The sequence below is a fragment of the Rutidosis leptorrhynchoides genome, chromosome 6 (genome assembly GCF_046630445.1).
Source record: "Rutidosis leptorrhynchoides isolate AG116_Rl617_1_P2 chromosome 6, CSIRO_AGI_Rlap_v1, whole genome shotgun sequence".
NCBI lineage: Eukaryota > Viridiplantae > Streptophyta > Magnoliopsida > Asterales > Asteraceae > Rutidosis > Rutidosis leptorrhynchoides.
The window spans coordinates 111830156-111902244 of record NC_092338.1 but is presented as its reverse complement, the minus strand read 5'-3'; the positions used below and the strand labels follow the sequence as shown (position 1 = coordinate 111902244).

Sequence of the window (72089 nt, the reverse complement as noted above, 5' to 3'; positions counted from 1 at the left end):
TGTGAGTAAAATTTTTGCAAACAAAATTTTCATATTTCGGAGGTTACAAGTTGGAAAAAGATTGATGAGGATTGAGTAAAAGATTTTGAAAATTTCGGGTGATATTTGAGGTAATAAAAACTATTGAATTTAAATATGGTTGATGACTATTTGTAGGGCATAAGTCCTTCGACCAAAAATGCTCTGTGAAGTTGTTGCTTGTAAGTAAGATACGAATGGGGGAGTATGAGGATGAGAATTAACCACCCATTGATTTTGGAAAATTTTGAACTGGTATGACTAATATTGAAGTAAGAAGGATGATGGTGTGATTATCACCAAATAAGAAATCTCTCGGAATAAGTTAGGATTTAGAGTCGCTTAAGAATGAGTATCAAATAAGATTCTTGGGTAGTCTTTAATATAGAATTTGAATCGCTGAAGTGACGGGATACAATTTCCTTCATGTATCGTTGTGCAAGTTTATCCATTGTATCGGTTTCCTTCATGGCTAGAAAGTGAGCAGATTTGGTAAGATTGTCAACAATAACCCAGATACTGTCCTAGCCGCCTACCGTTTTCGGTAGCTTCGTGATGAAATGTATTGTTATTCCTTCCCATTTCCATTGTGGGATTTCGGGTTGTTGAAGTAACCCAGATGGCTTTTGGCTCACCATTCTCGTGAGATATACGAATAATCTTTTCACTATAAATAGCTTTCGCTTTCATCCTTGAAAGCCAGTCCACTCCAACTATTACATCAAAGCTTCCTAACTTGATGAGTATTAGGTTATTCCTAAAGTCCATTCCGACCATTACATCAAGCTTCCTAACTTGATGAGTGTTAGGTTAATCTTAAAGTTCGTTCTAACCAAATCTTATTATACCACAGTGAAAAATTCTATCAATTTTCTCAAATATCATCTGTTTGTGTGTAGGTAACTAATCCTTTCCACTACTACTTTAAAACTTTCAAGTTTTGTTGACATGAGGTCATCTCCAAATGACCCACCTGTTAATTTTAAGGTACTACCTTATATCATTCCTCTATCTCTGTCATCTTATCATTAGCTTGTCCTATAGAATACTTAACTCTCATGGTTGTTAATGGCTTATTAGTCATAACACTAGGGTCCTTAGATATAAGGTTTCTATCACTCTAGTATTTAACAACTTTGAGACAATAAAACGTTGTGACGAAACGCACCCTAACTAAAATCAGGATCCATGCGAGTCACCATAGCTGAGATAACGATTGCTCTACCGCATGTAAGTCCAAAGTTTTTCTTATTTGAGAACTTTTTCCTTAAGTGCCCAGGGTGTCTATATTTATAACAAATTTTCGGGTTATCAATTCTACAATCAAGGCTCTTCTTGTACAGTATCTGAACTACATGGTTATTCTTTCCCTACCTCTAACAGACCATAATGTGTATACTCAAGTAGTTCCTACCAAAATTTTCTTTGAGTCACTTCATATTCCTTACGTAGTAACATTGGGACTTCTGCATGATTTACTTCAATATAATTACGCTGGTCTGGCGTCATTATATTGTACTAAATCGTACGTTCGTTCCAATATCACTCCATATAGTTAATGTAACGTGATCACTTCAAGTTCTACTCGATTTCATCTAACGGTACTTTATCTATGCAATCTCAAAACAAAATCTACATAATTAATCTCACGGTTTCTCGGTGCGGGTGCGTAGGTTCTGTAGGTCATGCATGAATGCCTAAATGTCCCAAAATTTCTTCAAAATGTTCGGGTTCAGGTAATGTCGTTAGGTTCCTTTCTAGAAATTCAATCTGGGTCTCGTGTCGAGTTGTACGTGTAGCAAGTAGTAATACGATATGTCTTGAGGCGACTCCCAAGTCTTTGGGTATGGCTGAGCATCAGTGAAAGACACTATGACTTTGTGAAAGGAGATGCCTTCCCTACTTCTCCAATGCCTAAGAGTGTTAGGGACCTAAATCCAGAAGTGTCGTTAGATCGTCGAGTAATAGTAAAGAATGAAAGATATAAGTGACTGATAATGCTAAAAACGAACATATATTTCATAGCATTATTCCTCAAGAAAGACAAGCTTTTAGTTGCAATTGTTCTATTTACAAGTGATATTCGTTTAAATAATAAAAGGTGAAGACAAAAGACAGATTCGACGAATTGAAGACGCAAATGACCAAAAAGCTCAAAAGTACAAAAGACAATCAAAGAGGTTCCAATTATTGATAAGAAACGTCTCGAAATTACAAGAGTACAAGATTCAAAACGCAAAGTACAAGATATTAAATTGTACGCAAGGACATTCGAAAATCCGGAACCGGGACCAGAGTCAACTCTCAACGCTCGACGCAACGGACTAAAAATTACAAGTCAACTATGCACATAAATATAATATAATATTTAAATAATTCTTATAATTATTTAATATATTATATTTATTTAAAATCGTCGGTAAACAAAGAGCCAAATTCCTCTGAGCTGTAAAAGCAAACTCCGCGACTCGCGGAGTTTGAAGGCCAAAAAGGCCGCGAGTCGCGGAGCCCCAATTTCAGAAACTCCCTATAAAGCTCGCGCATTCTGATCGTAATCATCAATCTTTTTTTTCTCCTCATTCATACGTAAAATATATATATATATATATATTTATAATTTATATTTTAATTTTAATTATAATTCTAATAATAAGGGTATGTTAGCGAATGTTGTAAGGGTGTAAGTCGAAATTCTGTCCGTGTAACGCTACGCTATTTTTAATCATTGTAAGTTATGTTAAACCTTTTTAATTTAATGTCTCGTAGCTAAGTTATTATTATGCATATTTAATCCGAAGTAATCATGATGTTGGGCTAATTACTAAAATTGGGTAATTGGGCTTTGTACCATTATTGGGGTTTGGACAAAAGAACGACACTTGTGGAAATTAGACTATGAGCTATTAATGGGCTTTATATTTGTTTAACTAAATGATAGTTTGTTAATGTTAATATAAAGATTTACAATTGGGCGTCCCTATAAATTACCATATACACTCGATCGGACACGATGGGCGGGGTATTTATATGTACGAATAATCGTTTATTTAACCGGACACGGGAATGGATTAATAGCCACTAGAATAATTAAAACAGGAGTGAAATTATGTACAAGGACACTTGGTATAATTGATAACAAAATATTAAAACCTTGGGTTACACTCAGTCGACATCCTGGTGTAATTATTAAACAAAGTATTAAAATCTTGTTACAGTTTAAGTCCCCAATTAGTTGGAATATTTAACTTCGGGTATAAGGATAATTTGACGAGGACACTCGCACTTTATATTTATGACTGATGGACTGTTATGGACAAAAACCAGACGGACATATTAAATAATCCAGGACAAAGGACAATTAACCCATGGGCATAAAACTAAAATCAACACGTCAAACATCATGATTACGGAAGTTTAAATAAGCATAATTCTTTTATTTCATATTTAATTTCCTTTATTTTATATTTAATTGCACTTCTAATTATCGCATTTTTATTGTTATTTTATTTAATTACACTTTTAATTATCGTATTTTTTAATTATCGCAGGTTTATTTTATCGCACTTTTATTATTCGCAATTTCATTATCGTTGTTTACTTTATGCTTTAATTTAAGTCTTGTATTTATTTTTAATATTTTACATTTGGTTTTAACTGCGACTAAAATTTTAAAATCGACAAACCGGTCATTTAACGGTAAAAACCCCCCTTTATAATAATAATATTACTTATATATATATATTTGTATTTTTATAAAAGTAAACTAATATAGCGTTAAGCTTTGTTTAAAAAGATTCCCTGTGGAACGAACCGGACTTACTAAAAACTACACTACTGTACGATTAGGTACACTGCCTATAAGTGTTGTAGCAAAGTTTAAGTATATCCATTCTATAAATAAATAAATATCTTGTGTAAAATTGTATCGTATTTAATAGTATTTTCTGCAAAAATATAAGGTATTTTATATACTACTCTGCTAAAACATCAAGTATTTTTGGCGCCGCTGCCGGGGAGTCTCTTAAAAGCCGGAAGCGCAACGCTAATATAAAAAAAAAAAATTTATGTATTTTTAAGATTTTGTTAAATATTTAAGTTTTATAAAGTTTTTTTATTTTTATATAAGTTTTATTTAAGTATTTTGTTTTTATTTAAAAACATATAAAAAATATATATAAATCTAGTTTTAAGATTTTTATTTATAAAATTATAAAGTAATTCTATTTTTATTTAAGTTTTAAATATAAGTTTTTATTATACACATAATTTTTTTTATATAAACAGAAAAAATTAAAAACAGAAAATAAATAAAAAAATAAATAAATAAAACGCGTTGAATTTAAATAACCTGTCAGTTGAAAACTGGAACCCCGCGACTCGCGGGGTTTGATGCTTTGAATACCGCGACTCGCGGAGTAATCCTGACACGCTGACAGAAACCCTAAACTAAATTAATTACGGGGTAATTAATTATTATTATTATTATTTAACCCTAATTATTATTATTATTATTATTATTAGTTTTATTTTAACTTTTACTTTTTATTTAATTTATGTATTTAGTATTAATTAGTTTTATTAAATTGTAAAATTAATAGTTTTAATAAATAAATAATATAAAAATAATATTTTTATAAAAATTGTAATTTTTACAACTTTTTGTATATTTTTATATTTTGTCCCTTTTTAATCGTTTTAGCGTAATATTTGTATTTTTAGCTCATATTTAGTTTTAAACTTAGATTTTGCCATAGTTATTTTTATTTCTAGATTTTTAGGCTTTGCCGTAAAATCCCTTAAGTGCTTTTTCTTAAACTAAAATTTAGGTACTTTAGAATTTTGCGACGCCTTTTTAAGTTTTAGTTTCTTTTTAAGTTATTTCTATTTGGGATATAGTTTTTCTTGTAAGCTTTAATATTTTTAGACACCTTTTACCTATGTATCAATTATCATTCCAATTAGTAATTTCAATTTGCGATTATAATTTTAAGTTAGTTGTAGTAATAAGGTTAGGTTAGTCAAGTATTTTTAAGTTTTTATAAGTTTCTTTTATTTTTCCGTCACCTTTTATTTTTCAACCATTTTTCTTTTTCAACCTTTTTCCGACGAACTCTTTTTCTTTCTTATTTCTCGCTATTCTAGTTTTTAGGACATAGATTTTTATTCTACTTCTTATCTAATTTTTTTAAAATTACGAAAATTTATTTTAAGTGGTTAAATTGATAGACATCAAAATTTTCTGGTTCGTAGTAATAGTTGGATTTGTACGTGGACCGGGTTATTGGAGCCAAACAGTCCTCAATTATATTGAGACCAAACGAATCCTGCCCCTCTGCTGCATCTTTTGGCTATTCAAAACGTGGGCAAAATCAGAAAAGTCTATTAATTGGATAACTTATTATAATTTTTCTTTCCTTTTAAAAACTAATAGGATATTCAGTGAATGCACCGAGCAAGACGATCACCACCTTTTGTACGTTCACCACCTGTAACTAGATCAAGACATTTAGCAAATATAACCGCCGTTGATTTTTCTTTAGAATCGTCATCCAGTCGACCAAGTACTTCAGTTCAAATTTCCGATAATCCATTTTTTGAACCCGACCTCACAATTGAGAATCCGGAGAATATTCAGGAATGGTTCGTAGATCCTGAACCATTAAACTTTCCTCCGGAACCACCAATCATTCAAACAGAGATTGTTGAGGAACGAACCATTAAATCAGAATCCTCTAGTGATTCCGATTCAACAAATTCAATTATAGAGAATCTGGAACCTTTAAGTATGGAAGACCGAATGAGAGCTAAACGCACTGGCCAAGGTCACGCAATTACTCATCCAGACATTAATGCGCCAGATTATGAAATCAAAGGACAAATTCTACACATGGTGACTAATCAATGCCAATTTAGTGGTGCGGCGAAGGAAGATCCAAATGAACATCTACGTACCTTTAATAGGATCTGCACACTATTTAAAATCCGAGAAGTGGAGGATGAACAGATATATCTCATGTTATTTCCCTGGACTTTAAAGGGAGAAGCCAAAGATTGGTTGGAATCGTTACCTGAAGGGGCGATCGATACATGGGATGTTTTAGTTGACAAATTTCTTAAATAATTCTTTCCTGCATCTAAAGCCGTAAGACTTCAAGCAGAAATTGTTACGTTTACACAGAAACCGAATGAAACTCTATATGAGGCATGGACTAGATATGGAAAGTTGTTAAGAGGATGTCCGCAACATGGTTTAGACACCTGTCAAATAGTACAAATATTCTACCAAGGATGCGACATCACTACAAGGAAAGACATAGATATAGCAGCTGGTGGTTCTATTATGAAGAAAACCGAAACTGATGCTTACAAAATTATTGATAACACTGCTTCCCACTCACATGAGTGGCACCAAGAAAAAGACATCGTTAGATCATCTAAAGCAGCTAGAGCCGATTCTAGCCATGACTTAGATTCCATTTCCGCAAAGATAGATGCTGTGGAGAGACGAATGGAAAAGATGACTAAAGATATTCACTCAATACGAATTAGTTGTGAGCAGTGTGGAGGACCACATTTGACAAAAGATTGTCTCAGTATTGAATTAACAATGGAACAAAGAGAGAATATTTCATACATAAACCAAAGGCCTGGAAATAATTATCAGAATAATTATCAACCGCCAAGACCGATTTACAATCAAAACCAGAGTTATAACCGAAATATTCCATACAACAACCAACAAGGTCCTAGCAATCAACAAGTATCCAATAATACTTACAATCAGCAAAGACCTAATTTTCAAAACAAACCACCACAACAAACCGATGATAAAAAGCCGAATTTAGAAGATATGATGACGAAGCTAGTTGAAACTCAAACGCAGTTTTTCACATCTCAAAAACAAACCAATGAACAAAATGCTCAAGCATTTAGAAATCAACAAGCTTCTATTCAAAATCTGGAACAAGAAGTAAGTAACCTAGCAAGGTTAATAGGTGAAAGAAAACCGGGAAGTCTACCTAGTGATACAAATGCTAACCCCCGGAATGAAACAGCTAAAGCCATTACCACAAGAAGTGGTACAACACTTAAACCACCGGAAATACCTGTAACTTCTGATGAAACTATTCCTGCTCCACAAGAACCACAACCTGATCAAGATAAGGAAAAAGAACCGGTAGTTGAAAAGGTTAATGAAGATAACACAGCTAAGGATAAACCTTATGTTAAACCATACCAACCACCACTTCCTTACTCGAGTAAAATGAAGAAAGAGAAACTTGAAGCCGAGCAATCTAAATTCTTGGATATGTTTAAACAGATAAATGTAAATCTTCCTTTCATTGATGTGATTTCAGGAATGCCTAGATATGCTAAATTCTTGAAAGATCTAATCTCAAATAGAAAGAAAATGGAAGAACTCTCGGCTGTTACCATGAATGCTAATTGTTCAGCAGTGCTGTTGAATAAGATACCAGAAAAACTATCTGATCCAGGAAGTTTCACAATTCCATGTTTTCTGGGTAGTCTTAGTTCAATAGAAGCATTGGCAGACTTAGGTGCTAGTATAAATCTAATGCCGTATTCACTATACGCTAAACTAGACCTTGGAGAATTGAAACCAACCAGAATAAGCATACAACTAGCCGATAGATCAATAAAATATCCTAGAGGGATAATGGAGAACATGCTAGTTAAAGTTGGTACCTTAGTATTTCCAGTAGATTTTGTTGTTCTGGACATGGAAGAAGATTCTCAAGTTCCTCTCATATTAGGAAGACCATTCTTAAACACGGCTAAAGCAATGATAGACGTGTTCGGTAAGAAATTGACCCTAAGTATAGAGGATGAGAGTGTTACCTTTTCAGTTGATAGAGCAATGCAACAACCGCAATCTGCAGATGATACATGTTATTATATTCAAACTATAGATGCACATGCAGAATTATTAGAAGAATTTCCAGAATTACAAGGAACAGGAGAATGTTCTTTAGGAGAAGGTAATGAACCAATTGATGAAGCTGAAATATTAGCTACACTAATAGCTAATGGATATGAACCAATAACAGAAGAAATTCAAATGCTAAAAGAAGAAGACAGATATCGATATAAATCATCGATAGAAGAACCTTCGAAATTAGAATTAAAGCCACTTCCAAAACATTTGGAATACGCTTATTTACATGGTGAATCTGAATTACCTGTAATAATATCGTCTTCTCTTACTGAAAATGAGAAATCACAACTCATTTCTGTGTTGAAAGCTTATAAACCAGCCATTGCATGGAAGATTCATGATATTAAAGGAATAAGTCCTTCGTATTGCACACATAAAATCCTTATGGAAGAAGGTCATAAAACGTATGTGCAACGCCAACGAAGACTAAATCCTAATATGCAAGATGTAGTTAAGAAAGAGATTATTAAACTGCTAGATGCAGGTTTAATTTATCCAATTTCTGATAGTCCATGGGTAAGCCCAGTTCAATGCGTGCCTAAGAAGGGTGGCATGACTGTCATTACAAATGAGAAAAATGAGATTATTCCTACTAGGACTGTAACAGGATGGCGTGTATGTATTGATTATAGAAAATTAAATGACGCCACCAGAAAAGATCACTTTCCCTTACCTTTCATAGATCAAATGTTGGAAAGATTAGCCGGAAATAGTTACTATTGTTTTCTAGATGGATTTTCCGGATATTTTCAAATTCCAATAGCACCCGAAGATCAAGAGAAAACCACATTCACGTGCCCTTATGGTACTTTTGCTTACAAACGCATGCCATTTGGACTTTGCAACGCCCCTGCAACCTTTCAAAGGTGTATGATGGCGATTTTTCACGACATGATAGAAGAATGCATGGAAGTTTTCATGGATGACTTTTCAGTCTTCGGTGATACATTTGAATCATGTCTAGTTAATCTGGAATGAATGCTTCTTAGATGCGAACAATCAAATCTAGTACTTAATTGGGAGAAATGCCATTTCATGGTTAAAGAAGGCATCGTTCTTGGACATAAAATTTCAAAAGAAGGAATTGAAGTGGATAGAGCTAAAGTAGATGTAATTGCTAAACTTCCACATCCCACCAATGTTAGAGGAGTTAGGAGTTTTCTAGGGCATGCCGGTTTTTACCGACGTTTCATAAAAGATTTTTCAAAAATTGCCACTCCTATGAATAAACTCCTAGAAAAGGATGCTCCATTCATCTTTTCAGATGAGTGTATCAAATCTTTTAATATTCTTAAAGAAAAACTCACTAATGCACCGATCATGATAACACCAAATTGGAATCTACCATTTGAACTAATGTGCGATGCAAGTGATTTTGCAATGGGAGCCGTTTTAGGACAAAGGATTGAAAAACGATTTCAACCTATATATTATGCTAGTAAGACGTTACAAGGAGCACAAACAAACTATACAACTACTGAAAAAGAACTCCTTGCTATTGTCTTTGCTTTTGACAAATTTCGATCATATCTCGTTCTAGCAAAAACGGTGGTCTATACCGACCATTCTGCTCTTAGATACCTATTTTCAAAACAAGATGCTAAACCAAGATTAATTCGTTGGATCTTACTCTTACAAGAGTTTGATATTGAAATCCGAGATAAAAGAGGAGCAGAAAATCTCGCCGCTGATCATCTTTCTCGTCTTGAAAATCCCGAATTAGAAGTTCTAAATGAATCGGCCATACAAGACAACTTTCCTGATGAATATCTATTGAAGATAGATTATAAAGAAATACCATGGTTTGCAGACTATGCAAACTATTTAGTATGTGGATTCCTTGAAAAAGGATTATCGTACCAAAGACGAAAGAAATTCTTCAGTGATATAAAACACTATTTTTGGGAAGATCCACATCTGTTTAAAAGTTGTCCCGATGGAATAATACGCCGATGTGTATTTGGAGATGAAGCTAGTAAAATTTTAAACCATTGTCACACAGGACCAACAGGAGGGCATTATGGGCCTCAACTAACAGCAAGAAAAGTTTATGATGCTGGATTCTATTGGCCTACAATTTACAAAGACGCACACCTTCTTTGCAAATCCTGTGATGCTTGTCAAAGGGCCGGAAAAATAAGTCAACGTGATGAAATACCACAAAATGTCATCCAAGTATGTGAAGTATTTGACATTTGGGGTATTGACTTTATGGGTCCATTTCCAAAATCTCATAATAATCTATATATACTCGTAGCCATTGATTATGTATCTAAATGAGCGGAAGCACAAGCTCTCCCAACTAACGATGCACGAGTTGTAGTCAACTTTTTAAAATGTCTTTTTGCAAGGTTTGGAACACCGAAAACTTTGATAAGTGATCGGGGTACTCATTTCTGTAATAATCAACTTGAGAAAGTTCTTAAAAGATATGGAGTAACTCATAAAATCTCCACCGCATATCATCCACAAACAAGTGGACATGTTGAAAATACCAACCGAGCCTTAAAACGTATTCTAGAGAAAACCGTAGGATCAAATCCGAAGGAATGGTCCATTAAATTGGAGGATGCACTCTGGGCTTTTAGAACAGCCTACAAAACTCCAATTGGAACCACACCTTTTAGACTTGTTTATGGAAAAGCATGTCATCTTCCAGTAGAAATTGAACACAAAGCATTTTGGGCTTTGAAGACATGTAATCTTGATTTACATGAAGCCGGACGTCTACGATTAAGTCAACTAAACGAATTAGAAGAATTAAGACATGAAGCATACGAAAATTTGTTAATCTATAAAGAAAGAACGAAGAAATGGCATGATAAAAGAATCAGAAGTTCAAAAGAATTTAAAGAAGGAGACAGAGTTCTTCTTTTCAATTCACGATTCAAGCTATTTCCTGGAAAATTGAAATCAAGATGTCTGGACCATTCATAGTCAAAAGAGTTTTCCCATACGGAACGATAGAATTAATAAATTCAAATGGGATTGAATTTAAAGTTAATGGTCACAGAGTTAAACATTACATACATGGTCCGATGGAAGTCGACAACGAAGTTAATCACAATTTCGACACCACAGCTAACTAAGTGTGGGGAGAATCAAGTCTTTAAAGGATAATATGTATTTCTGTTAGAGTTAGATTGTCTGTTTTCGTGTAGTTCTCGAAAATGAAACCCGAATGGTCTTTCCCTAGCAGACCCTAAAGAACTAGTCTTCTCCCCCCATTCTGAATTTTTATTTTTTTTAGGAAATGAAGACTGCCTGTGAACTAAACCATGGTCTAATGCTACACGCTTTGATCACTAAACGTAATAATGACATACTACCGAGTGAAATAGTATCAGTAATCAGAGAAAGAATGGACGGAGTTAGAAAAGAATCCAGATGCGAAGATAATAAGTTACAATTTGGTAAAGGAAAATCAAAATCCGCAGCAAAAAGAAGAGCACGACACCTAGAAAGATGTCACAAATGCGGAAAATGGTCACATGGAGGTAAATGTTCAAATAATCAAACCTATTCAAATACCGAATTTGTTACTTTATGCAGAGACGGACCGTTCATATGTTTAGAAGAAAAGACACTGAATGCTCGAGGTTACGCCTATGTAGCTATGGAAAACCAATTAAACTGACTATCTTATGAATGGGATAGATCATATAACTAAGAAATCTATTTCACAGGTAAGTCTGTACAGTTTTTATTTTTATTTTTATTTTTAAACCTTTTGATAATAAACGCTAATTTGTTCGCTATAAAGTATTAAATTGGTATTGAATAAAATTAGGTTTGGCGACCGAAATTATTGATATCATTCAAAAATTTATTACATCACTGTGAAATTTAACGTTTATTCTTAAGGTATAAATATCTTTAATCAATCAACCCAAAATATTTCAAAAATTCGTCATGAGTTAAATTAGGTCTTAGAACCGAAATTACTTTACCGAAAAGAGGGGCACATATTTTTGATAATATTTGATTGATTAAAGTGGGATAAAAAGCCAAAAAGATTTTTAATTTTATTTTTACCATGTTTTTAAAATTAATATATAAATCTTAAATTAATATTGTAAACTTTGTAAAAACAATATATTTAAAATTGTAAATATTTGAAAAATTAATATAAGTTTGGTGTGAATTTATAATATGAATTTTTAAATTAAGTTTGGTGTGAATTTTTTTTTATTTATTTTTAAAATATGAATTTTTAATTTTATGCATTTTAAATTTTAAGTTTGGTGTGAATTTTTAATATTAATTTTGAATTTTATATTTAAGTTGTGTGAATTTAAAAACAAAAATTTACTTTATCTCATTAAGTTAAAAATATGATTTTTAAAATTCGTCGTAAGTTGAAGACTAGGTCTTTGAACCGAAATTGCTTTACCCGAGGGAGGGACGAGAACTTTTATTATCATTATTTTTAATCTTATTGAATTAAAGTATGCCAAAAACATTAAAAAAAAACCCCAAAAATCTTAGCTTTTAAAACAATCGCTACAAAAAGACAAATTTTAAAATTTTGTCGAAGGACGGACTAGGACATCGATCCGAAACGACCTCGTTCTAAATAACAAGGGAAACAAAATTTTAAAATTAATTACTTAATTGTTTTATAAGTTAAAGATTATATAAAAAAAAATAAGCAAACTCCGCGACTCGCGGAGTTTGAAGGGTCCAAACACCGCGAGTCGCAGGAGGACCAAAATAAAGAAAAAAAATATAAACGCACAAACTGATCAGTCCACACCCCCAAAACAGAAAACACTGCGAAATACTCCGAAAAAACACCCAAAAACACCCCCAAAATCACAATTTTTAACCGTTAATCACTAAATCTTTTACTAAAATCATGTTGAGAAGGATGCTATCTAGGAATTACTCAAGAAAAACGGTAAATTTCTACACCTAAACACCATTTAATCCGAAATTAGCGTTCTTGAGCAATTTTTTCCCCAATTTGATTTTGATGCTTTTTAGTGTAATTATGCTTAAATTGTTTATGTATTATGCTTGTATAACCTAGATTGATGCTATTTAACATGATTAGAAGCCTTAAACTTCAAATTTTGAGTAATCTACGGTTTGTGTTCTTGAGCAAATTTGGGGCTTTTTGATATAAACAGGTTATGGCCGATTTTTGTCATGAATTGTTGCTAAATTAAGTAGTGTAACATGTTTAGGTAGTTAAATGATCCAAACTTTGAGCCTAAACATGATTTTCAGAATTAAAGTGGACTTTTTCAAGTCTAAAAATTCATGAACTTGATTTTAGAGAGATAATGCCATTTGAAACTTGTTTAATTGCTAGTAATGATTATTTTGACATGTTATTTGAGTTGAATGCTTATGAAATTGGCGAACATTTTCGTATATGCTTATTTGAAAAAGTGTAGATTTGATAAAAATGTGAAAATGAGCTTAAGTTTGATATAAATTGATCATGTCATTGTAATTATTTTGATTGATGATTTTGCTGACACTAATGCATATTTGGAGGCACAAAAATTGTGTTTGATGTGTTTTGCAGAATGAAAGGGGTGAATCTTCATCCCAAGCTCGCAATGCTCCTGCTGAGAATGCGGAACAACAGGAGGTGGATAACTACTACAAACAGGATATACCTCATCCGGTCATGACATTTTCTGATATGCACTTGGAAGAGTTGCACCCGAACCTGAGATTTGACAGACTTTGGATAGATTATCCAAAATACCAAAGGGGTTTGCATACTCTTCATTCTAAGGTTGTTGAGGTACCGAGGGTCATAGAATGGGGACCCTTAGAAGCTGTAGAATTGGCCGGGCTAATTAGGGAATTACTTGTACAGAGGTATGGTAATTCTACTTTTAATGACTTGGTACGTTTATTCACCATGCGTAGACCTGTATATAAAGTATGGTGTGAAGAATTGTTGTGTAGTATAGAGTTGAATGATCGGGTAGCTAGTTTAACCGATCGTTCTTTTATTAGATTTTTGTTAGGCGGTTCGATGCGTCACATGTCTTTACTGGACATGGCTCAGGCTTTACGTATATATATGCCTGAGGAGTTAGCATCTGCCGATTGTAGAGGGTTGATACTAAACGGTAGAAAGATAGATGAAAATTTTGATACACACGGTGTGTGGAGTCAAATGACAAGCCATCACCGTTTCAAAAGGGGAAATTACTCTTATTTGGATATAGATAGAGCCGAATTAAGAGTGATTCATAGGTTTTTAGCTAATTCGATTACACAAAGAGGTAAGAACAAGGAAAAGGTAAATGAACAGGATTTGTTTTACCATATGTGTATTCGAAACCCACAAAGCGCTGTAAGTATACCGTATTGTGTGGGTTATTATTTATCAGCTATGGTTCGGGGGATGCGACCGCATAGCATAATAGGAGGTGGTATTTTTATTACTTTGATTGGTGAATATCTCGGTGTGGATATAAGTCGGGGGGGGATTATTAGTCGAAGAACCAGAACCCCGCGATACTATAGGTTTAAATGTATACCATGGTGCGAAAGTTTTGAAGAGGCGAAATAACGTCGCAGTACAATACCATGGTAGACATCCACAGGTGGAGAGAAACCAACAGCAAGGTAATGTAGGAGGGGGGAATGAGATGCAAGAAATGCAAAGGTTTATAGCTTCTCAGGAATACGAAAATGCTAGACAGAGAGCATTTGAAGATTGGCAAGTTCATCAGAACCAAATCATAGCTCATTGCCAACATATAGGTAGAAACTATATTCCTACACCGAAACCCATCTTCCCTCCCTGGTCTATAGAGATGCAGCCACCATATCCTACGTATGACCCTGCCGAAGCATTCTATAGCACCTATGGTTATGCCTGGAACCCCTATTGGTACCAGTATCATCCCTAGTATACTTAGTTTTATTTTTTTGTAATTTGTAATTATTGATACGTTTAATACTTTTGCTAATATTGTAATCATTTTTATAATTATTTAACTTTTATTCTTAGATTTTAATAATTTTTGAATGTGGGGTAATATACCAAACTTCAAAAATATGTATATATGTTTGCAGTTTATCTTATGTACACAACAGGGTAAAACAACGCATTTTCAAAGACTGGCATTAAGTTCAGCAAAAGCAACTAATTTTGACGACAAGATGCAAAATATATGTGAAATAACAACAAGACGGAATGAACAAATGATGTGCACCATTTATCATTCAGCAAACAAACGCCAATATATTTGGAAACTTTGGTAAAATTTAATCATTTTCACACAAATCACCCTCAATAATTTAAATTGTTACTGATTTCTTGCAAATGAGGGCATTGCAAGATCTTAAGTGTGGGAAGGGGTTAAATTCTTTCGGATTTTAAAAATTTTTACTTTATACACTTGGTTACCATTAAAAATACTAGTAAAGCAGTAGTTGTATTAGAATCTAGTGCTCTCTGATAATAAAGAACAGCTCTGGTCTTATATACTGACTACCCAATTCTAGTAAAATTTTTCAAAATTTTCAATTAAATGAACTAAAAATCATGTTTATACATATTTATGAACGATAAAACTAGGTTTTAACACCGAAATTATTGTTACCTCAAAAAGGACATAAATTGAGAAACAAACCAAAATGTTAAAATTCATTTAAAATGGAATAGAGGACGATAAAAAGGAAAATAAAAGCCAAGTGTGGGAAAATTTACCAAGTTATCTTAAACATATGTCACATATATCTGTAACAAATAACTGAAAATACTTTTGCTTTGGACTAAACTAAACTGTTTTACCCGATGAAAGAAAAGAAGAGATGGATCTACAAGATGAATCAATTCCATCATTAAAAGGAAGTAAAGTCTTCCGAAAAAGACACGCGCTTCTTGATTTAGGTCATGAAGTTGTCGTCCAGACCAGCTGTAGGTTGACGAAAAATCTAGAAAAGTCATCACTAAAATCAGCAGGAAATCCACGGACCTCAGCATTAAACAGGGTCGCCAAGTGGTCAGATTTATCCTAACCATGAGAAGGATTTATCTCGTACAATGGGGGGGCACCATGCAAATTAGCTGGATAAGACTAATGAATCAGATCCCCAGAAAGGATAATCTCCTTAAAGATTAAAAATCAGCTTTTAAGACTGATATTACTCAATCCTTGAGATTGACCTTAAAGATTGAGAATTCAAACTCATGGAATTCAATGATATCTAAACTCGAGCTTGAACGAGAAAATATTTTGATCAAAATTATAAACTGATTTGTTTTCTGAAAACCCATTTTCAATGCGTTCATTACCATTGAACGTAAAATCCTAGGAATTCACCTGGAATTCATTAGGTCACCTGAACCAAATCGGGTGTCAACCGTAAGAACGGTGGTTGCATAGCATGGTCGAAGACAGGACCTTGTGCCAGACCGAAAAATCATAGGATGATCTTTACTATCGCTCCTACCAAGGATAGTTCTAGCATCCGACACGTTAAAAGACCATAATCATCTGCATGTCACGGGACATTGCCTTAACAGTTTCTTGTTCATCGTTTTCCTTTACAACCGGACGGTAGTTTACCGAAAGGTAATATACGGAACAAGTAAACTGGATGTGTGCTATTCGATACCGGGATAGCAGTGGATTACACGAACCTAAAAGTTTTAGCCAAAATATTGATACACAAATATATTTTGCAACACCGATGATGGATCAAATCAGAAAACTTGTCTAGGGTAAAATCTAGCATGAATTTTCAAAAGATCAAATGTTTTCATAAAGATCCAATTTCCTTAATGGATCTAAATTTTTATAGTCATGTGGGACTGTAAACCATATCGTTACTACCATTGTTTATACCGCCGTATAGAAATCACTGATGTACAAAGTGTGAAGAATAAAGAAGTGATTCTAGTATTTCAAGACGATATTGCTTGAGGACAAGCAACGCTCAAGTGTGGGAATATTTGATAATGCTAAAAACGAACATATATTTCATAGCATTATTCCTCAAGAAAGACAAGCTTTTAGTTACAATTGTTCTATTTACAAGTGATATTCGTTTAAATAATAAAAGGTGAAGACAAAAGACAGATTCGACAAATTGAAGACGCAAACGACCAAAAAGCTCAAAAGTACAAAAGACAATCAAAGAGGTTCCAATTATTGATAAGAAACGTCTCGAAATTACAAGAGTACAAGATTCAAAATGCAAAGTACAAGATATTAAATTGTACGCAAGGACGTTCGAAAATCCGGAACCGGGACCAGAGTCAACTCTCAACGCTCGACGCAACGGACTAAAAATTACAAGTCAACTATGCACATAAATATAATATAATATTTAAATAATTCTTATAATTATTTATATATTATAATAAATAATAAAAACCGTCGGCAAGAAAGACTCCAAAGGGACTGAGCTGTAATTTCATTCTCCGCGACTCGCGGAGTTTGAAGGCAAAAATGCCGCGAGTCGCGGAGCCCCAAAAGTCGAATTTTCCTATAAAAGCAACCGAATTCTGATCGCAAATCATCATCTTTTCTTCTTCTCCTCATACGTAAAATATATATATATATTTATAATTTATATTTTAATTTTAATTATAATTCTAATAATAAGGGTATGTTAGCGAATGTTGTAAGGGTGTAAGTCGAAATTCTGTCCATGTAACGCTACGCTATTTTTAATCATTGTAAGTTATGTTCAACCTTTTTACATTAATGTCTCGTAGCTAAGTTATTATTATGCTTATTTAAAACGAAGTAATCATGATGTTGGGCTAATTACTAAAATTGGGTAATTGGGCTTTGTACCATAATTGAGGTTTGGACAAAAGAACGACACTTGTGGAAATTAGACTATGGGCTATTAATGGGCTTTATATTTTTTTAACTAAATGATAGTTTGTTAATGTTAATATAAAGATTTACAATTGGGCGTCCCTATAAATTACCATATACACTCTATCGGACACGATGGGCGGGATATTTATATGTACGCATAATCGTTCATTTAACCGGACACGGGAATGGATTAATAGCCACTAGAATAATTAAAACAGGGGTGAAATTATGTACAAAGGACACTTGGTATAATTGATAACAAAATATTAAAACCTTGGGTTACACTCAGTCGACATCCTGGTGTAATTATTAAACAAAGTATTAAAATCTTGTTACAGTTTAAATCCCCAAATAGTTGGAATATTTAACTTCGGGTATAAGGATAATTTGACGAGGACACTCGCACTTTATATTTATGACTGATGGACTGTTATGGACAAAAACCAGACGGACATATTAAATAATCCAGGACAAAGGACAATTAACCCATGGGCATAAAACTAAAATCAACACGTCAAACATCATGATTACGGAAGTTTAAATAAGCATAATTCTTTTATTTCATATTTAATTTCCTTTATTTTATATTTAATTGCACTTCTAATTATCGCACTTTTATTTATTGTTATTTAATCGCACTTTTAATTATCGTACTTTTTAATTATCGCAATTTTATTTTATCGCACTTTTATTGCAATTTCATTATCGTTATTTATTTTACGCTTTAAATTAAGTCTTTTATTTATTTAATATTTTACATTAGGTTTTAACTGCGACTAAAGTTTTAAAATCGACAAACCGGTCATTAAACGGTAAAAACCCCCCTTTATAATAATAATATTACTTATATATATATATATATATATGTTTGTATTTTTATATAGTGTTGAGCTTTGTTTAAAAAAAAGATTCCCTGTGGAACGAACTGGACTTACTAAAAACTACACTACTGTACGATTAGGTACACTGCCTATAAGTGTTGTAGCAAGGTTTAAGTATATCCGTTCTCTAAATAAATAAATATCTTGTGAAAAAAATGTATCGTATTTAATAGTATTTCCTGCAAAAATTTAATAAGTATTTTATATACCCCTCGCGAAACATCAGTACTCGTGTCTAGTATCTAAAACATAAAAAGCGCATGTATTCTCAGTCCCAAAAATAGTAAAGTAAAAAGGGAAGCTATAACTCACAGTGAATGTGCGGTAAAGTCGATATGAAAAGTATGCAAGTAGTAAGTAGGCCCAAACAGGTAAGTTTGTCGATCCAAAAGGTCCTCAACCTAAGTCAATGATTACTAAGTCAGTAAGTTTGTCCCTAAAGGTTTAAAAAGTGAACAAATTAAGTCTTAAGTATCATCATCATCATCATTCGTAAAAGCTAAAGTAAGTTTTCAACAAGAATAGAGATCGAAACAATAGGCTTACTTCGGACAGCTGTTACGACCGCTATACAAATCAAAAAGACGTGTGGTCAGTGGTCAAGGCTCCGTATGTGAGTCCTCTAACAGCAGTCCAATTTTTAGATCCTAACTCGATGTTGTTTGACCGTGGCGACAGTTCAAGCGCGAGTAGGTCGGAATTTTCATCACGTCATTACAAAGGCGTAGTGACTTTCGGAAGGCTATAAATCCTAAACCGTATATCGAATTTAGGCGAGTCCTAAACGAAAAGTCATCTACTCGAAACGAACTATCTGAAAATCAATTTTCCAGAAGTCTCAGGAGTCTGATCAGACTCAAAAAACAGTAAAGAAGTGCTCCGGTGGGTTTCTTGGTGCTTGATGCTCATCACGGTTCTCATCCTTGATGCGTGCAAGCTTCAAGTGTACAACTCTTTGATGTTTTAGCATCACTTTGACCAATTTTCAACCATCAACACACAACTAAGAGTAAAAGCTAACATTCTACAAGTTTTGAACATCAAGGTTGCCTCTTTATTGCATAAACACAATAAAGCTTCAACCTTTGTCCTTTTGACGCAAGTTTATGCATCTTCATCATATGAGATGATGAAGACTTGATCTTTATCATCACAAAAATCATAAAAAGGTTCCAAGTAAGTGAGATCTAAAATAATAACTTAGATCTCAAGTATTAAGAAAACCCTAAGCTAGAAAGCTTGGATCTTTACAAGATTAATGAGACCATAAGCTAGAAAGCTAAGATCTAAACAAAATAATGAAACCCTAAGCTAGAAAGCTTGGATCTTTAATGTTCTTGAAGATCCTTAAAGGAAAAGACTAGATCTTTAAGTTTCATGAAGATCATAAACACAAGTTTTGATCTTTTTAACAAAATAAAGGGATGATAAGCTAGAAAACTTAGATCCAACAAAGTAATAAAGATTCAAAGCTAGAAAGCTTGAATCTTTCATGTTCTTGAAGGATTCAAATTAAAGTTTGAATCTTCAAGATATAACAAGATCAAGAAACTAAAAATCTTGATCATTTAATGATGATGATGATGTCGTGATGATGAAGAGGAGGAGAAGAAGAAGAAGAAGAAGAAAATTTAAAACTTACAATTTTTAGTGTGAGAAAGACTAGAGAGAGAATTAGAGAGCAAGTGTGTGTAAAATGAGAATGAGATCAAGTGTGAAATGGGTGAATGAGGCTTGTATTTATAGTGTGGTGGTGGTGGTGGTGGTGGTCTTCCAAAACCGTAGCCAAGGGGGAGGGGGGGTCAAGGGGACAACTTTTTGCTTTTTGGTTAGTGGTGGTCTAAAGGTGGTGCTTGTTGTTAGGATTTCATGCAACATTTGTGATTATGGTGAACAAAAATGCAAGTATGTTGGCTCTTATAAATGGGTTTATGTCCTACATCTTAATGGGTCATAATCCATTTAACATTGGGCTAATTAAATAGTACATTAGCTAGAGTAGGGTGGGCTAGAGTCCAACAAGGTAGAAAGTCCAACAAGACTAACTAGTGAGCATAAGTAAATTACTAAGCGTAATTAAGCAACCATAGACCCAAGTAATTATTATTAGAAAATAACAATTAGTATTACGTAGTCATAATATTCCAATTATGACCAAAGTTAAACGTGTTCCAAGTACGTAGCTCGTTTTAAACGTCAAGTGACACTAACGGTCGTAAAAGCATTCGGGGATCAAGTTAAGTGATTACACACTTAATAGCACGTTGTAAGATATTAATGAAAGTAATTTAATCATGAAATAAGATCCCAGAGCATAAGCTAGCTCAGTACGCACATATACGCAGATTCGTGAAAATAGAGCACAAAAATATAAGTCGAAAAAGTCGGGTTGTTACAAAGGGCCCAACGACGCCATCATTTATTTTTAAATTTATTATAAAAAATTAATATAAAATATAAAATAACACAACTATCCCTATAAAAATAACACAACTCTTCACATTTTTTTACATAGAACTTAAGCTTTCTATCATTTCTCTCTAATCATCTCATAACCTTGTCAAAGAAAAATCAAAATCTCAGTACTAATGAGGTCGATTCTTCTAATCTATACATTAACAGGTCACCAAATTTTCCCGATTCATCCTCAAATTTCCCGCAAAATGTCCGGAATAATCGACCTTTTGGCAATTTCCTGTCTCAAAATCTTCTTCAAGATTTCAATAACCCTAAATTATTTGACCAGTTTTTACAAGCTCAACAACAACACCAATTTTAACAACCATTTCAACAACAATTTACACAACAACAAATTCCACAACAATTCTTACAATATACTCAACCGCGCGTTATGCCGTTTCATGTTCCTTATATGCAACCATGGTCACAACCACAAAAATATTTTACAACTCTACAACACGACGAAGTGGAATAAATTTGTGGTGAAACGCAATAACCACAAGTACGGATTCGAACGAGTCATAGAAGAAAAGGTAAAGAAGTTGTGAAAGAACCACAAATTAAAAAATTGTGAACACCGCCCGAAGAAATTTGGTTGGCGTCGTTTTCAGTTTGATTCTTTGAAAGAAGGAGTTCATGGAAATTTAAAAAGAGGTTCGACTTTTTGGCGTGTAGTTCGTGAAAAGTTCAACGATAATGATTTTGGTTCATTACGAGGAGACGATTATTTAAGTGGCAAATGGAATCATATAGATAAGGCATGCAAAGAATTCACTACTCTATATAATGAATAACGACGTAACCCAAGCCGTAGCGGTCGAAATGAGCAAGACATATATAACATAACGGTGCAAGGATAATAAGATCGGTATTTGAAGTAGTGGGGTTACATAGAGGTTCGAGAATTCTTGGAGAAGAGGCTGAAGTGGTATACACCACCTCCGGTTGGTGGAAGTTCAGCACGAAGAAGAAGAAGTTCACAATTTGGATTTGAAGAAAACGGAGACGACGATGTGGTTGCCGAAAACCAAACACCTCAATCTCGACAGAGATCGGGTAAACAACCTCCGTGAGCTATTTGGTGATGATGCGATTAGACGTCCTGTGGGAAGAGACCGAGCGAAGAAAGCTGCAAGAAGTTCCGCTTCATCTGACGGAGGGACTTCATCACAGGGTACAAACTCTTCAAGATTCGAAGACTTCGCTTGAAAATGGGATATGCAAAGGGAGGCAGATTTGGAGAAAAGAAGAAATGGTATCGATGCTACGCGGAAGAACGAGCACAATTGGCATGTGAAGTCATAAAACTATTTCAACTTAATATTGACGAAATTGCAGACCCGCGTGAAAGGAAATCGACTTTGAAGTTCAAAAAGAAGTGGTAGAGCGATACAAAGATTATATCGACATTCCTAGCATCGGGGAGTAATTCTAGTATTTTATTATTTACGTACGTTTCAAATTTTAGTAGTATAAATTGTTGTAATTTTAATTTTTAGTACTTTTAAATTGTTTAAATTTTTAGACATTTAGGCCATGTTCGTTTTTGACTTAATTGACTTAATGGTATGAAACTTAATTTAAAAAGTCATGGAGTGGTATTTGTTTTTAACTTATTAAATAATACACGTATTAATAAAAAAACTGAATTGAGTGTAAATTTACATTTAAGTTCTTACTTTTTAATAACTGCTATTATAACTGCTCACATATAGGATTAATCTAGCAATTTTAATTATTCATACAATTTTTCAGCAAATAAAACAAACACTAATATTTATTCATCACTTATTTCTCATAAACATCATATATCCGTTCAGATTCAGGACTTAATAAGGAAAAAATCAAACAGGGCCTTAGATTATTGTAATTTTTCATTTTTAAGACATTTAATAATTAATTATCTTTACTTTTATAAATAAAATAATTATTAATTATATAATTATGTAACTTAATAATAAAATTACTAAAAGAAAATATAAAAGAAAATAAAAATGGTGGGACATATATTTTATCACCCCATACCATTACAAACTTCATCACGCTGTCACACCATTAAATTTGCAATATTAGCATTATACCTCACAAAACATCTCATTACACTCTATCACATATCACCGGTAGGAGTAAATCTTATATTACTATTATAAATTAGGTGTCAATATGATTATCATGTTCTAATTACTTTTACAATACAACTAAATTACACTATTACCTCTACTTTTTGGAATCGGCATAACCCACTCTTGCCTTAAGAGAGTTCCGCCCATGATACTTACATAATATATTGAAGTTAGAAATCCTTAAAAGTTTAAACATGACAATTGTTACACAAGATCCATTCGAGATTTAGAAGCCTCCTTAGAGATCGTTCGGTATTTGACTAGAAAACACCCGATAATATGTCCCAACACCACAAATACAAAAACACCAACATTGTAAGACATGACACACAACATAAGCAGATAAACAAGAGCCATCCGAAGTCCATAGAATAAAGCGTGAATCAATCCACCTAAAATCAGACTATTTCTTGGCTTGACAGTTGGAAAAATGGAGAAAAGTTCGATGAAAATAGCTAAGAACAGAACGAAAGCTAAAGCTAGTACGTACATACCTAACTCTCCATTTGGCCAGCCACTAAATAACATGACTACATCTTTACCCCAAAAGAAAGTCATGTGCATCACCATGGCATCCATGGTATCATTTTGCATGAACATGGCATCTTTATCATGATCAGACATCTTTTTGGTGTGGATGAGATGAGGAAGAAAGAGTAAGATAGGAGTATGTTTTTCTTTTTTTGAAATGTTTGGTAGAATTTGGGTTGTGTTTATATAGGAAAACCTAACAAAACTGAAGTAGAACCGATGAGTCATGAAATGTCAATCATTTTGATGGCTGGTCTTGCATTGATAAATTAATACGTATACGGATGATTTACATATATATCCGTATATGTGACACTAAAATATGAATAGATGATACACATAACTTATATACTTTCTTATAATTTGAACCACTTGGGCTTTGCTCAAATGGCCACAAGGACTCTTAGTAAAGCTGTAGTTTCGGATGTTAGACGGATTATAATGGCCCATGTATTTAGTATTTGGGCTTAGCTCGTATTGTATTATTAGGGTTTAGCCCTATATATGTTTACATACTATGTATCGGTTTATCAGGGAATAATATTAGGGATTTAACCGGGGGCGAGCCTACCTTAGAGGCTATGGGGTCCTATGACCCCACATGTTTGAATTTTTTTTTAATAATATACTCTTCAAATTGTTTAGGACACCACTAAATTTAAGTGTAGGACCCCATATATATTCAGGATTTATAGATTTTTAAAGGTAAACGACCACTAAAATACCCTTCAAACATAATTTGTGTTAGAAAAAAATTTCGGGACCCCATTGAGTTTTGATCCTAGATTCGCCACTGGATTTAACATCGGATTCAATGCTTGACAATGTCATCTTGAGCCTAATTAGGGATTTACAATGGAAGGTGTTTTACCTGACATCGGGGTGACGTCTGGATTCACACTTAGGAAACTATATGCTTGATCACGTATGTATTTGTTAGTTGCGATTTTGAGATATTAGTGTTAAAGTTGGTCTGATAGGTTGTCCTTTATGAAGTCAATATCAATATCCAGGTCAAGTTTGCACTTCATGAAACTAAGGGTAACATGCAATGAAAAAGTGATGATGTACACATACCCTTTTTTACATTAGCATCACCAAACGTATTAATTTCGTGTAGGTTACAACTACATTCGTAATGTATGTAGTTTTTTCTACAACTCACTAAAGGTGGTTGTTTATGTTATGTTATGTTGTATCAATTCTAAACACCATTTTTTTTTTTTTTTTTTTTTTTTTTTTTTTTTTTTTTTACCTTGGATGGTTTCTGACTTGATTGTGCACATAAAAGTTAAAAGTGAATCTTAGGCCCAAGATTGCCATAAGGTTAAATGGGCTGTTGTGGAAATTAAGGGATCGGTTGGCTCAAGGGATTTGGTGGATTCTTCTGTACTTCTACTTACCTTGTTAGATGTATTTAATTATATTGTGATTCGATTTTGTTAAAAGAAAGTATATATGACTTATGTTGCGTTTGATTGACTCTTAACTAGTCCGGTCCGGCCCGCGCGATGCGGCGTAGTCTTTCGGCCCGCGTAAAAATATTTAACGCAGTTTTATTTACAGAAGGGAAAACAGCTCATGTGTTATGCGTCGTTGTTGGTGTCGTCGTCTTTAGTGTTTTTTAAAATCTGTTCGGTTCAAACGTAGTTAGTTTCTTTTTGTTGATAAAATTATTTCGAGCCTGATGGTGTTGGCCAAAAAATTTAACTCGCGGGGAGCAAGAAGATACGGGCTCTCGTTATGTTTAGCGTTTTTTAAAAAGTGTCCGTTTCGAACGTAGTTAGTATCGTTTTATTCATAAAATTATTTCGAGTCTGACGGTGCTGTCGGAAAAATTTAACTCGCGGCGAGCGGGAAGATACGGGCTGTCGTTGTGGTTAGTGTTTTTTTTTAAAAGTGTCCGTTTTGAACGTAGTTAGTTTCGTTTTGTTCGTAAAAATATTTCGAGTTTAACGGAGTGCTCGGTGAAATTTAAATCGGAGCGAGGAGAAAGATACGGGCTGTCGAAGGGTTCGGATGAAGTTTTTATTTTAAGTTAGGGAATTCACAGTTTACCCCCCGGAGTAAAGGTTGTTTTTTGTAAGTTTGTAAAAGTTGGGGGAGGTGTTTCGGTTTTTTTGGGTTTGATTTTGGTTGGATGTCGTTTAATGTGGTGGGGGTGGCCAAAACTACCACAAATCCCACCACAATTAGTGTATGTATAATATCTTTTTATCTTTATAAATCCCATACATAAATCCGCCACGTGTCGCCTCCTTATTCAACCTCATAAAATACTTTTTTGTCAGAATTTTGAAATAAAAAAATTCCAAAATTCCCTACATCTGACGCGTGTCCTGAATCAGTATTTGAAATAATAACTGCATCACCCGTTTCATCCTCTTCAATACTTCATTTTAGGGGTTTTCAATTGCTGCCTAATTAGGGTTTCTAATTCATTCATCAGTTTATTGAGCGACTCAACAAAATCACACACATATTCAAGCGACTTACTGAGATTCATCTATTCATCTATTCATCGTCATCTAATAGAGATATATGGATCCGATTTCTATCTTTTTCTTGCAGCTATACCCGTCGCCATTAAAGGTATGAGTCAAGCGGTTTTTGTTTTTATGCAATCAGTCGATTTCTTCTTCTTTTAGTGCTTATTTGTTTGAATTTATCGATTGTTGTTTTGTTTTTGGTGGGTATTATACAATCAATCGATTTCTTCTTCACTTTATCGATTGCTGTTTTATTTTTGTTCGGTACTAAAAATTGTAATTGCAGATGTTCATCGTCGGTTCCGTCAGATTAGATTATTTCGCCCTTTCAATCTGTCAATTGTGGCGGCTATGAACACCGAACAAATGTCCACGCTATCTGATTCCGGTAAGCTTCGTTTTTTTTTTTTGTTCGATTTTGTTGCTGATATTTTGATTTCAAGGTTGGCTTGATCATTTATTTATTACGTATATATTTATTTTTCACATTGAAACATCGGAATTTCAAGTCAATATGGAGTGCGTGTACATACAAATCGGGATTCACGTGTAACCGGTAGCCTCAAGCGTATCATGTTAGCAACGATTTAATCTTTTTTGTTTGTTGGATTATTATAAAGAATAAGATTAAGAATTTAATATTATAATCAGTTGATTTTTCTTGTATAGGAATATTATTTCAGACTTGTCGATTGTGAATTCAGAATCAAATAGGCACAGAGTTGGCAAAGAGTGATCCAATGCTTTGAAGCTGCAATTGAAAGAAGATTGTCTGATTGTAAACACCAAGTGAGATACACTATCTTTACCATAATCATTGGGTTTAGTTTATGAGTAGTTGTATTTTCATCAGTTCTTTCATTGAAATACAATAACCATTACTATATTGTGGTCTCAAGTTGTTAATAAAATGCTTAGTTTTATTTTAATTACATTATTTTGTATCCTCATGTTATTGTGTGAAACTTAATTCTTCATGACTGCATGTTAACCTGATGGACAGTAGCAATGTAGCTGGTAGTATCAACCTGATTATATGACTCCCAAATAGACTAACACAAACTATTATTGCTACTTGAAATTACAATGTTCTTTGTCAAGTAGTTATCCTATTTGCACCCAGTTCCATTTGGGCGGGTTGGGTTTCTACGGGCTGCTGATTGTGTTCATTTTTATTAGTGTTTCGTTTCATAAAGTATGTCCAATTTACTTCATTCTATGTTAATTTCTGTAGTAGATAACCGAAGATGAGAAGTGTCATGAGAAAATATGGTACCCGAAGAAGAAGGCTACAATAATCGAAGATGACGAGGAGGAAGGAATTAACTGAATAAAAGAAACGATCCGACTTTCATATACCTAATACCTCATGAAATCATACAAGTAAGTACGTATTGCTAAAACAAACTAAAATCGTGTGCAAAACACAAGGATACACATTATGTTAAAACATGAAATCATACAAGTACGTACTGCTAAAACAAACTAAAAATGTGTGCTACAGTAGCTTAGATCAACAACAAGCTTCAATATTGAAATCAGTACTAGCCTTTTTTAACTACATATATTTATTTTATATTGTGTTCGTGCTGAAGGTTTGTAATTAATGGCACCTACGCAACTTTAATGATTGTTGAAGCAGATGTTGCAAAAACCGGTAAACAATATACTAAGATTTCATACAATTAAATTATGTACTAAACAGGTCTTTATGATAAATCTTTTGGTTTTTCTACGCAGATAAAGGTCTTGCATTTTTCGGTTGCTAAAAATTCAAGGTATTTGGTAAATGCTTGATTGACGTGATGATTGGAAGTTTAACATGTAATGAAGAATTAACTTGGGAAATTGATAAGTTCGATTATAAGTTGCAGGTTATGTGTCTCTGAATTTGGTATGATAACCGGGTTCCTCTGCGTTAATTGGTTAAGAGCACTGAGAAAGTTGAAAAGGGGGTTCAGCTACTATTATCGGATTTTGGTTAATGCGTCTTGAGAAGTTGAGAATTCGGTCTCGGTTTACTAAGAAGTCTATGAAGGAGCCCATAGCTCAGGTATTGTGTGGTTTTTTTTTCTGGTGCTATAGTGTTAACAAGTACTGAATTTTGATTAATTAAAAATGTTGCTATATAATGGTTTGTACTTTGTAATACATTAGCATCGTTGTTGGTGTATGTTTTTGTTAACATGATGCACAATTACTTTATCTGATTATTCTCGCTTGCTTTCATTATAAACATTACGTAATTGAAGATATGTTGTGCTCATCAGTTTTCCCTAACTGAATACATCACATATATAGTTCAGACCAAATGCAAAAAACTGGTGAAAGGCACCGGCTATGACGACCCATTCCAGATTCCCTAGCTATCAAGGCAATCGAAGAAACAACACACATGTCTCAATTCCACTACTATCCATTGTCTAGAAGACGATGTACACATGTCATCGATTTCACAGCTTGAACTTTGTATAATGTATGAAATATTGTCTAATCCGTGTAATTGTATAAACTAAATGGCGTTATCTTTTTAAAAGGAGAGTTCATGTCTTTGATAATTGGTCATCACAAGACAAATATTTGTCAGAAATTTTGAATATACTAGGTTCAAACTAACTTTAATTTTAAAGGTTATGAGGTTCGTTGAATTCTCCATTAATATTTTACTGGTCTGAAATTTTATATACATCGTTAGTAGCCATCAGTTACTGTTTCAGGTAGTAGTGTCAACTGGCAGAGACTTTAAAGCTAACGGAAATTTATCCATAAGGTTTTCACTATCAATCCTTTTTTATAAGGGACACTCGATCGTCAATCTTTTGTAAATTAGAGGTCATGGAATTGGGGAAGGTGGATAACGTATCAAAACAACTAATGTTTTAGTAAAGGCATAAATTAGTTTTGGTCAGGTGCACCAGAACACTTTTGTTCTATAAATTTTGTTTCAAAATAATGGCGTTTTGATTGTGATTAGATAAACTATACTGTAATCCTTTTCTTCTTTGTTCATTATAAACCTCATTTGTGTGACTTCTTACGTAACTTTCCCCTTTGATATATCTTGCCTTTAACCAACATACTTGCATTTCAAATGGGTTAGCTTAATTGTAATGGTACCAGATTGTTCTACATTCATGTTTTAGTAACAAATTGATGGTGATCTGTATGTATTCCCTAACTATTATCTCTAAACCAGCACCTGATATGTGGATACTTTATATAAGTAGAAGACGTTCCCGATTGAAAGATCATAATTTTTGTTTCATAAATATGAAGTTTCTAACATGTTTATAATCTCATATCCTTTTTTCTTTTTCTTCCAATCTTACATTTGGTATGTTTAACCTATCTATTTTTTTTTTCTATTTACTTGCATATATGTTGAACAACAAATTGATTAATGCATAATCTAATAGGTGTGTATGATGAATTTACTGTTAGGTTGAATAACTAAACATGAAATTCAAGTTAAGTTGATAACTTGAAGGACTATTGGAAGAGGCCATGTTTGTCAAATGCCGCTTTGTTTACGCCACACCAACCTTCAGTCCAAATTATGAGGTTCCGGATGTCACAAAACAGTTTAATAAAATATAATGACTTGATCAGACCAGTTCAATTTCATTAGTGATTAGTTTTGCCATTGTAATTGTGTTACACATGTTATCGGTGCCAATAGTAACGCATTCAAATACTATTCTTTAAGCTCCCGTGCAACGCTCTTAAATGTATATTTGGTTGTGAAAATATAATGTTTTTATCATATCGTTAATTAATATAACATTTTATGATTCAAGTTTGTTTGCTGAAGAGTCCCCGTGCAACGCACGGGCTCTTAAATCTAGTAATATAATATAATATAATGATTTATCAATGAATGTAGAGTCGTTTGATATTTAAAACGTTTGTTTATAACGAGAACAATCTCTTAACAAAAAATTGTAGAGTTGTGCAATAAATGTTAGTCACGTGTTGACGTGTGTTATGCACGTATGATGCGCGTGTATGAACCATGTGAGTATACGTATCATTACCCCATATCACACCTATCACTCGATCACCATTAAATATGCTCTTAAGGTGTGTTTGGTCACACAATCTATTGTAGCTTAAAGATGTGTTTGGTGACTAGCTTCTAAGAGCTTACGGGAGCTTATATGAGCTTATGAGAGCTTAAGCTTGTAATTTTATTAAGCTATAAATTATAAGCATTATTTGGTAGATAATGTAAATTAAAGTTTATAGATAAAAGAAGTTCTAGATATTTAAGCTTCTAAAACTAGCTTCTAAAAAAATAGAGCTTATGAATTATGATAATAGAAATTACTAAACGACCCTTTATCATTTGTTTTACATTTTATAATTAAGTACTTTTAAGTCAATTCACAATTATAAGCTTCGGCTCTATCTACTTTACTAAACACTTACAATAATAAAAAAAAATCAGCTTCCTGCTAAAAAAATATACTTCAACTTCCAGCTCCAACTATAAGCTTCAAGCTACAACTAGTTCGTCCAAACACACCTTAAGCTTTTTTTCATAAACTTAAGCTAGTAGCTTCGTTTGGATGGCATAATATTCAGAGCTTATGGAAAAAATAAGCTCTGTAAAAATAAGTTAGTAGAACTAGTTTATAAAATAAGCTCCTAACTTATGAAATAAAAAAAAAATACATATTTGAACCTTGTATAAGTATCTATCATATATTTCAATGTTCCTTTAAATCAATTTACAACTATAAGCTCCAACTAGTTATGACTAGTGTTGTAAAAAACGGCCGAGACGGCCGTTGCAACGGACGTCGCAACGAATTACTTGTGTACCGTCGCAATAGATCTAAAATGGCTAAAAACGGCCAACGATTAAAAACGGTTGAAAATCTTAAAAACGGTTGAGACGCGGTCGAAACGGATGTTGACCATCTTTGACTTTTAATATATAATCTAAACATAAATATTATTTCAAATTAAAGGCGAATATTTCAAGTTAAACATATATATTTATTTTTAATGTTACATATTTATGTTTGAGATGTACATGTTTGAAATTACATGAAATGTCAAGTTGGTCAACATCTGTCTCGACCCCGTCTTGACCGTTGCGACGCTCCAAGGTCCATACCATCTCGACCCCGTCTCGCATCTTTTACAACCTTGTTTATGACCAAACAACTATAGAAAAAATAAGATTCAGCTTTCAACTTCTAAGACGAGATCCAGTTACCAGCTCCATCAATAAACTCCAGCTTTAGCCCCGACTATTAGAGCACTAGGGGTATGTTTGGTAAAAATAGTAGGTAGCTGATATCTTTTAGCTTTTAGCTTGTAGCTTTTAGCTGGTAGCTTGTAGTTGGTAGCTTGTAGCTGTTAGCTTTTTATATGTATTTAGTCGTTTGATAGAGTAGCTGAAACTATCAAAATTAAGAGTAAAATGACAAAAAGCTAAACGCTACATCTAGTAGCTTTTAGCTTTTTCTCTCTCTCAAAAAGCTTTAAGCTCTTGCAATCAAACGGAGCTTTTTATTTAATAGACGTTTTTTCATAGAAGCTAAAAGCTCCAAAAAGCTCTAAAAAGCTTGTTGCCAAACATGGCCTAGATGTCGTAATGGTCAGTTTTCAATGTCTTTCATTGTCTTCCTGATGACTAACGCTGACTGGACTGATAAAAAAAACCTACATTAGGAAGAAAATAGAGAAGTTGTTTGGTGTTAGTTTTTAGTGTATTGGAGAGAGAAAAATATATTTTTTTTATTCTTTTTAATCCTTTTGTAATTATCATTTATTTCATTTCTAGTTAATTATATTATAAACTAAATATTTTAAAAAACAAAATATAAAATATCATTAAAATGAAAGTATCATTAATAAAAAAAACACATCACACTTAAAATCCTTTAATTATTTATTTATTAAACATATTTTAAATAACAAAGATAACAATACTACATAATAAATAAAGGTAGAAAAATGTTTACAAAATTCTTTGCCCAACCTTATGTATAAATAAAATGGAGGCCCATTTTAAACCCCCGCAACATTAGTACTCTAGCGTCTTCTCAAAATGGCGAATTTTTGGTGGTCGCTGGGTTTATCTGGGTGTTTGGCGGCCGATGGTGCTCCGGCGTCTTCTGTCGTGACTCCATCTGTTTGTTATCCGCGTATAGAGGAGACCGGTGTCGCTCTTTTCCTTTCTTATTCCTTCCTTCATTCCCCGTCAACTCTTTACCTCGTCCGTCGTGTTCTGGGTGCTGGGTCGTCGTAGCTCCAGTGGCCTTGGTTGGTGTTCAGATTTTCTCAATTAGGTGATACTACCTTTGTGGTTAGGGGTGTTTGTTTTCAGATCATGGTTTTTTCCTTCCTTCATGCGGATGAACTTGTCCCTTGTCGCCCGTTCCATCTTTCTCTTCGTCGGTTTCAATGCAAACCGTTCCGGCATTGTTGCCGCCTTAGTAGTTTTACTGTTAAACGCCAATAAATTGGTTCTTCGGGGTGGTGTCACTCGGTTGTTTCTCAACTGCCCGTAGGTAGGGTTTCGACGGGCTAGGGTTTCTAAGTGATTCATTTGGGGTTTCTCGGATTGCCTGGCTAATGAGGGATCTCTTTGGTTTTCTGGTTGCAATTTCGAGGCAGGTGTCCTTGGATTACCCGACGGGCTGTTTTGTGGCAGGTTTTTGTTTGATGTGGGTGGGGATTGTTGATTGAGGGGGCGCGATGAGCGGTTGGCGTTGCTTACTGTGGTTTGGGGCAGATGTTTTTTGGTCTGATTGTCTAGTTTGGTGGTTATGTCACAAATTTAATTATATGCGTCGGGTTTGTTTCCGAGTTATTTATTTGTTACTCAATGAAATTTGTAATAGTTAGATGTTGGTCAATGTGTTTCATGTCGGACGCAAGTTTCATTTCAACCAATGTATGAGAATGTACCGAATATAATTCATGTAACACCACTTGATCATTGGATCTTTTATTTATATATACGTATACTGCTATTTTTTTCGAAAAAATAAAAAACAAGCAATCGTAATCACAAAATAGAAAAAGAGAAAAACATAAAAAAGAAAAGAGAAAAGGTAAAGAAACGGCTAAATTTTCAAATTTGCGACCTTGCTCAACTTTGACGACCAAAATGCTAAACCGACGCCACCGAGGTTTTGGTGAAACGTCGATCACCACCAACATCGGCACTGACGCCGGATCCGATGGTTAACTTGAATCGTATCTCGTCGTGTTAACGATCCTAGTAACTCAAATGACATCGTCTGCTCTTAGACGACTTGTAACGGGAAGGGGCTCACGCCGTGGGAGCTGATGTGGCAGCCGGCCACGGCCTCGTCGGAGGGGTAACGGCGCGTGGGGAAGGGGCGGGACGGATCTGCGTGGAGTGGCAACGCGGATGAAGACGGGAGTGGGAGGATTTGGTTAGGCCACGTGTCAATTCTAATTACCATGAAATAAACGAAAATATGGGAATTTAAGTTTTCAGGTGTGTACATGGATGGATATGGAGTTGAAGATAAATTGGGGAAGATGAGAGAGGTAGGTAGGTGAGATTTGAGATTTTCATGTGTGTGTATGTAATAAATAAATAAAAATATATAGTGTCAGCAAAATTATACCGAGTATAATTTTTATTTTAAGGCATATTGATTTTAATTTTTAATTTTAATTATAACTTAGTTATTATATTACTTAATTGTCATGAGCTGAATTGTCATGGAGTATTAGTGGAAAGGTTTAATAAATAAATAGTATTAGTATTAGTTATTAAAACCATTCAGGCTTGCCTGAGTGGTCACCGAGTTGCCCAATGAAGCACATCACCCGGGTTCAATTCCTGGCTATGCTAAATTGTTCAAAAAGGGAGTGTGACTAAAGGGTGCGCATAATGCGCAATTCACCCGGTACCAGGTCTCGCGCTCGGAGGGCTTGATTACCTGAGGTTTTACCTTCTATGGGGAAGCCAATGTGCTTATTCATAGGAGGGTTTCCTCGTTTACCCAAAAATAAATAAATAAAACATAAAAAATTATAAATAAAATGTCACATCAGCTTTTCACTAACTCACACCATTAACTCACATCACAAACCCACACCACCACTACTTCATCCAAACAATCCACACGTCTTAGTCATCAAAAAGCAACTCACCCCCCACCCACGCCCCCTATCGTTACGAATGGTATTAATGTAAAACAATATGTTTGGATTGGATTGAAATGAATAAAAATGGCGGTCACACACAAATTTGAAGTCCCTGCACAAGCACCTGCCTCTTCCCAATTTACGGAAACACACCCGTATGACGTCACATCCTGTGGCCCTACCAGTACACAATCTGGGGCCCACCTTTCAATTTCTTTGATTCCCATATTATTTTTAACCGTTGGATTGAAAACGAAACAAAACCCCCTTTTTTTCTCTCTCATCTACATACACACACTTTTTGTGTGAATCAAGTGGAGCACATTTCGCGGGATTTTCGTTCTCTCTCCTTCACCAATTTACATTCTCGATTTCTTCATTTTCCGCCATTTTTGACACCAATCGTCAACTACATCAGTAAGATTCACATTCTCCTTTTATTTTATATTTATATATTTATATTTATATACGTGCAAGTGTAATGTGTATGTGTATATCTATCTATGTTTGTATGTATTGCTCTGTAAGTAATTTCAATCAATATATCTGATGGAAACGAAGGCAGCTTAATATCTAGGTTTTAGTGTGATTTATAGTTTTCATTCCTTTACTGATTTATATGACTACTTTATTAATTTTATTTCCTCATTATCCTGATCATTAGTTATAATGTATGTGTGACTTTGGACATATATAGATATAGATATTTGATACATTGGATCTGTAACTCTGTAAGTAAGGGGTATAATCCGGTGTTTAATCTTGAGGATTTATGGTGGATTTGTGTTATTTCAGTCACAGGTTTTGGAATATTTTGTTTTGAGATATACTCTCAGTAAATTCCAGGCGTGTTGGCCAGATAATGTATCAATAAATGCGAGTTTAGTTCAAATTACTTTATTAATGTTAGATTTGTTTTGCAATCTTAAAGCTATAAGTGTTATTACATTTACACAACAGTTAAGATGATTAGAAATATTGATAGAGATAATGTCTTATCCTTTGTCTCTGTACATTGGTTTTAAGTGTGATTTCACATGCCAGGTAGAACCAACCAATCATGCTCTAAGGCTGGTTTTAACCAGCGTCACTTTTATCCGTCAATTTACGTGGAATCCCATGTGTCACCTCTTTGACGCCTCTAACGCGGCGTCAAAATTTGACGGAATGGGGCGTCAGTCACAAATCTGACGGAAGGAAAAAGTTGTGTCAAAATTTGATGGGCCAATCAGATTCCGCCACTTATTTTTATATATTATTAATTAATATTAATATATTTTATAAAAAACAACCGATAATATTTTACCACATCACCACCACAATATTTAACACTCAAATTTAACACTCCCCTTTAAAAAACTTCATCTCTTGACCTTGCCACATCACAAAAAAGTACATCACTTGACTTTGACATCACCGCCACGGTTCAGGATTAGTCTAAGAGCACGAGGTGTATATTGTCGATTTCAGCGTCAATCAAAATGGGCACCGAAATTTTCGCGTCAATTGTCACCCCTCAGTGTTGATTCCGAAGTCCATTTCTCAAACCGATGCTGAGTTAATATTATTTTTTTCATATTTTATTCTTTTATAATCAGTCCGTGTAATATTTTCTCACACCAAGACACTTTACTTAATTTAATATTTTTTAAATTTTTTCCTACTTATTGGCCGGAGGTCCACTCGGAAGCAATCTCTCTATCCGTCGAATAGAGAGAGGGATGACTTTCTCTACTTTTGAGAGTATTTTCACTCTGGGTGGAGAAATAACTTGTCTTTATTCTCATTCTCAGATAGGGGAATGATTGTCTACATCTCACCTCCCCCATACACCACTTATGTGGTATTGGGTGGTTGTTGTTGTTGTTGTTGTTCTTAGACGTTGAGATAGACACCGAAATAGACCATCACGACACCTCGTGCTCTAAGGTACTGCATTCTAATGCATTATCGATCTAACAAATCAAATCACATAGCAACCTTCGTGTGATGACGCAATGCTTCTTGTAATTTGAATTAGTGTGATGACGCAATGCTTCTTGTAATTTGAAGCAATAAATTTGACTATAGACATTCATATACTTACAATTACTTGTGAATGCTATCCGTATAAGGTGGAATGCAGAGCACCATAGGAATTTGAAAAACTACCGAGGAAGTTAGAAAAATAAACATGATGCCACTTTTTGATATGATAATTCAAATAGTGTTTGTTTTAGGGTTTATTCTATTGTTTTACTCTATCAAAATTACTGCACTAGCATCTCTTAGGACTTAAACTATGTTGCCATCTAAAGTTTTATAATAAGCAATACATTTACTGAGACCCTTTTTTGTTTTTGCTATGTATTTCCAAGAAGCATGGATGAATGAGACATGAAATACAGTGCACAGCTCAGAATGGGTTCAAGAGAAAAACAAACCTCAACGGAGTCCACTATAACCTTGCGTGCAAATAGGATAAAAAGATCTCTCGATTATGCTAAACGTGATAACCCGTTATATGTGAGTCAACATCATGACCAGAGACAAATGGCAGATGAGGAGCGTTTGGGTAATTTGCAACACATGATGAACCACAATGAACCCATGAAAGATGATGGCCTTGTTAAGCATATGAGAAATTTGCCTGGCTATCTCCAGAGTGTAGGAAAAGGTGAAAATATATTGAATTTTGGCGTTCTTGATTGGGGTCGTCTAGAAAACTGGAAATCAAACGAAAAGCGTATTCCACCACGATATAACATGAAGACATCATCCTCGGGGACTAATCCCACACTCACTGAAAATCGAACAGTGAGATTTTCGAAAAGTAAGAAAAAGATACCTCTGCCTCACAGGGATCAAGGACCAACGAATGTTTCTCAACTCAGTTCATCATCTAAAGAAAAACTTCCGCCAGGTATTCGATGGCCCAGAGGACAGCCTGTAAAATCCAAATTTTCTGAAAGTTCTCCTTGCTCGAATGATCTGCCACCTGGCGATAAATTTCTTAATGAGCTTGACATTAGCAAAGGGAAACAAGTTAATCAAATGACATCCGAAAAGGAAACTTCATCGTCAGACTGGATACAACCGGGGTCATGTCATTCGCCAAATTATACAAGGATGCAATCGGTGGATGATATCAATCGTGCTATTGATATCCCGTTAACTAGTTCATCTAATGATCTTTCGTGTTCAGACTCTGCACGTGATGGTCATTTGATTGAAGTAACTGAGAGAAGACTATCTGAATGCTTTTCTCCAAGAGAGTTTCATTCGATAAAACCCTTCTCTGACGCTTCTTCGGATTTGGACAACAACGAACAACCAGTTTCAAAAGGGAGAATCTCGTCTCATAATAAAAGGTTTAGTTTTGGCCTCCGAAAAATGGTCAGAAGTTTTAGCTTTAAAGAGAGTTCATCTACCGATCCGCAACAAAGTCCAGCATATTTATCTGTCAAGTCTGGCCCAGTAAGCTTCGACGCCTCTTCTGATTCAGTCAAACCTACTAATACATCCAGGTCTAGTCCTTTGTGGAGATTTCTGGACCCGTTGCTGAAGCTCAAAGGGGCTCATTCAACTGAACCGGTTAAGAAACTCAAGCTAGAACTTAGTCCTACTAACGTTGCCCATTTGAACGAGACAAAATTACTCCACAGAAAGAAACAAAGATCATCTAATGTACCGGCTCTGATACAGCTTACATTGAAGAATGGAGTACCTTTTTTCAAATGTATGTTGGAAAGCAGCAGTGACATTCTAGCTGCCGCTGTCAAAAAATTACCGTCTGCCAAGGATGATTCAAGCTTGATTTACGCGTTCTACTCAGTACATGAAACCAAGAAGAAGAATGAAGGTTGGATGCACCATGGTTCTAAGGAAAAAAGTTACGGTTTTGGATACGATATTGTTGGACAGATGAAGATTTCTAGCTCTTATCATGCCGAGTTTAATGGTGCTGAGAAATACCTTTATGTGGTGCGAGAGTCGGTCTTGTATAGTAGCGATAAAACACTTAATTGCACGCTAGATGGTGAGCTTGCAGCTATAGTTGTAAAAAATCCAAGTGGCCGAACATGTGGAGATATTGGGAGCTCGAAAAGCACACTAGTTGTTCTACCTGAGGGTGTTCATAGTTGGCCTAATGGTGGGGTCCGTTCTTCGTTAGTAAGCAGATGGAAATATGGTGGAGCGTGCGATTGTGGAGGCTGGGACGTCGGTTGCCAGTTTCACGTGCTGAGTCATCAGAGTGAAATCGTCATGAATTCAACTACATCTACACTTTGCACTACCTCAAATCGTCTTGATCTTTGTTACAAGGTATTTAATCAATATGCTTATATGCATACTGTTATAGTTCCAAAAATACGGTTACACAATGGAGATTTGATAGAATTATATCTAATCTATATAGGCTGCTGTTGCAGGTAGGGAACAAGTACAGTTTTAGGTTGGTTTCACATGAAGATGGACTTTATTCGCTTGACTACGACCCATCAATGTCGTTGCTTCAAGCGTTCTCCATTTGTGTAGCAGTTGTTAGTAGCCAGAAGTTAACTCACATATTTCGAGTGAATTATGTTACATTGCCAAAAGACTCGTGTGAAACCGTACTTTCAGGAAATGATAAAGTCAAAAGTCGGAAAGAATACTTTTCGAAACCACCGGTATCACCTGTTGGTAGGGTATAGTTTTGTTAGATGTATAAATATATTAGTTTTAGAGATAATAATCACATTGTTTGTTGTGGGATAGGAAAGAAGTGCAAATGCAGGATATGGTGTACCTTTAGTTATATGATGCTATAGTACTTGAATTGTGAGGTCTTTTGGCCAAGAACAAATGGTTCATGCTACAAAGTTGTAAAGAAAAGGTGTGAACGTGCATGATGGTTGATCTAATTCACCAAGTTTACTCTCTGTTATTCTTTGTGTCGTATTGTATACGGGTAAATAATAATATTACCTGCCAAATTTTGAACCTATTTGTACTAAAAAAGCTTATCAACCAGCCACGCCTCACTACTTGACAATCGACATATTTTGTATAATGGGGTTGTTTGAATCAAATGTGGTTACTGTGCAGCCTGTAGTTCTTGTATTATCCATGGACTACCTAATAAGATAGCTAATAAGATAATTTTGTGGTTAGGGTCTAATATCCTCACAAAAGGTGTAGTTATCAAACCTCACCTGCAGCATTTCTTGAGGTAGGTAAGGGATATCCTCACAAAAGGTGTAGGTTCAAGCCTTACCATGCTTTATCATCATCTACACATTTTAATATTGCTACTTGCTATTTCAAATCCCTACCTTCTTCTCCCTACCTTCTTCATATCCTGTATTTACTTTAAATTATATGTTTGTTTGATATCTTCATGTATCTTTTAGTTCTATAAAAGTAAAAAGCATAATTATTGAATTGATCATTCTTCAAGAGAAACACACCCAAGCTAGAGTGAGAAAATATTTAGTGAGAGAAAGCTCCATTTTATGAAGAAGAAGCTAGTTCAACCCAAATTGAAACCCAAATTCTTGTGTTGCAGTCATCTAGCTCGAACTTGAGGTAAAACCCTAATTCGAATCTTTAGTGTTGTTTTGATCTAGGGTTAGGGTTTGGGTTGGTAATGGGTTATAACCTCCATTTCTTATGAAATTTGGGGGTTTTAGTGTGTAATTTGGGTATGAAAAACCCTAATGTTGTGGTCTAGAGTTAATGACGAATTTGTTTAGTGTGGGTCTTTGAAATTTGGGCATAATCACTAGAACACTTGTATAATAGTGATTATGTTGTTGTTTGAGTTTGTTGATTAACCTAAATTGTGGTGTTGACCTTAAAATGGGTCAAACTATGTTTTGTATGACTTGTTTTGGGAAGTATGTTAGTACTTAAAACTTATATAAATTTGTGAATACGAGGCATAATCACTAGCCATTAGTTGTTAGGGGTGCATTGACTCGTGTCAAGTTTGGTCAAGTGCAAAATGGGTAGAAATTTCACTTAAAGGTTTTAGTGTGCTTGATTTAGTCAACTCGTGTGCTTAGTTGATTTTATTCTCGGAGGTCCACTCGGAAGCAATCTCTCTATCCGTCGAATAGAGAGATGGATGACTTTCTCTACTTTTGAGAGTGTTTTTCACTCTGGGTGGATAAATGACTTGTCTTTTATTCACGGATAGGGGAAAGATTGTCTACATCTCACCTCCCCCATACACCACTCATTGTGGTATTGGATTTTGTTGTTGTTGTTGTTGTTGTTGTTGTTGTGTGCTTAGTTCATTTTATTGAATGTAATAGGTGTTTTACATCATTAAGCGTGAACTACAAGTGTTTCATTCATCAAGAGTTTAACGTGAGTGGAATGATTATATATGTGTGTGTATATAGGTTGCGGGTGATGTGGTTATAATCAGGAGGGGCGTATTTATGTGTAGTAGTGTAAAGTCTTATGATCCCACTAATTTGAAAGTTTTTATACAACGTACTTTTTAAATTCTATAGGAAACCACTAGCTATAGGACTTCATATATATTTTAAAATTCATGGGATTTTTTTGAAGTAAAATAGTACCGTTCAAATAAAACTAGTTTTGAAAACATTTTGCAGAATCCATTGGATTTTTATCTTGGATTCGCCACTGTCAGGGCGTATCTATGTGTAGTAGTGTGGGGTTCCATGACCCTACTACTTTGGATATTTATAACAATAACAAAACTCAATCACAAAAGTAAAGTATGAAGGATGTAAGATATAGACAATCCTTCCGGTATTCTAGAATAAATAGAAGTCAGATCTTCACCCAGAGTGAAACACACAAAAGTAGAGAAAGTCATGTCTCTCAAAGTTCTATGGATAGAGAGATTGTTTCCGAAGAGACTTCCGACTAATAAGTAGGTAAAAAAAATAATATTTAAAATGTACTTTTAAATTGTATAGCACATCAAAAAATTAATTATAGGATCTCATCTATTTTTTAGAATTATATATGTTTTTTTTTAAGGCAAATGGATTTCTTTTTAAAGTCTTTAAAATTATCGTGTTTTGAAAGTAAAAAAATCACTGAAGTATCATTAAAAATATACAGTAATTAACTTTAAATTGTTTTTGTGAGACCCAATTAAATCGTCATCATGAATTCACCATTGTTTTTAATCAACTTGTCTATTTAAAATATCAAAGATAACAACCTTTGTACTATGGTATTGAATTTTGATTGAAGTACATGAAATGTCTCCCTCCCTCTATTGACAAAATAGTACCACTAACGACTTTTTAATGCTTATATTGCTTTCACCATCCATATAGCTATTAATTTTATATATATAAAAAAAAAAAAAAATCATATCATCAAAACTACCACAATATTATATGGAGTACCTTCGAATCTGTTTAAAAACTTTTTTAGAAGCCAAAATATGCAATTCTTGGATTTAATAACGGGATCAAGTCATCAAGTGATCTTATATCTCGTTTTTTGATAACTATGTCATGTATAAACTATGTAAACTATATCTTCAGAATTTGTGGCTAACGGTTCGTTTTTCATTTGTTTCTTCTATAGATAAATCTACAAAATGTTCCACCAATTCATTTTCATGTGACTTAAACCCATAGTTGAGTTTTTTACATATTACTACGTACTAGGCTAAAAGCTCACAGTTTTAATGTTCTAAACCATGTTGATTAGTGATTACACTCAATTGCAAAGTCAAAAATTTGGTTCGTTCGGAGCCCAAAATAATAAACGAATTAATCCTTATAGAATCACTCAATATCACATAAAATCATTTTTCTATATAAAATTAAGTCATCATCTAATGAATCAAGTTTATTATGGAGTACTACACAAAATATCATCCTAAATTGTATCCGTTTAAGAATTTGGATCCTTAAAAGTAGAATTATTGAAATTAAATAATAACTTTCTAGAATTATAGAAAAATTATATGTGCTTAATGGATTTAAATTTAAATTAAAAATTATAGAGGGTGGATAAAAACAATCCATAATAGTTAAACCCAACCAAATTTAAAACTATACGTACCCGATGTATAAAACATAAACATTGCACTGATGATGACACCCGCCACCGGTTATTGTAACATGGCAGAGCTACAACAACACTATGGCGTGTTGCAAAAGGGTATACAATTTATTTTAGGATTTTTCTAACGACAATTCATATGACTATCGTTAAGGTGCTTAAAAAGCTTGTACAATTCAATAACTGCTACTTTAAAGTTAAGCGAAACTGATACATACAAGTTTTGTATGCACGACAATCCTAATAGCTCGTTAGGAAAAAAATTATTTTATTTATTAAATTTATCTTTTAACAACGCTAAACTTTTTCAATGTATATTGTATAGCAAATATATGTGAGTTCAATGCGGAATAATAAAAAATTAAAAAATGAGAGAATCCTCGTTAAAAACAATGATTAAACTCAACTTTTAAATAAGATGAGTCAATGGGTCAATAGTCTAATTCTAGAAAAAATTATTGATGTTCCATACCCCATTTATGTGAGATTAATTTTTGTTGTTTTGTTGTCTATCTTCAACATGCGAAATGAAGTATTCCACAATGATTCTCGAGGAGAGGTCAATGTCCATTTCCTCAACAAAAAACACTCAAACTTTTTCTAAAAAGTTAGAAGATTCGATTCTTAAAACTGTGATATATGATCTAGAACACGATTATTTTTTTAGAAGTTAAAACAAAAAAGTGAAGGCAAGTCTTTCAAATTTTAAAGTCACGCGGTGTTTGTATATAAAGTATTCAAATCCAAATTCAAATGTAAAGTCATTAAACATGAGGTAAAATGATCATTTTGTGGATCTTAACTTCTTAATCGATCCATTCAATAGAAGCAAAAAAGTAATTACTTAAAGTTAACGGCGAAATGTCCCCAAATACTCAAAAAGGGTCTTTTTGTTATTTATGAATCAATAAGGGCTGTAAATGATAAACTTGTAAAGTTGAGGCGGCTTGATGGAATTAGCTCAAACTAAAAACCCCATTTATATTTTTTCCTGTATGTATCAACGGTCTCTCCGTCTTCATCTCACGTTTCACCGAAATCATATATCATATACAATTTTATTTTATTCTTTCTTATTTGCAAGTAGCAGCCACTATTGAAATCATACTTTTTATTCTTCTTAAACTTCTAATAACTATACTATTATTAATTTATATTTTAATTTTGATTTGATTCTATACGATTTCTGTTTATCGAATCCGATTCGTTAATAACCTCCGATTCGTCGTCAATTTCACCGTCGCCGTTTCGAATTACGAATATTTAAACTGGTCTCAGACGATTTTATAACTAGAAATTAGGTTTCGAAGGGGGGAAAGTTAGGTATCAGTGGTTGATTTTGTGAACAACGATGTTGACGCTAACTGTCATTACGTTTGTGATGATGTAATATGGCATTGGTTGATTCACACTCATACGATGTCGTTTTACATTGGTCGTGAGGCTTCAAAGGTGCAATTTAGTTTACACTTTTATTTATTAAATTATTTTTATATTTATTTTTTATAATTGTTATTTGTGATCTATTCTTTTGTGAAGCTATGGAAAAGAATTTGTGCTGAAACTACTACAGAAATCAATCTTCTTGTTGAGAATTGGAAGTATATTCTCGGTGGTTTAATTTGCCAGGTGTGGTTATATGCTCTTTAAATTTCATTTCACTATCTATTATTTGTTTGCAATTATATGTTTATTCGATCGTTTACAGTAGATTTCATCGAATACTTGATTGAGATTATGCAATCATTATGTGTGTAAATTTATTGTTGGTTACTCTTTAAATTTGCTCTTTTATAGTCAAACAAAGTTGTTGCAATACTGGTGAATGGTGATGTATATAATGTATTGAATTGAATATTGAATTAAATGGGAGTCATTTTCCGGCTTCATATTTTTTATTTATTTGTATATTTGTTTTTCAGTATATTCATGGTTTGGCAGCTAGAGGAGTTCATTATTTTCATCGCCCGGGACCACTTCTTCAGGACACTGGCTTCTATCTGCTTCCTGTATGTATAGTTTAAAGGATAAATCTTTTGATTATATTAACATATATCATTTATATGTTAATGCTTGGAAATTTGCATGACTAATTGGGGCTGATGTTTCATTTATGACGATAAAAAATGTCACTACTTAGTACTGATTATGTTTGTAATTCTATGTTTTTAGGAACTTGGGCCGGAGAGAGCGTATGTTAGTGAGACCGTATTCACTTTTATCTTTCTATCCTTTGTCTTGGTAATTTATTATGTTTCTGTGAAATTTTATTTGATTTTTTTGTAAATTGCAGTTTGATCTTGCCTATCTAACCTTATTTTGCAGTTATGATTGTTATGTACATTTTGCACTGATCAAGTATTTTGTACTGTTTGACTTTTCTATTGTTACAGTGGACCTTCCATCCTTTCATGTTCAAGACTAAAAAGATCTACACAGTTCTCATATGGTGCAGGGTCCTTGCTTTTTTAGTTGTAAGTGGCAACTTGTACCAGCATATTTACACAGTTTTACAATAAATGCTTGCGTTTTTGTGCTTTTGGGTATAGTGAGTTAAAAGTGTACTAATATCAAGGACTTCTTGTTAAGAAAATAGGTCATGTCAAGTACGTATGTACGTATACATAAACTTAATTGGTTCTTGTCAAGAAAATAGGTCCTGTCAAAGTGTCAATTATGTAAGTGGCAACTTGTACCAGCATATTTACAGTTTCACACTGTTAGGACCTCCATCTTTTTATACATATTTATATCCAGCTATGATATAGTATGCATACGTATGTGGCTATGTGCAAGTATGTACGCACGTATACTTCAACATAATTGATTCGTTCACTTACCAGACATGTAGTAATGGTGTAATGTTTAGAAAGCAGCATGATTAGCTGCATATAACATATTAGGAGACTAATGGAGTATTAGGTTCTATATTGTTTCTGTGGTGTGACATGATTAGTGTGATAGTGCAGTATACACTATTGACGTTTAATACTTGAATTTATGTCATGCAGGCTTGTCAAATGCTTCGTATTTTTACATTCTATTCAACTATACTGCCTGGTCCAAACTACCACTGTCGTGAGGTATCTGACTTGTTTTCTATTTATTTGTTTCTTTTCTCTTCCTCTTTTATTGTTATTATTAGTACTTAAATGTTCTCGTAAGCAAATTAAGCCATGAGACTATAATTACAATCGCCAATCATGATCGCAGGGTTCACGCCTTGCAACGCTACCTCGTCCTGATAATCTTCTAGAAGTTCTATTAATTAGTATGTTTGATTATGTTTCATATTTATCTTTGATGCTTTTCTGTTACTGATGCACTTCCTTTAGTTCTTAACCTTTATCAACTTAAATTGCAGTTCCCCGGGGCGTTCTTTATGGTTGTGGTGATTTGATATTCTCATCTCATATGATATTTTCTCTAGTATTCGTTCTGACATATCAAAAATATGGCACACGAAGGTAACATTGTGAACTTAATATAGCTATATCCTCATCCCGACTATATTAAGCTTTTCGTAAGTCGTCAAAAAATGACTGTTTGGTGAGTAATTGTTTTTTGTAATCTGCAAATAGATACCTTTTTTTAAGTTCATACATTTAATTTAAGTCGGCCGATAAATGACTGGCTTGGTGAGTGTTTTAAAAGTTTGCTGACTAGTCGGATTTGGAGACTAGTCTGACGCGACTCACCCTAGTTGGTCAAAGTCACCGGGCAAAGCCAGCCAAGGGACAAAAGCGACCAAAATTCGGATATATTTCGTCAAAGTCGATTTATTCAGTCAGAAGTGGTCAAATTTGAATTTATTTGATTAAAATTGGTCGAAGTCAAAGTTGCTCAACCATGACTAGTCCTTGCCTAGGTTGACTTGTCACAAGGTCGCGTACGATAGTCCTCGTCTAGTGACTTTTATAACCTTGCATATTTATACAGAAGGCCGAGTTCTATTGGAATTTGGGAGCTGAACTTTACCTGGGATCGATCTGGTTCTATAGACAATATACGTTGAAGAAATTTTATATGTTGCATTGTTGAACCCATAGTGTTGGAAAGTAATTTGACCCATTTTGTGTATAGCTCGTCGGGTCGGGTTGACTTTCGCAAGCTTGAGCTTCATAATATAAGATCATATGTTATCTACCAACATTTATTCAAGTTATTACTTTCAAAACTTTGAGTATAATAAAGTAAACTTTTATATGCTAAGGTGATTTAAGAGATATCATAGTTATAATTATTAGACCTTAATTGGAAGCTTTATTTCAAAAAAATGTGTATATTGTTCTTAATATCCATACACCTTTTGATCATTACTTGCAGATTTATAAAGCAGTGTGCATGGTTAATTGCTGTGGTTCAAAGCTTGTTAATTATTGCATCTCGTAAGCATTACACAGTTGACATTGTTGTGGCCTGGTAAATATTTCTTCATCAAAACGTCCATAGTTAGTCCTCGTGCATGAAATTGTTGTAATATGTAAGTTAATGAACTTATTGCAGGTACACAGTTATTTTAGTTGTGTTTTTCGTTGACCACAACTTGCCAGGTCATCATCAATCAATAAAATAGTTTAAATGAATTACTTCCGTTATTTTTGAATATTCTTAAGAGGCTAACATACTGAAATTATCAAATGATGACTTTGCAGAGATGCCTGATCGCAGCATAGGCGCACTTCTGTTGCCGTTGAGCAAGGATAGTCGAATTAAAGAAGTAAATAAGCTTGTGAACGGCAACACTGGAGATCCTATACAGGTGTCATTTTGAACCCTTTTAGTTATAAAATGGGTCGATTTGGGTTATGTTATGTTACATCTCAAGCGGGTTTTAGTTGAATTCAGTTATTAAGTTAAAAGTGGATAGTCAAATGGGTAGATCGGGTCAAACGTTCACAAAGGATGATATTTGGTGAGAGTTGAACCTGGGCAAATATTCAGTGTTTTAGTTTCATAGCTTACATTATCTGGATTATTTTGGTATTAGTTGTGATTTTATCCCGTCACTTATTTATTTGTGATTATGTTGGTTGTACAGAGGCCGAGAAGTCAAGCGAATGGGAAGGTGAATGAAGATAGTGACAACGTACACGTTGAAGTACTGGATACTGCATAGATGATGAAACCAAGTTTCATTACGATTTGCTTTGTTGATATTTTCCTCTAAACTTAAAAACCACTAAACAAATCCTAATTTGTATCTCTAAGCAAAACATAATCTTTAATTTGGGTGGTTGTGGTTTTCATTGTATCATGAAAGAGAGGGTCTTTTGTTGCTGTATTCTTCTTGATGTTAAGTTCTAGGTTTTTTTGAGTACCCCAGTTGTGTATTCTTTTACTAGCTTTTTTTTTTTTATCATTATTTTCCACACTGCTAATTATATACTTTACTTAATTCAGGAAATTTTGATTGTTTACAGTTTTCTCTTGTTCAGTTCCCTTCAACAATCTAAACCTAAACCATCCAGGCCTAGCCTGGGTGGCCACCAGCACTTTCAGTGAAGGGGAGGTCTCGGGTTCAATCCTAAGGGGTGCCCGCATTTAATGACCAAACTGGAGAATGCCTTACCTGGTAGCGGTGGAGGGCTGGCTTGCCATTTACCCGGGGTTTACCTGCGGTGGGGGGGCCAATGTGCTCTGGCCCATAGTGGGGTTCCTCGTAAAAAAAAAAAAAAAAAAAAAACAATCTAAACCTAGTGTCTTCTCTGAGCAATCGATCTAGTCGGTTAACGAGAATTCATCAGCGAATCGCATTTTTAAAATTTTCTTTGGTAACAAAGAAAATAACAAGGTAATTACTAATCAACTTCATACACTCATCAAACCAATATTTAAGCAACAATAAGGAAACTATAATAATTCTATAACTTTAATATTTACATTAATATGTTATCATTTGATTTGAAAAGGAAAAAGAGTTGTCAGTTGAGATGCCAAATACCTAAATAGTATCCATGTTTGTTTAAGTGGTAAAATCAACCCACAAAGATCACAAAACGAGTGGTGGATGACTGGGACTCATCAACTTGCACCTCCATACCAACCTTACATTATTCATAATTTTTCATAAGACTATTCCCAACGGTGTATGTTCCGGGCCGCCCTCAAACTTGCCCTCCGAGGGCGCCATTGGCGATGGTTGTGTTCCTCACTTGTCCTCAACAACTTCCTCCAGATTCGCCCTCGAGAATTTCCTCACATAGCATAATGCAGGACAAAATCTTTCTCTCTTCATTTATTTGTGCATAAATACTCACAGCAAGAACACTTGTAAACTAATTTATTTAATTAATTTGGTGCGGTATGTGATGGGGAGGAAGTATGTAATGGTTAGTAGTGGTGTGTTATGGGAATGTGATGAGAGGAATTAATGAGGAAAGGAGGAGAGAAAGCTGATGTGAGGCTGATATGACATTGAGGAAGGATGTCATGGTTGAAAGTGGTCTAACCCAATCTCAACTTTTAATAAAACAGTTTTATTTTAATAACATCACAAAACACAAATATTTGCCTTTACAATGGTAACCATGGCAACAACAACACCATCTTCAAACTGTTGTGAAAAGCGACACCGAATTATAGCAAACCTCTAGTAATAAATGAAATAGCGACAATAAAGAGACACCGAGATTTAACGTGGAAAACCCCAATAGGGTAAAAACCACGGGCAAGGAAAGAAAACGTTTCACTAATAAGAATAATAGGAATTACACTTCTCTCTAATTACAAGGATAAGTACTAATGTTTATATCTCTTGTAATTAGGAGACTAAACTCACAAACTCTCTATTAACTCTTTTAGTATACAATATGGATAAGTATTTTAGGATGAGAAAAGAATGTGTTTTTTGGATGATTAAATGAGCATAAGTTGAGCTCTATTTATACTACTCAAATGAAGGTTGGTGAGGTTGTGAATGCATGATCCAAAAGTCTAATTTGTATTCCTCAAATTGTAGGCACCAAACACGTAGCAGATTGATTCAAACTTGGTTGGTGTAGTTGCCAAAAAAAAAAAAGTCTTCACAAGTTAGGCACCTACCATCCACCACTTGTTCACTTGAATATTTCAACAATCTCCCACTTGAAGATTCGATTGAAGCTCAATCAATCTTCACACGATAATCCTTCCTTGCCAATGATGTTGCTTACGTTTCCGCTAGGCCGCATGAGGAACGGCACCAAATAAACTTGTCACGGTTGATTGACTTTGTTAGAAAATCGGCCACATTGTCGTCTATATGAATTTTCTGCACATCCACGGTTCCTTCTTCCACTTTCTCACGAACGAAGTGATACTGAACTCGTATATGCTTTGTCTTTGAATGAAATGCTGGATTCCTTGCAAGATGCAAGACACTCTGGTTGTCACAAAATAGAGTGATATTCTCTTGTATGTGCCCGAGTTCCTCCAACAACATCTTCAACCATACTGCCTCTTTAGTAGCGTGAGTAGCTGCTACATATTCTGCTTCTGTTGTTGATGTCGCCACAACTGACTGCAGTTTTAAAATCCAGCTTACGGTTCCACCACAAAGTGTAAAAACATATGCAGTAGTAGATTTACTTTTATCTATATCACCTGCATAATCTGAATCAACATACCCTTTGACAATAAATTTTGGTTCCCCATAACATAATTCAACATCCAAAGTACCCTTAATGTATTTTAGGATCCTCTTTACCGCATTCCAATGCTCTTTACCAGGATTCGCCATGTACCGACTAACTACTCCCACTGCATGTGCAATGTCTGGTCTTGTGCATATCATTGCGAACATTAAACTTCCCACTGCTGATGCATACGGTACGCGAGACATCTCCTTCCTCTCGTATTCACTGATAGGACACATAACGGAGGATAACTTGAGATTAGTAGGAAGTGGGGTTGAGATTGGCTTACTATCTTGCATATTGAAACGCTCCAAGATTTTCCTCAAATAATTCTTTTGAGAAAGCCAAATCTTCCTATTATCTCTGTCTCGGTGAATTTGCATCCCTAGAATCTTGTTTGCGGCACCCACGTCTTTCATTTCAAACTCCCTAGCCAATTGAGCCTTCAGCTTATTAATACGATCTTTGTTGGGGCCTGCAACCAACATGTCGTCTACATATAACAACAAAATGACAAAATCATTGTCCCCAAACCTCTTCAAATATGCACAAGGGTCTGCATAAAGTCTGTTATATTCAAGGCTCATTATGAAAGAATCAAATCTCTTGTACCAACATCTCGGCGCCTGTTTGAGACCATACAGAGATTTCTTTAACCTGCAAACCAAGTTCTTTTTTCCTTGTAGTTCAAAACCTTCTGGTTGAAGCATATAAATTTCTTCTTCAAGATTTCCATGAAGAAATACAGTTTTCACATCTAGCTGCTCTAGATGCAAATCAAATGTAGCACACATCGCTAGAACTACTCAAATTGTTGTAAGTCGAACCACAAGAGAAAATATTTCATTAAAGTCTGTACCTTCTTTCTGAGCATACCCTTTAACCACCAGTCTTGCACGATACCTCTCTACTTGATCATCGCCATTTCGCTTGATCTTATACACCCATTTATTTCCAATAGGTTTTCTACCTTTCGGCAATGGCACAAGTTCCCATGTTTTATTTTTATGAAGAGCTTCAATTTCTTTCTGTATAGCTGTCATTCACTGAGATGCATCTGAATGATTCAGTGCCTCGCGAAGAGTTGTTGGCTATCCTTCCTCTGTTAGAAGACAATATGCAACATTTCTTTCCATAATATAATCTGAGTGCCACCCTGGACGTTTCCTTTCCCGATTAGAAATACGAGTCGCTGGAGCTTCATCAGCTACTACTTGATTTTCATCGTGCTCTGGTACTGCTTCAGAAGAATCTTTATAAAATTCATTTACAACCTGTATCGGTGCAGTTTCTTTTGAAGTGCTAACATCTTTAAGATCTTTGTCTTCCGTAAAGACAACATCTCTGCTGATGGCTACTTTCTGGGCAGTGGGGTCCACAAACGATACCCCTTAACTCCATCAGCATACCCCAAGAACAAACACTTTCTGGACTTTGGATCCAACTTTGTCGTTTCTTGAGAATTGTACATTGCGTACACAGGACTTCCAAATACATGAAGGTCAGAATAATCAACTAGTTTTCCAGTCCACATCTCCATTGGCGATTTCAACTCAATTGCAGTTGATGGTGACCGATTTATCACGTAACATGCAGTACTTACTGCTTCTGCCCAGAATGATTTTCCCAAGCTTGCAGTTGCCAACATCACCCTTGTTCTATCTAACAATGTTCTGTTCATCCGCTCTGCCACTCCATTTTGTTGAGGAGTGTATGCCGTCGTGAACTGCCTTTTGATACCTTCTTATTTGCAGAACTTATCAAATTCATCACCAGTGTATTCTCATCCATTATCCGTCCTTAAACACTTGATCTTTTTACCAGATTCAAGTTCAACCCGCGCTTTGTAAACTTTGAAAACTTCAAACACATCTGCCTTCCTCTTGATTGGGTACACCCAATATCTCCTAGTGTAATCATCAATAAATGATACAAAATACTTTGCTCCTCCTAGGGATTGAACTGGTGCTTGCCACACATCAGAGTGAACCAATTCTAGAACCAATTTACTTCTAGAATTTGATGTGTTAAACTTCAGGCGATGCTGCTTGCTGATTACACAATGCTCACATAAAGGTATCGATACCTTTGTAAGATCAGGAATAAGATTTCTTTCAACAAGAATCTTCATACCTTGTTCAGACATGTGTCCAAGCTTTTGATGCCATGTTATAGAAGCTTTATCACTTAAACTATTCGAAGCAACAGATGCTTCAACTTCGCGTACCGTCTCACCTTTCAGAATGTATAAATTAGCACCCACCTTTTCTCCTTTCATAAGTACAACTGCGCCTTTCATGATTTTCATGGTCTTGTCTTGTATCTCCATCTTACAACCAAGATCATCCAATTGTCCTAAAGACAATAAGTTCTTCTTCAAACCCTCCACGTGTCGTACTCCTTGAAATAGTACGAACTGTACCATCGTGCATTTTTAGAATGATATCTCCAATACCAATGATCTTTAGTTCATGATCATTGCAACTGTATACAGATCCTCCTGAGATAAGTTCATATTGTTTGAACCATTCTCTTCTAGGGGTCATGTGAAAAGTAGCTCCCGAGTCAAATAACCAGACATGAACAAATGTCTTTCTGCCTTCATTTGCTACCACTGCTTCACTAATCAAAACAGTTCCATCATCTGAAGTGCTTGCAATATTTCCTTGAGGATTTGAGTTATTTAAACTCCGACAATCCTTCTTCAGGTGACCTTTCTTGCCAAAATTGTAGCATGTGTAAGTCTTCTTTTTTCTAGACTTCAATTTACCATGATTGTGACTCCCACTTAGGCCACGTTCCGTTGATCTACCTCCTGACACTACCAAGGCCTCAACTTGTCGTGAACCGGCCTGTTTGTCCTCCTTATTATTGCGCATATTTTCTTCTTCTAGAATAGCAGCCGCAACTTCATCATAGACTAGATACTCCGAGAGGACATTATTGGTTAAGTTAATAATGAGTTGATCATACGAGTCAGGTAGACTCTGAAGTAAAAGTTTAGCACGTTCTTTTGGCTCTATATTGCAATTTAATGAAGCGAGTTGAGAAAATAGAGTATTCAAAGAATTAATGTGCTCATTAACTGAAGTAGATTCATTCATACGTAGCGCATAAAGTTTCCTCTTAAGGAATATCTTGTTGTGGAGTGATTTGGTCTCGTAGAATTTTACGAGGTGATCCCAAATCTCTTTCGCTGTCTTCTTTTCTTCTATGCTAGACAAAACGCCATCTGCTAGTGCCAGATGAAGATTTGCGATAGCCTGGCCGTCCATCTCTTCCCAATTTTCATTAGTGACTTCGGCGGAACGTCCACTGATGGCCGTCAAACACTTATCCTTTCTCAGGATAGCTTTCATCTTTAGTTTCCATAACGAGAAGTTACTCCCGTTGAACTTTTCAATTTCAAATTTTGTAGACATTGCTATAATTACAATCTTCTTTTCGACAATACTATTTTTACGAGAAATAGTACCCGAGAATTTTTATCGAGTGAAAATAATCTTACTTATTTTCTGATGTGGACGATCCACTCCCGTGGCAACCACAGAGCATACGATAAGTAGATTAATAACACTAGATATTAGACCTTAGCTCTTGATACCACTTGTTGTGAAAAGCGACACCGAATTATAGCAAACCGCTAGTAATAAATGAAATAGCGACAATAAAGAGACACCGAGATTTAACGTGAAAAACCCAATAGGGTAAAAACCACGGGCAAGGAAAGAAAACATTTCACTAATAAGAATAATAGGAATTACACTTCTCTCTAATTACAAGGATAAGTACTAATGTTTATATCTCTTGTAATTAGGAGACTAAACTCACAAACTCTCTATTAACTCTTTTAATATACAATATGGATAAGTATTTTAGGATGAGAAAAGAATGTGTTTTTGGATGATTAAATGAGCATAAGTTGAGCTCTATTTATACTACTCAAATGAAGGTTGGTGAGGTTGTGAATGCATGATCCAAAAGTCTAATTTGTATTCCTCAAATTGTAGGCACCAAACACGTAGCAGATTGATTCAAACTTGGTTGGTGTAGTTGCCAAAAAAAAAGTCTTCACAAGTTAGGCACCTACCATCCACCACTTGTTCACTTGAATATTTCAACACAAACCTCCTCCATTTCTCCAGTTCCCGCACAATATCACGCGTAACGCCTCTTAAAATCACCCTATTTTTATGCTCCAAGAGACGCTTAACTTTGGCCGCTGATGGGACCACCACCACCGTAGGACCAGTACGGTGTATGGCAGTAGCATCAGAGGCAGAGTCTAAACCAAAAACAAGTTCTTATCAAATAATGACATTGACAACCTGGCTGTTGAAGCAAGAACAATCTGCTGTCATTGATGCTGAACTTACCATTGTGTTGTCCAGCATTGCAATGGCTTATGGCTTGTAAGCAGATTGCATCGTTGGTGCAACGAGCCGGAATCTCGAACCTTACTGGTGGACAAGGAGCTGTAAATATTCAGGGTGAGGATCAAAAGAAACTTAAAGGACCCTTGTCCTAGTGGCAAGCCTTATTCGGCTAGGTATATTGGTAGTTTGGTTGGTGATTCTCATATAACGCTTTTGTTTTGTATGGAGGTATTTATGGGGTACCCACGAGACATGAAGAGCAAAAATGGAAATGTTAGGCTTTTGTATGAGTGCGTACCGATGACTTATTTAGTTGAACAAGCCGGTGGAAAGGGGTCTGATGGACATCAACACGTACTTGACATCCATCCAACCGAGGTTCGTAAGGATTAAATTTTTTTGAATGATTTTACTACCTCTTGCTTAGACTAGTGGCGAATCTAGGTTCGTAATTTTATGGGGTCCTAAATTTTTCTTTTTTTTCCGGTAACTTGCTTAAACAAAAAATTCAACGTGTCGAGTTGGGTCGGGTCGGATCAGATCAGGTCATTACAAACACCATCAAACAATAAATATTTTATTAATATACTCCCTCTTTCCCATATTTTGGTATTTATTGTTGAGTATTTTTTCGGGATGCCCCAAACTAATCAAATCTTTATCTATTGTTTTGTCCTACATGCATACGGTAATGAATATAAAAGAACTTTACATTTTTATTCTTATCTATTTAAGAAAGTGAACAATTAATTTGAAACATCCTAAAAAGGAATACTGAACAATAAATTAGAAACGCGGAGAGTATTTCCAGTGACTCATACTATAAAAATCATAACTGAGCTAGTTGTAAATATTTTTTAGTAGCTCATATTTTAAAACTACAAACTTGAAAATGTGTGATGTCCCTACAATTATATTTAGTGGTGTCCTGTAAAAGTTTTAATAAGCGTTTGTAAAAAAAAATTCCGTAACTAGTGGTGTCACGGGACCCCGTTTACATACAACTACATTCGCCACTGGCTTAGACTGTTGTTTTTTGCAGATTCATCAACGAGTTCCTGTATACATTGGAAGCATTGAGGAAGTGGAAAAATTGGAAAAGTATTTGGCTTAATTATGAAAATACGAAGATAGCAATATTCTATTGGTGTTTTTCCTTTTGAATTTTACTAGAAAAACTATAATCAAAGTGAAAAGAAAGTGAAAAGGAAACTGTTAGAAATAAGGTTTGGAATGATATTATGGATTGGCCTCCTGAATCGTCTAATAATTTGTCAAAGAAGTATTTTGACCCTATTAAACCTTAGGTTAATATGAAATCTTTACTTAAATAAGACAAATAAGACAAGAAGAATAATTTATTTTTCAGGAAAGAAGATCATAAATCCGAATATGTGATCGAGTAAATTGTTTAATGTTTCTGCGTGTTTTTCTAGAAAGCAACAATTTCCAAATAAAGCGAAAATATCGGTTATTGGCATTTTAACATAAAACGTTGCAACCCTTCATAATTGGCTTATGAGAATAGATCGAATATTGATCGGGTGATGTCATATTCGTATCTATATTCATTTAATTTTTGTTCATCTATATACATTTAATTTCAGTTCATCTATCCATATATCCACAGAATTAAACGGGTTAATGAATATTCATTGAATTATTAAAATGTTATAATATTCCCTAATATGCGATTAAAACAAAAACGCGGTATAGTAAAAATAATTATAACATGATATAATTAAAATTTATCCACAAGAATGTATAATCTTTGTCGAATATAAAACACAATTTGTTAAATTTACTATTAAAGATATATCATGAAAGATTAAATATGAAATTTGTATGTGTATTTAGTTAGATATACGTGTTTTAGTGTAATATCTCATAGTTATTTCATTATAGGTTGAAAGCAAAATGCAAATTTAACGGTAAATGCATTTGTAGTAAATATGCAAAGATATATCTATATTTACGTATTTATATATGTATTTCGGGTATTAATGGATATATCTATGGAGTTGTATTCCCTTGAAACCAAACATTTGCTTGAAATTCAATGGACCAATCAGAGCGCGACATGTGGCGCGACAATCACATGTGATTGGAAAAAAAATTAAAAATTTTTTAAATTTTTTTTTTTAAATTTAAAAAAAAAAAATTCGAAATTTTTTTTTATGAATTTTTTTTTTTTTTTAAATTTAGCATGTCAAATCTAATCACATGTGATTGTAAAACCCAATCACATGTGATTGTGGAACTCAATCACATGTGATTCTGCATATCAAATCCAATCACATGTGATTAAAAAAATTACAATTTTTTAAAAAAAATTTCAACCGGAAACATATTTTAATTCGGTGATTTGATCAAGTTTGTTAGCGTTTCGTGATCATATCTTCAAAATTTTAGACTTTAATTCGGTGATTTAATCAAGTTTTGATCCAAAACTTGGTGTTTGAAGGTTTTAGCACAAATTTAGTGAAATTCGTTATTATTCGTCATTTTACTGAATTTTATTTTTCAATCACATGTGATTGGATTTGACATGCAACAATCACATGTGATTGGGTTTTACAATCACATGTGATTGGCATGCCCAATCACATGTAATTTACTGCATGTTAAATTTAATCACATGTGATTGAAAAAAAATTTAAAAAAAAAAATTTCAAAAAAATTAAAAAAAAAATTCGAAATTTTTTTTTTCGAAATTTATTTTTTTTTTAATTTTTTTTTCAATCACATGTGATTATCGCGCCACGTGTCACAATCTGATTGGTCCCTTGAATCTCAACTTAAAGTTTGGTCTCATTTGAATATTCCTCTATATCTATGGATGAAACTTTTCGTCCATATTCATATCCATTTATGTTCGTCCATATACGTATCCATATTTATTTAGCTTCATCCATATCCATCACGAATTATGTGGATCATGTGGATATTCAATGGATCAGGTGACCATTATCATTCCTACTCCACATTCTCTAAAACCGTTACTCCGTATTAAGCAAAACTAGATGATACAAGTAAATCACAATTAACTAAATGGTAGTTAGATAACACCATAATCAACAACAGAAACAAGTTTTGCTAAAGAGGTTTAAAGCAATCTTTGGTTTATAATCTCACCTAAATTTGGTTTGTATTTTTTTGAAATGTATGTAGATTGGTACTTGCTTAGTGTTTGCAATCCGAATTACAAAAGGTATATGGAATGATTAGACATAGACACTTTGTTTCCGACATTTGTGAGGATAGAAAATAGAAAATATCAGAAATGATTAAGGAAAAAAGGAAAAAAATTTGATCTTCTTAATAAAGAAAAATGTAGAAATAATAATCCCACCAAGGGTGAGTAATGAAGACGTTGACACGTTGAGAAAAAATGTGAAAACGAATTATCATTGTAACGTAAAGGTATTTAAAATTATGATGTGTTGAGAACTATTTAGCTAGCTCTACAAATTAAGTACAAAACATAATTAGAAATAAACTGATGTTATTTTTGCTATGCAATAAAACAGCTTTAATTATGTGGTTGGTTGAAACCCTAACTAGGCCAACCTTTACTACTTGCTGTCTTATATCTATTGTTGTACCCTAAAATATTTGTCGGTTGAAACCCTACTTGCTGTTCTTTGAAAATATGAGCGTGAGTTTAACCCCCATTCGTGTCAAGAATTCACACCTCTGCAAGATTAGTCACATTTCTTTCACAATTACAAAATTCAATGGTAAGCAAAGAAATGTATATTTGAATTTTTATTTGTAATGAATCTTTCAATTTTAATGTCTCTATTATTTAATGGTGGATTGACTCCGGATTTCGACAATCATCGGTTTTAGGAGCATTTCACAAACTTTTTTTTTTTTTGAACAATAGTTCGGGATCATTCAGGGGACTAAACCACCCACCCGTTTATCTTCCGCGGTGCAGAAGGCACCCTAGGTACAATTCAATGGTTAAGGGGCAACCTTGTATGCAATGCTACACTCTACAGGAGTCGAACTACTAACATCTTGCTAAAAGAGACAGACCACTACCACATGAGCTACAACACAAGTTTAGAAACTTTTCTTTAACAAAGTATTGTTTCACATATACTCTAACCATCAAGTAAACGGTCAGTTTAATCAACTCCATAGTTTATTTTTTAGTTCTTGTTCCGAATGAGATTAGATGAAGTCATAAAAAGTACACCGTTGGTTATCCAAATTATCAGTTAATAATTGCTCATGCCCTTGTGCTTCTTTAAATTTTCTAAATAACCAAAGTCCAAATTAACGCCTTGAAATTATGGTGTTTAAATTAAATGCATCTGTACACTACACATTTACTGAATAACAATTGTTATTCAAGACTTTCAAGACTTCATACCTCTTGGCTTCTAGAACTGTAAACACCTTAATTTGTTAACCATGCAACATTTGACAACTCCGTAGACAACAATGAAAACTCAAGCCTTTTCCCAGTTCACACCACTTTTGGTATACACAGAGCGTAAAAAGTCTTTATTCGTAAATATCAAATCACGACAACGTAAAAACACCAAACACTGCCGTGTTTTAGCATTCAATGCCCCCCTTAAGTCTTTATTCGTAAATATCAAATCACGACAACGTAAAAACACCAAAAACTGCCGTGTTTTAGCATTCAATGCCCCCCTTAGTGCCCCATCACGAGAAAAGATCCCAAAAAACGGGTCGTTATTACAGGTATGGGTGTTATCTCGCTACCTGGAAACAACGTTGATACATTCTACGAAAGACTCTTAAATGGGGAAAACAGAGTCGGGTTAATAGATAAATTTGATGCTTCAGAGCTCGCAACCAGGTTTGGTGGTCAGATTCGTGACTTCGACACAAATGGTTATATTGATCAAAACGACGATGAGAGACTTGATCCTTTTCTGAGTTATCCCATTGTTTCAGCCAATAAAGCTCTTGAACTTGCTTCTCTTGATGTTCAACAACGTTCCAAGGTTCGAATTTCAGTTTCTTATATGGGAAGTGATATTTCCAAACTTTAAATTGATAGATCCACACACATTTGTTGCTTTTTTTTTTCTTCCAATAATGCCCTTCAAAAAATTGTATCAAGAAATTTGTGTAACATATCATTATGGGTAGTTTAGTAAATCTAGTTGGATCTATCAAATACATGTTTGGAAATATCAATTCCCTTCTTATATGTATTCAACCTAAAATTCAATCTACAACTACAAATTGTCAATCTGCAACTCCAAATTTCTAATCTGCAACTTTGCTTGTTCATCTATAGTCTATAGATAAAGGATTATATCGGGAGGGCACTTCGGTTTACCGTTTTGTTTTTCTAGGTCACCCATATCTGAAAATAATTTTGTAGGCCACACAAGTTTAACTTTTCGTGCTTATAGGTTACTCGTATTTAAAAGTGATTTTGTAAGTCCTCGAGTGTTATATCTTGAGGCTACTCACCGGATTGTTCCTTGAATCGTGTAATCACTTTCCTAATCAAGTATTTCGACTGTAACATCCCGCATTTTTCCGTTAAATTATTTTAACGCCCGTCTTTTTTCTTTTTAAATAATACCCTTCATATCTAGATTCGTATCCTTTGTTAAGTAACATTTTAAATATTCTCGTTATCGGATTTTTAATATCTCCCGTACTTCCGTGTAATTTAAAATAATTCGTTTGGTCAATTCACGCACCCGCAACCGAACGCGAGGGACTAGTTTCGCCATTGGAGCAAAGATGTGACTAGCTTGACTAGTCAACACCCACCTCCCCATTTTCCTTTTCATTTTCATTTCCATTTTCTTTCTATACTTTCCAATTTTCTCTCAAACACCACTACAAAGAATCATCATCTAAATTCGGATTTGGAAGCTTCAACCAAAACAAAATACATATTTGGAATCCTCTCTTCATCCTCTTCAATTTGATACCAACTTCATCTCATTTGGGTAACTTTCTAAAATCACTAATTTTATGTGTTCTTGAGATTTTTGAGTTATAAAGTTGTTAATTAGTGTCTATGGCTCATTGTGATGTCGTGTATGTAATTAGTATGCTCGATTCGTTGTTTTTGGTGTAACTAGTTCAATATGAAAATTACTTGCTAAATCCTTGATTTTGGATGATCAAATGTTGTTAGATTGTTAAAGTGCATGTTTTAAAAGTGTTACTAGTATCATTAGCTTCGTTTTGATGTATAGGTTGATTAAGGAAACTCCAAGAACATGATTAGTGATTTTGTGAACTTGGATTAGGGTTTGATAAGCTTTAGATGAACTTTTGATGCACCAAATGCTATGAAATATTGTAGATAAGAATTTTGTTGCAATGTGTGTATGATTACCTTCGAAACGGCATATCATACATGTAAATTGGTTGCCCGAATCATAAAATGCGTTTTAGAACTTGAAACTTTGATTATGAACGTTTAATGCGGTTTTTGGTTGTTGTTAGTGATGAATTGCTTGATGAAATGTGCTTAGTTGTTTTCCTTGTCAAATTACCTTTCTAATGATATAGGTTATGCGTTTTAAGTGTTTTCGGTGCATGAAATGTGTTATATTGTATTTTGGTTCGTGACTTGGACCATTTTTCTGCAAACTGCATGATTCCCAGGTATTGCGCGCCGCGCATTTACCCGCGCGCCGCGCAGAATCAGAGATCCCAGATGTTTGCCTTCTTGGTTGAGTTCTGACCAGAAATTGCACTTGGGTGCGCGCCGCGCAACCCAGTGCGCGCCGCGCAAAAGCCCCAGGCCACTCTCTTTTGTTTTTAAATGTCACAAAAATGTTTCCGCTTAACTAAAACTCCGTTTAACATGAAACTTGACTATTAGGCTCTTATATGACTTCTCGTCTTGGGAAAATTGTCGGATACCCGACCCGACCCCGTTGACTTTGACTTTGACCAAGTTTGACTTTTAGTCAAACTTAACCAAACGATTATACAATCGTTCTAACATACTTAACTACTTGTATCGTGCATGAAACTTGACAAATTGATTCACATGCTATATTAATCGAGTCGTAACGAGCCATAGGACTAATTGAACATCTTTGACCGTTTGTGTTTACCGTTATTGATACAACCTATATGTTTAGGTCAAGACTAGCTTTGTCTTTGTACGCGTTTACTTGTCGAAGTACTTTATTAACTCTTGCACTCAAGGTGAGATCATAGTCCCACTTTTTACTCTTTCGAACTTACTTTTGGGATGAGAAAACATAAACGATTCTTTTGAACTAAGCGAACACAAGAACGGGAAAACAAACATTCTACATACGAGTTTAGAACAGAAATCCTCAATCCGATTATCATTAGTTACATCAGATGATGTAAGCGAGAACTTATGTTATATGGCCATATGGGTTTGACAACCCTCATCTTTGACGGTTCGCTACCGTCTACGGATGAAATATATTTTCGGGAACAGTGTAGTTCTAGCACTAATTTATGGGGTATTCAACGGACGGAATGTTAAGCTTTGATAATTGGGTGCTCGTGAATATTAACTTTTAGAATGTATTACTATTATTTCAACTTTGCAAACCTTGTGGTTCGGCTTACTTTACTTTTACTCACTACTTACTTAAACCTATGATTTCACCAACGTTTTCGTTGACAGATTTCTATGTTTTTCTCAGGTCTTGCACGATATGTGAAACATGCTTCCGCTTACTATTTGATACTTGCATCCGATGTCGAGTATACATGCATTTCTTGGAGCGTCTTTTGACTTTACTTTAAACCGTGTCGCCTAGATTTCAATCGTACTTATAACGTTGTAACTTAACTTTTGGTTGAACAATTCTTGTAAACTTTGAAACAATCTTTATATTGAAATGAAGGCGACATATTTTGGTCAAACGTTATCTTAAAGACTTATAATCAGGTAATGGGACCCACGTAGCCGACGCCGTCACTTGACGATTTGTCGGGGTCGCTACAAGTGGTATCAGAGCCTTGGTTGTAGGGATTTAGAGTTCATTTGTGTCCACCCCGAGTCATAGGGTACATAGGTGAATCTAGACTACAACCGGCATATAGACTGAAGTAGGAATTATTTGACTAATTGTGCATTTATACTCGAACTCTTCTATCATATCTAACTCGTATTCGATCTTGATCTTACGTTGATAAATTTTGTTGATGCGCCACCTTGACTTTATGAAGTAATGTTAAATGCACATGAGAATCAGGGTAATATAATTTCCGGGATTATATTACGGTGATTCACATGGACGTTCCGACATTATGACATAGAGAATTTAAGACGAGTCAAGGAAAATTTTCTCTCTATCCTTATTCCATGCCACGGTTAGTATTGTTGAAAATACTAACCAACGATATTCTTGTCTCATGAAGGAACAATGGCTCACCAAGGTCAACACAACACTCCTCTCGAAACTCTAGAACAAGCTCTTCAACGAATGATAACCACCGCCGTGGGTACGGCCGTGGCCAATCACTTTTCTAACAACAACAATCATGGAGCCGGTAATTCAATCGAAGGTTGCTCCTACAAGAACTTCATGAAGTACAATCCTCCCACTTTCGATGGAACCGGGGGACCGGTTACTCTCACCCGATGGTTTGAACAAACAGAATCCGTTTTTAGCATAAGCGGTTGTCAGGACCAAGATAAGGTCAAGTTTTCCACCCTCACTCTTACCGGTATCGCTCTCTCATGGTGGAACACGTATGTACAATCAGTGGGTATCGATGAAGCCCTTACACTCTCTTGGACCGAATTAAGAGAAAGAATGATCACCGAATACTTCCCGCGCGATGAGACTCGAAGGCTCGAGCAAGGGCTAAGGAATTTAAGAACGGTCGGGAATGACCTCGGAGCTTATAATCAACGGTTTACCGAACTAGTCTCAATGTGTCCAAATCTCATGACTCCCGAATCCCTAAGAGTCGAACTTTACATGGATGGCCTCCCTAAGAGCATTCAACACGGGGTAATGGCATCCCAACCCACTAACCTACAAGAGGCTTTAACAAAGGCCCACCAAACTTTAGAAACGGTGAATGAAATGGAAGCAACGGTACGAATGGTCGAGAACCACCCGGGTAACAACAAAAGAAAATGGGAAGCCTCGCAACCAAGCAACCACAACAATAACAACATTTCCAAGAAGCCTTTCACCCCCGGCGGCAAGAAGGGGTATGCCGGAACCCTACCTCACTGTAACAAGTGTCGCAAACATCATTTTGGTGAATGTGGCAAACCATTTTGCGTCAAGTGTCAAAGAAGTGGCCATGTGGCCCATGTCTGTAAGGGTACCGTTACCGTCGCTCGAAGGGTGCCCAACGCACACAGGACGGGTGCATGCTTTGAGTGTGGCCAACTGGGTCATTTTAGGAATGTGTGCCCAAAGAAGAAATCAACCCCAACGCACGCCATTGAACTTTCAACATCGACACCTAGGATGCCCGAGACGACGATGGGCTAGTCACGGGTACGTTTCTTCACAACAAACCGTATACTTCATACTTGTTCGATTCGATTACCGCTAGACGTTTTACAACCAAGACTTTGACTTGTACTCATTACCTTCCATCTTTTCCCCTAGATACTATTTAGGCGATTTAAGCGACCAACGGAAAAATATTGTGTGCCTATAAATATTATCGGAGGATATACGTTAAGAAATTGAACTCGACACCAATAGAACTAAGGAACTCAAAACCTATTCATTAAGGAGAAATTGTTGCCCTACATTTATGTATAGATTATTGTGAACTAAGAAATTTTCGGTTGGAAACCGATACCCTCTCCCTCGCATCCATGACCTCATGATTATTTGCACGAATCCCGTATGTTCCAAATCGACCTCCGTTCCGGTTATCATCAATTGGGGGTTAAGTGAGACGATGTCTCCTAAGCCACTTTCCGAACTCGCAACGTTAGTTGTAAATCTCTCTTAGTACCGTTTGATTTATTTAGGGCTCGCCCGTATCCATAAACCTCTTGAACCGCGTATGCAAATTCATATTGACTAATCTGTTATCGTATTTATAGATGACATCTTAACTTATTCAAGTAAAGAAGGAAAACGAACAACATCACCATCTTAAGCTCGAACTTTTGAGAAAAGAGCAACTCTATACCAAAGTCTCTGAGTGAGAATTTCTGTTGAACGAAGTCCAATTTTCTAGACCATGATGTTTATGGTCAGGTCGTTACAATCAATCTCGAAATCAAGCCACATGTAATCAGGAAACTCTCCCAACTCAGACTTGTATTCATAAAAATCTTAGATCTCACCGGTTGTTACCGAAGATTCATTTCTGACTTTTCTTGTGTTACACAACTTTAAACCTCTTCATGTCTGAGCCTTGAACGTGATTCTTCACACCAACCTTCCTAGCTAAATTCGTATAGCACTAGATGGAACTCAAACATGGAAATATTTCTACTTGAACGCCGAAAGGCATACTCTCTCGACTCAAAATCAACGTAACTAAAATTCGTTATTTTGCGCGAAGGATTCGAATACTAAATTGTGGATCCGATCAACTTTCTCGTCATCACGTACCACACTACATACCTATGTTATTTCACCGTTACCGTCTGATATTACTGGAATTTAAGATAACACACAATCCAACGATACTTCACTCTTCTTTGACTTAACGCCCTTGCGTTGCTGATAATCGTCCAACCATTATTCAACCCCGAACTATACAATTACGTGTACTATCTCGTTTCTCTTTCAGACTTCATTTTTTTTTTGACAACTAGAGGCACGTTATGGCGACCTCGAGATGTAAAGTCACCATATTCTAAGTCCTCGTTTCACTCCTATCTTTATCGCTCGCACTTCCGTTTAAGGGAACTCCTTGTAACATTTCTCCATGGATAGAGAAATTCCTCATATTACCTTAGTATTCGCCACGAGGGTGAATAGTCCTAACGAACATATTTTTTTTTTTTTCGAACCCTAACTGACTTGTTCAAACATATCTTAAGAGATCCTATTCTAACACGGTGTACCATTGCCAATTACCTCGGATCAAAATACTCGTATCGCTTCTAGTTTTGCAAGAAACCTTGGAAACCCACTTAGACATGTGTACCGCGTATCTTCCACAACCCGACGAACCGAACAAACGAACGATTTACGTCTTGGAAAGACATGTCACAAACTCGTATTGTCACCTTCAGTAGATCACTCTTACAACAGTAGTTACCACTCGTGTGTTCACGCGCACTTTCCGAAACCCTATATGACCGCTAATGTCATACCCCTGTTCATTTAACCAAAGCATCAACCACCGAAATCTGAACTCCATCAAGAAACAACAATTGAAATCATTCAAATCCGAGGAGGGCTCGAGACGATCCGTAGTCGCCAAAAGAGTTATACCAAACTTAGATGAAAACCTCACAAATCCCAGTGTGTAACCGCGTAATATTGAGAAACCGCACCTTGGAAAGGTGTAATCCATTTTGGGAAATCGAGAAAGGCTATAGCCGCAATATTGAACCTTTTGAAACCTTGGGGCGCATTGGAACCGCTTCCTACCGTTTAGAACTTCCGACTCAATTAAGTTTCCGTTTACCTTACATTTTGTGTAACAAACATAGAAACGTGTCCTGCGGAACAGGAACGTGCAATTCTTCTAAATGCACCAACTATTGAAGACAAACTTCTCTTCATAGGAAAACCAGTTGAAACCGGGGATCGTAAAAATCCAAATTCATGAGAACACTCAAGGACGTACCTTCACTTATTCATAGCATTGACATCTCCGGTCTCGAGTGAGAGGTATCGATTATTATTTCCAACTAAATTTCGGGACGAAATTTCTTTTGAGGTGTGGATAATGTAACATCCCGCATTTTTCCGTTAAATTATTTTAACGCCCGTCTTTTTTCTTTTTAAATAATACCCTTCATATCTAGATTCGTATCCTTTGTTAAGTAACATTTTAAATATTCTCGTTATCGGATTTTTAATATCTCCCGTACTTCCGTGTAATTTAAAATAATTCGTTTGGTCAATTCACGCACCCGCAACCGAACGCGAGGGACTAGTTTCGCCATTGGAGCAAAGATGTGACTAGCTTGACTAGTCAACACCCACCTCCCCATTTTCCTTTTCATTTTCATTTCCATTTTCTTTCTATACTTTCCAATTTTCTCTCAAACACCACTACAAAGAATCATCATCTAAATTCGGATTTGGAAGCTTCAACCAAAACAAAATACATATTTGGAATCCTCTCTTCATCCTCTTCAATTTGATACCAACTTCATCTCATTTGGGTAACTTTCTAAAATCACTAATTTTATGTGTTCTTGAGATTTTTGAGTTATAAAGTTGTTAATTAGTGTCTATGGCTCATTGTGATGTCGTGTATGTAATTAGTATGCTCGATTCGTTGTTTTTGGTGTAACTAGTTCAATATGAAAATTACTTGCTAAATCCTTGATTTTGGATGATCAAATGTTGTTAGATTGTTAAAGTGCATGTTTTAAAAGTGTTACTAGTATCATTAGCTTCGTTTTGATGTATAGGTTGATTAAGGAAACTCCAAGAACATGATTAGTGATTTTGTGAACTTGGATTAGGGTTTGATAAGCTTTAGATGAACTTTTGATGCACCAAATGCTATGAAATATTGTAGATAAGAATTTTGTTGCAATGTGTGTATGATTACCTTCAAAACGGCATATCATACATGTAAATTGGTTGCCCGAATCATAAAATGCGTTTTAGAACTTGAAACTTTGATTATGAACGTTTAATGCGGTTTTTGGTTGTCGTTAGTGATGAATTGCTTGATGAAATGTGCTTAGTTGTTTTCCTTGTCAAATTACCTTTCTAATGATATAGGTTATGCGTTTTAAGTGTTTTCGGTGCATGAAATGTGTTATATTGTATTTTGGTTCGTGACTTGGACCATTTTTCTGCAAACTGCATGATTCCCAGGTATTGCGCGCCGCGCATTTACCCGCGCGCCGCGCAGAATCAGAGATCCCAGATGTTTGCCTTCTTGGTTGAGTTCTGACCAGAAATTGCACTTGGGTGCGCGCCGCGCAACCCAGTGCGCGCCGCGCAAAAGCCCCAGGCCACTCTCTTTTGTTTTTAAATGTCACAAAAATGTTTCCGCTTAACTAAAACTCCGTTTAACATGAAACTTGACTATTAGGCTCTTATATGACTTCTCGTCTTGGGAAAATTGTCGGATACCCGACCCGACCCCGTTGACTTTGACTTTGACCAAGTTTGACTTTTAGTCAAACTTAACCAAACGATTATACAATCGTTCTAACATACTTAACTACTTGTATCGTGCATGAAACTTGACAAATTGATTCACATGCTATATTAATCGAGTCGTAACGAGCCATAAGACTAATTGAACATCTTTGACCGTTTGTGTTTACCGTTATTGATACAACCTATATGTTTAGGTCAAGACTAGCTTTGTCTTTGCACGCGTTTACTTGTCGAAGTACTTTATTAACTCTTGCACTCAAGGTGAGATCATAGTCCCACTTTTTACTCTTTCGAACTTACTTTTGGGATGAGAAAACATAAACGATTCTTTTGAACTAAGCGAACACAAGAACGGGAAAACAAACATTCTACATACGAGTTTAGAACAGAAATCCTCAATCCGATTATCATTAGTTACATCAGATGGTGTAAGCGAGAACTTATGTTATATGGCCATATGGGTTTGACAACCCTCATCTTTGACGGTTCGCTACCGTCTACGGATGAAATATATTTTCGGGAACAGTGTAGTTCTAGCACTAATTTATGGGGTATTCAACGGACGGAATGTTAAGCTTTGATAATTGGGTGCTCGTGAATATTAACTTTTAGAATGTATTACTATTATTTCAACTTTGCAAACCTTGTGGTTCGGCTTACTTTACTTTTACTCACTACTTACTTAAACCTATGATTTCACCAACGTTTTCGTTGACAGATTTCTATGTTTTTCTCAGGTCTTGCACGATATGTGAAACATGCTTCCGCTTACTATTTGATACTTGCATCCGATGTCGAGTATACATGCATTTCTTGGAGCGTCTTTTGACTTTACTTTAAACCGTGTCGCCTAGATTTCAATCGTACTTATAACGTTGTAACTTAACTTTTGGTTGAACAATTCTTGTAAACTTTGAAACAATTTTTATTTTGAAATGAAGGCGACATATTTTGGTCAAACGTTATCTTAAAGACTTATAATCAGGTAATGGGACCCACGTAGCCGACGCCGTCACTTGACGATTTGTCGGGGTCGCTACATCGACCCTATTAGCCGCGGGTTACACGAAATCTTGATTTGGATTAGACAAGGAATGATTTACAAAATCACGAACAGATAAACTTGGGTGGTATACAAAATCATTTTCAAATATGAATTACCTATAAACAAAAAAAAAATAAACTTTGATGACATCACGATATATAATCCCTTAATACAAAATACCATCTTAAATACACTAACGTAGTTAGGGGTGGCTGGGCCAACCCCTACCCCTATTAGTGCCGCTACTGGTTACAATAACGTATGATGTTTGCAAATCAATAAGGAGCGAAGTGGTATAATTCTTGGATCAGGATTAGGGTTCCTCTCTGTATTTTCAAAGAGTTGGGATTGTTTGGTAGATAGTGGTTATGTGAAAATTCCAGATGTTTTGCATTCTTTTAATGCAAACAAGGCGGGAGCCATACTTGCGGCTAACCTTGGCTTTACGGGACCAAACTACACGATTGCAGCTGCATGTGCGACATCTAACTATTGCTTATGTGCCGCTGCAAATCATATCCGTGAAGGGGAAGCTGATTTGATGATTGCCGGTGGTACCGATGGTTCGTTCAATAACTTTAGTGTGGCCTCTCTTTCAGCTACTAGAGCGTTATCCACAAGAAATTATGATCCTCAATTAGCTTCCAGACCATGGGACAAAGATAGAGATGGGTTTGTCATGGGAGAAGGTGCTGGAGTTTTGGTAACCTTATCACTTGGACTTACTAGTATTCACCAAATATGGAGCATTTCTAATAATATAATTTTTGTGATTCATATTATAATATTTTATTATTTTTATTTTGGTAGGTGATGGAGAGTTTAGAACATGCCATGAAAAGGGATGCTCCAATATTTGCTGAATTCTTAGGAGGTTCATTGAATTGTTATGCTTATCATATAACTAATCCGCGACCGGATGGGTTTGGTGTTTCATCTTGTATGCAGAATTGCCTTGTAAACGCAGGTGTCTCTGTAGAGGAGGTACTTTAAAATTTTTCCTTAATTGAAGATGTGAAATTATTATAAGCATCAATTTTAGCTTCGGTTTGTCTTTGTTGTTGTATGGTTTTGTTTGTTGCTTGACTTGTTTTCTCCACTGGATCGCTTCTAGATACCTTTAGGTGTGTCTTACATTGGTTCAGTTTTCTTGTTGCGATCCGAATTGGAGTGGGTTTGTTTCTTGTTTGGTTCTTTCATTTCTTGATGAAAGTTCCTTGTTATAATATATCGTAGTTGCCCCTAAAAAGTTTAAGAAAGAAATAAGCTAAAGACACACAAAATAAAAACTCATTGTAAATGTTAACCTTCATATATTCTAAACCAAACACAGATGGCGTGATTTCTGTGAGAAGATGTGGAATACAGAAACTTAGTAAGGAAAAGATCACCTACACATTTGTATTGTTACAAACAAATATATATCACTATATATCTCGTGTTTCAAGTTTTAATATATTAAGAAAATATCAAATGAATTCTTCCTTTGATGTTCTTTCTTAAAATAAAATCGTCTTGTTAGGTAAGCTACATTAATGCACATGGAACTTCTACTATGGTGGGGGATGTGGCTGAGGCAAAGGCTATCAACGAAGTATTTAAGTTCAATAAAACAATCAAAGTTAATTCCACCAAGGTAAGCTTCCCCATGTCTGTCAATCTTAATAATATAAACTTCGTTGATATAATAATTTTCTTGTTTATGTTTCAGTCTATAATCGGACATTGTTTAGCAGCAGCCGGAGGTGTTGAAGCTATTGCTACAATTAAAGCAATTCAAACAGGATGGTTGCATCCTACTATTAATCAATTCGTAAGTGATACTCTGAATCCTAATTAGTCATATCTCATTCTTAGATGTAATTATAAATCCCATGTATCTTTGTTATAATTGCAGAATCTTGAATCTGTAGTAGAATTTGACACCGTTGCAAATGAAAAACAACAACATGAAATCGATGTTGGTGAGTTAATCGTTTTTATATCTTCTTCATTTGTTTTCCATACATATATAAGATTACTGAAGTAACCATGTTTTTTATATAGCCATATCAAATTCGTTCGGTTTTGGAGGACACAACTCTGTTATAGCCTTCTCTGCATTCAGACCTTGATATGATGATCAAGAATATTTTCTTTATTACTGGGAAAAATTCATGTTGTGTATGAAATTTGACCAACTGTAGAATGTGCAATGTAAGTAACTTGATGATATATGGTGTTTGTGGATAAAAGTATCACAATTTTGTTTAAACATGTTTTCGGAAATCTTTCAGAAAATCTATCATCAAAAGTCAAAAGGGTTGTAAGGGGGCTAATTTTATTTATTTTAATGACCACACTATAAAATCATAAATCCTAAAAAAACATATGGGTCATATTAAGGATGGTAGCGGGTCCGGTTTATGCCGGGTCTTGGTAATAACGCACTCGAATCCAATTAAGAAACTCTATTTCAAACTTGGACTCATACCCGCCAGTTTCCAATTTACTTATTAGCTATCGGGTTATCGGGTTTTCCGACGGGTAAACGGGGATTCCCATTACTTACTCTCAAGTTAACAAGTTTTCTCGTAAGTATCAAATATCTAATTGTTCGTAGTTCTCATTAACCATTCACCTATCTCTTTTTTTATTTCAATCTCCCTTCTTATTGAATGAAAATCTTAGACATGTAATTAAGTTTAAAAAAACCTCTAACATGAAATTTATGATCATTAGATCAAACTAGTTGTGGAGCCCTCGCTTCGCGCCGGGGGCTCCGTTTTAAATGCGAGTTAAAAAAAAGTCTTGTTATATTTTGTAAAAAAGAATTTTTTTCGAAGGGTTATTCCTTTTGTGAAAGTTGCTTCTTTTAGCGTTTTTTTTTATTTTTTTTTAATTTTTTTAAAAAAGTTAGTTGATCTCTTTTGTAAAAAAAATGTTTTTCGACATCTTTTGATAGCATTGAAGGGTTGTTTCTTTTATGAAAGTTGCCTCCTTTATCCTTGAGGGAAAAAAAAAGAAAAAAAAAGGTTAGTTGATTTTTTTGGTAAAAAAGAATTTTTTTCGACATCTTCAGGTAACATTGAAGGGTTGGTTCTTTTATGAGAGTTGCTTCTTTTATCGTTGGAGACCCAAAAAAAATGAAATGACGAAAATACCTCTGATTACTATTGATGAATAGTGCTACAGAGTTTTATCTATTACATATTAGATATTAGATATATAGATAATTTGTACCCTCAAATCCAATCATTGATCCGGTTTAGCAAAAAAAAAAAAAAAAAATTAGACCCTTTTTCATTCAAAATTTAAAGACCATAATACCCTTAAATGTCGCCCCTTGTAAAAATTGGAATAATCAATCAGGAAACCCATACAT

The 72089-nt window shown here is 34.8% G+C and overlaps 4 protein-coding genes across 5 annotated transcripts; 3 read left to right on the top strand and 1 right to left on the bottom strand.

Annotated features, from left to right (window-relative positions):
• Positions 1-23458: 23458 nt before the first annotated feature.
• LOC139853977 (copper transporter 6-like) lies at positions 23459-23878 on the bottom strand. Its single transcript, XM_071843313.1, has one exon. It carries the CDS (start codon positions 23876-23878, stop codon positions 23459-23461), a length of 420 nt encoding a protein of 139 aa, XP_071699414.1.
• A 10833-nt stretch (positions 23879-34711) lies between these two features.
• On the top strand, positions 34712-39293 carry LOC139853279 (uncharacterized). Of its 2 annotated transcripts, none has more exons than XM_071842651.1 (3): positions 34712-34833; positions 36774-38721; positions 38829-39293. In XM_071842651.1, exons 2-3 carry the CDS (start codon positions 36793-36795, stop codon positions 39090-39092), a joined length of 2193 nt encoding a protein of 730 aa, XP_071698752.1. In that variant the 5' UTR covers positions 34712-34833; positions 36774-36792; the 3' UTR covers positions 39093-39293. The 2 variants fall into 2 exon arrangements, with proteins under 2 accessions (XP_071698752.1, XP_071698751.1); XM_071842650.1 differs by having other exon boundaries at positions 34726-34833; positions 36777-38721.
• Positions 39294-43472: 4179 nt separating this feature from the next.
• LOC139851643 (phosphatidylinositol:ceramide inositolphosphotransferase 1-like) lies at positions 43473-47829 on the top strand. Its single transcript, XM_071840737.1, has 12 exons — positions 43473-43896; positions 43984-44073; positions 44367-44453; positions 44617-44685; positions 44838-44918; positions 45456-45527; positions 45658-45715; positions 45809-45911; positions 46771-46866; positions 46951-46997; positions 47100-47206; positions 47486-47829. The coding sequence occupies exons 1-12, from the start codon at positions 43864-43866 to the stop codon at positions 47561-47563; spliced, it is 921 nt and encodes a 306-aa protein (XP_071696838.1). The 5' UTR covers positions 43473-43863; the 3' UTR covers positions 47564-47829.
• An 11062-nt stretch (positions 47830-58891) lies between these two features.
• Positions 58892-70869, top strand: LOC139853976 (3-oxoacyl-[acyl-carrier-protein] synthase I, chloroplastic-like). The gene is made up of 8 exons (XM_071843312.1): positions 58892-58930; positions 59113-59414; positions 68990-69428; positions 69536-69709; positions 70248-70361; positions 70437-70538; positions 70623-70689; positions 70772-70869. Exons 1-8 carry the CDS (start codon positions 58892-58894, stop codon positions 70837-70839), a joined length of 1305 nt encoding a protein of 434 aa, XP_071699413.1. The 3' UTR covers positions 70840-70869.
• The last annotated feature ends 1220 nt before the right edge of the window (positions 70870-72089 follow it).

What these genes read in the sequence shown, in the direction of transcription:
- LOC139853977 (XM_071843313.1), bottom strand. Translation starts at nt 23,878, where the DNA reads ATGTCTGATCATGATAAAGATGCCATGTTCATGCAAAATGATACCATG.
- LOC139853279 (XM_071842651.1), top strand. Translation starts at nt 36,793, where the DNA reads ATGAAATACAGTGCACAGCTCAGAATGGGTTCAAGAGAAAAACAAACC. An exon ending in GTCTTGATCTTTGTTACAAG is followed by an intron (nt 38,722 to 38,828) that starts GTATTTAATCAA and finishes CTGCTGTTGCAG; the next exon opens with GTAGGGAACAAGTACAGTTT.
- LOC139851643 (XM_071840737.1), top strand. Translation starts at nt 43,864, where the DNA reads ATGTCGTTTTACATTGGTCGTGAGGCTTCAAAG. An exon ending in TCGGTGGTTTAATTTGCCAG is followed by an intron (nt 44,074 to 44,366) that starts GTGTGGTTATAT and finishes TTTGTTTTTCAG; the next exon opens with TATATTCATGGTTTGGCAGC. An exon ending in CTGGCTTCTATCTGCTTCCT is followed by an intron (nt 44,454 to 44,616) that starts GTATGTATAGTT and finishes CTATGTTTTTAG; the next exon opens with GAACTTGGGCCGGAGAGAGC.
- LOC139853976 (XM_071843312.1), top strand. Translation starts at nt 58,892, where the DNA reads ATGAAAACTCAAGCCTTTTCCCAGTTCACACCACTTTTG. An exon ending in GAGAAGGTGCTGGAGTTTTG is followed by an intron (nt 69,429 to 69,535) that starts GTAACCTTATCA and finishes TTATTTTGGTAG; the next exon opens with GTGATGGAGAGTTTAGAACA. An exon ending in TCAAAGTTAATTCCACCAAG is followed by an intron (nt 70,362 to 70,436) that starts GTAAGCTTCCCC and finishes TTTATGTTTCAG; the next exon opens with TCTATAATCGGACATTGTTT.